Here is a 72,089-nt window from a genome sequence, read left to right on the forward strand (position 1 = left end):
AAGCTGATTCCAGAGGGCAGGCGTGCCCACAGAGAATGCTCTCCCCCTGGGGGCCGCCAGTTGACATTCCCTGACTGACGGCACCCTGAGGAGACCCTCTCTGTGGGAGCGCACAGAACGATGGGAAGTTAATGCCGGCAAAAGGTGCTCCCGTAAATAACCCAGACCCATGCCATTTAGGGCTTTATAGGTCATCACCAGCACCTTGAATCTCACCCGGAAGACAACTAGAAGCCAATGCAGCTCGCGGAGCAGAGGTGTTACATGGGAGTATCGGGAGACCCCAATCACAACTCGCGCAGCCGCATTCTGCACCAGCTGGAGCCTCCGAGTGGTATTCAAGGGCAGCCCCATGTAGAGAGCGTTGCAGTAGTTTATCCGAGAGGTCACGAGCGCATGAGTGACTGTGCGTAGGGCATCCCGGTCCAAATAGGGCCGCAACTGGCACACCAGGCAAACATGGGCAAAAGCTCCCCTGGTCACAGCTCCTATATGATCTTCAAAATTGAGCTGTGAATCAAGGAGGACACCCAAGTTGCGAGCCCTATCTACGGGGGGTAATGCCTCACCCCCTATAGATAAAGATGGCATAGAATGGACAACCCGAGATGCCGGTATGCACAGCCACTCAGTCTTGTCGGGATTTAGACGAAGCCTGTTCCTCCCCATCCAGACCCTCACCACCTCCAGGCAACGGGACATCACGGAGAGGGCATCACTGAGTTGATCTGGGGTGGAAATAAAGAGCTGGGTATCATCAGCGTACTGATGATACCCCACCTCAAAACCACGAATGATCTCACCCAGAGGCTTGATATAGATGTTGAACAGGAGAGGCAAGAGGACCGACCCCTGAGGAACTCCACAAATGAGAGGCCTTGAGGCCGACCTCTGTCCTCCTGCCAACACCGACTGCGAACAACCCAGAAGGTAGGAGGAGAACCACTGTAAGACAGTGCCACCCACTCCCAACCCCCTGAGGCGCACAAATCCATATTCAAATTAGCTATTAATATTTACACCGCTAAATTTTAATGACCATTTTTTTCTTTATCTCAGTTCATAACAATGTCTTGTGTTCAACATACACATCTTATCTATTTAAGTACATTATGTTTCAGATTTCAATAAGATGGTCGAAACTTCATTCTTCTTTAGTCTTATTCTGGCTTTTTTCCTTTGCCAAATCATCTTCCATGTCCTTGTTTTTGGGTCATCGAACCAATCTCCTTGTAATTTCATGTATATTAATTGATATTGGCAAAACCATCCAATCACCATTTTTTTTGAGAGGACTTGTAGGTCTAGTGGGTCGTAAACTCAGAATTTTCTTATATTCTGACTTTCTGTAAAGGGGACACCATACAACTTAAGTATAGCAATAGGCTAAATAAATCAGAATCTTAAATAAGTTTTAAAAAAACCCTGCAACAAGGTCTAAATAAATTGCAAAAAATGTTCCCATTGTCTTCTCACTAAATATAGAGGTGAATACTTGGGATATTTTTTATTAAATTAATCTTGATTAATTTTAATCATAACCTCTGGATTAAACATTTTCTTTTCTGTTACTTCAACAGGAAACATACAACTGAGCATCAAGACAACATGTTTAATCACACCTCCACAGCTGAATTTCTCCTCTTGACATTCTCAGAGATCCGAGAACTGCAGATCATGCATTTCTTTGTGTTTCTAGTTTTGTACTTGGTGGCAATATCTGGGAATATTTCAATCATTTTTGCAGTAACCCTTGATTACCATCTGCATTCACCCATGTATTTTTTCCTAATGAATTTGGCTATGTTGGATCTTGGTTCCATCTCTGTTACAGTCCCCAAATCTATGGTTAACTCTCTTTTGGACAATAAGTCTATTTCTTATTCTGGATGTGTGGCTCAAGTATTCTTCTATGTGTTCTTTGCAGGATCAGATCTTGCCCTCCTAACAGTAATGGCATATGATCGTTATGTGGCAATCTGCACTCCACTCCAATATGAAAGAATTATGCACAAAAGAGCCTGCATTCAGATGGCAATCAGTGCATGGGTCAGTGGCATACTTTATGCAACATTGCACACTTCAGGAACATTTAGCCTTAGCTTTTGTTCCAATTATATCAATCAGTTCTTCTGTGAAATCCCACAATTATTGAAACTGTCTTGTTCTGATTTATATCTAATTGAGGTTGGATTCCTTATATTAGGTTGTTGCATTGGGCTAATATGCTTTATTTTCATCATTGAAAGTTACAGAGAAATCCTTATAACAGTTCTTAGAATCCCTTCTAAACATGTTTCTAAAAAAGCATTCTCTACTTGTCTTCCTCATCTCATAGTTGTTTCCATTTTTATTTTCAGTTTAATTCTGGCCTACGAAAGGCCTCCCACTAAAATTTCCTCTAATCTTGATATAGCATTTGCTGTGATTTATACCATTATTCCACCAATACTTAATCCATTCATCTATAGTGTGAGGAACAAAGAGATCAAAATTGCTTTGTGGAAACTGTTAGATTTGGATTCATCCCAGCCCAGCTCTAGTTAATTCCAATTTCATCACATAAAGGGTCTTAATTCTTTTTATTATGGTAAAAAAGAAAGAAAGAAAATAATCTGTCTCAACAAAACAGTTCATGTCATCAAAAGTATCTTGGGGGGGTGTCAAAAAAGTGAAAATGATGGGTATGATGCTTGCTTGTAATACATATTAAAAATGCATATTACTTTGTATAGTCACAATTGGCATCTTAACCTTTTTTTACCCCAACATGGATGCCCCTGCATGTCATCTCAGTTTTTGTCATTTGCAAAATGCAAAAGACTTATGCATAAGGACTGCACACATAATTTACTTTAAACATTAAAGATAGGTAAATAAAATCTGTGTTGCTGTTGCTTCCTTGATCTTGCCTCTACAAAATAGTTTCTAATAGAAATTAATCAAACACACTGAAGGAATGAATTTATTTTACTCTTAGAAGGGGGAAGACCACATTGCTTCATAAAATAATCTTATGTGGAAACTTCACTTGAATCTAGTATGTCTAGTACTAGCTCTAGTACGTCTTTCATATACAACATTCTGCTACTTATACATTTTTCTTTTTTCCTGACTGTTGTTAACCTTGGGTAATATTTATTACCAGTCATTTATCTCCAAATGACTTTTAATCTTATCACTTCTATAATTCATTTTGTTCCTATTTATCTAGCATATTCACTAGACCTTTCTCTCTTTTGATTTTCTTCAACTTTATATCTAATGCTTGTTCAACAATTCTCCAAAGTTAAAGTTGCCTATCATAATATGCAAGTTGTATTTTTCATGAATCTAAAGTCACTGAAAAGCAGCAGAGAATGATATCATTATTGAATGATAAAGTTTCATCAGTCTTATTGATCAGTGTTTAATAAGTGTAATTTGACAGAATTCAGTCCCCACCTTTCTCATTCTTGCCCTGATCATCTTTTTTTTAAAAAAATTCCATTTATATCCCGCCCTTCTCCAAAGACTCAGGGCGGCTTACAAGCTTAGCAGTAGCCTTCATTCTATGTATATGTATATGCCTGCTTTCACACACACCCCAAGCGGCATTATTACAAAGTCAGCTTATTGCCCCCAACAATCTGGGTCCTCATTTTACCTACCTCAGAAGGATGGAAGGCTGAGTCAACCTTGAGCCTGGTGGGATGCGAACCTGCATTAATTGCAGGCAGCTGGTGTTACTTAAGGAGGCATTATTATTATTATTATTTATTAAATTTTTATACCGCCCTTCTCCTGAACGACTCAGGGTGGTGTACAGGGCAATAAATATCAAAATATAAATACAAAAGTTAAAAAAGAAGTTAAAAAGGATTAAATAATTATGCCCAATATAATACAATAATAAAACTGTGTTAAAACTAAATCCAACCCCTAACCCATCAGACCAGGCCAGATTGTTCAAATAAATAAGTTTTTAAATCGCGCCGGAAGGAGCGAAGGTCGGGGGCCATCCGGAGCTCAACCGGCAAGCGGTTCCATAGGTCTGGCGCACCCACAGAGAACGCCCTCCCCCTGGGGGCCACCAATCGACATTCTCTGATCGGAGGCACCCTGAGGAGGCCCACTCTGTGGGAGCGCACTGGAAGGAGGGAAGTTGATGACGGCAGCAGGTGCTGCCATAGGTAATCCGGACCCATGCCATGTAGGGATTTATAGGTCATTACCAGCACCTTGAATCTCACCCGGAGGGCAACCGGCAGCCAATGCAGCTCGCGGAGCAGAGGTGTAATATGGGAGTATCGGGAGACCCCCAACACAACTCGCGCAGCTGCATTCTGCACCAGTTGAAGCCTCCGAGTGGTCCTCAAGGGCAGCTCCATGTAGAGAGTGTTGCAGTAGTCCAAACGAGAGGTCACGAGCGCATGAGTGACTGTACGCAAGGCATCCTGGTCTAGATAGGGCTGCAACTGGTGCACCAGGCGAACCTGGGCGAAGGCCCCCCTAGTCACAGCTCCTATATGATCTTCTAAGGAGAGCTGTGAATCTAGGAGGACCCCCAATCTACGGGGGGTAATAACTCACCCCCCCATATTAAGAGATGGAAAATTCTGCGTTTCCCGAGATGCCAACACACACAGCCACTCTGTCTTGTCAGGGTTGAGCTGAAGCCTGTTCCTCTCCATCCAGACCCGAACCGCCTCCAGGCAACGGGACATCATGTCGAGGGCATCACTGGGGTGGTTTGGGGTTGAAATAAAAAGCTGGGTATCATCAGCGTACTGATGATAACCAACTCCAAAACCACGAATGATCTCACCCAGAGGCTTCATGTAGATGTTGAACAGGAGAGGCGAGAGGACCGATCCCTGAGGAACTCCACAAACAAGGGGCCTCAAGGTCGACCTCTGCCCTCCTGCCAACACCGACTGAGAACGCCCCAGAAGGTAGGAGGAGAACCACTGAAGAACTGTGCCTCCCACTCCCAACCCCCTGAGGCGCCGCAGCAGGATACTATGGTCGATGGTATCGAAAGCCGCTGAGAGGTCTAATAGGACTAGAACAGAGGAACAACCCCTGTCCCAAGTCCGCCAGAGATCATTCACCAGCGCGACCAATGCCGTCTCCGTGCTGTACCCGGGCCTGAAGCCCGATTGGTACGGGTCTAGATAATCAGCTTCCTCCAAGAACAGAGGGAGCTGATGCACCACCACGCTCTCAACAACCTTCACAAGAAAGCGAAGGTTGGAGACCAGACAAAAGTTATTTAATACAGCTGGGTCCAAGGCAGACTTCTTGAGGAGGGGTCTCACCACCACCTCCTTCAAGGTGGCGGGAAAACTACCCTCCCTCAGAGAAGCAGTTATCACTGCCTGGAGCCAGCCTCGTGTCCCATCCCAGGCTGCATAAACCAGCCAGGAGGGGCACGGGTCCAACAAACACGTGGTGAAGCTCAGCTTCCCCATGATCCTGTCCACATCTTCAGGAGTCACAAGATCAAACTCCTCCCAGATAATATCGACAAGACTGACCTCGTCCTCATCGTCAGTGGGCATTAGCCCACTGCTCCACCAAGGCTCTTCCTGTGTTATCAAATCAAGAGTAAGAGCTCCTGTCCCTGAAGTATTATCCTTTGACCAAAAGACTATCATGGGTTTGACCAAAAATGATTATGATTTGAGAATGGCTCTGTTGACCACTAAACTTAGTATTCCCCTATGCCTTCCTTCCCTTTTCAAGACATTTTTTTTATAAAAGCAAGTGCCCAAATGGCAAGGGATTATACAGATGTCTATGTGATGATCTAGAAGACATACATCAAGTGAAGTCTGGTAGATAGAGCAGAAGAGGGAGTTGTTAATATATATCTAATACACAATTCTTTTTTTATTTATGCTCCCAGATCAACAAAAACAAATATATGTTTTTTTAAAAAAATACAAAAAGAAAGCTAAATATTAATATTGAAAAGAGAATATCAGTTAACTTCAGAAAGCCATAGTTGCTCTAAAGTATAAATGTGAAAAAGGGGGAGGGTTTCAACTTTTAATTCCTTTTAGATATCTGCTGCTCTGCTGTATTTATAGTAGATTTTAGAATAACAGTAGAGACATACATTTAACTCCTTTGGAAGAAATTTTTTTACTAAATATTTAAATACAATCAAAGAAAGATACAATCAACTAAAGATAACAGAGAACATGGAAGTATTGTGCATGTCTAGAAATGGGTAAATTATCAGGAATTCTTTTATTGGATTGTTTCTTGTTACAAATACTGTATTATTATTTTTTGTATACATTTGTCACACAGTGTATATTTCCAGGAAACTTCATTAAGTACCAACAATGGGATCCCTATAAACCTATTATAAATAATATCAATTAAAATATTTTCAACCTTCCTGAAGAGGTAATTCTTGCTCTTGGCTAATTAGTGGGCCTGGCATTAATGATAAGTCAATTCATAGCTATTAATGTTGACTGGAATATGATATTTCCAGAAGCAAAGAATCAAAGAATGGAGCAAAAATATCCCACTCCTCTCAATTCCTGCCTAAGACTTTCCAGGATAAATTATCTACAAAAAGTATGTCGGCATAAACATTTATTTGGCCTGACCAAGCTAGACATTTATTGATTATGACTTTTGCTGTGATAAATCACAAGTCAAGCCTGTCAATGAAGGCTTTTTGTGAAGTTGATGGATGTTAGTAGGTATGTCCATTAATGAATCCAGTATTTTCTGTAATGCTCCTCCTATGTGCTTGATCTTTCACTTAACAACAAAGAGTAGCTAGTTTGCTCTTTGAAGGTAGCTGAGCCAAAGTGGCTAATGAGCATTTGAGTTAGGACATGTTAATTGGATCAACTTATTCTGTCTTGAGAAAATAAATTCTTGATATAGATACATTTGATCCTTTTTGAATTCCAGCTTCACTCAGTTCCTTGGCACAGCCATATTCTGCATATTATTAATCTTGGTTTTCATTGAATGACAGAAAACAAATCTATGGTGATAAAAAATAGAATATTTCTCTTATGATCATAAGAACAATCGTTTGCTATCAGGACACCCAATAGCAACAAAAAGAAAAAAGAAAGAAAGGAGAAAACTTATTTAAATGTCATGCATAAAATCAAATATTTCAAACCTGAAAAGAAAATGCATGGTAAGTTCCAAGAAAACTGCTAAATGATAAAGTAAGTTATTTCTTTATATACTTTACATTTAAAAATAATAATAAAAAAAACATTTTTCAATTTCTTAGATAACTTTAACATTTGAAATATCAATATATTTGTGAGTTTCATCAACATAAAGAGATTGAACAGCAGCAAACAGTAGAGCTGGGCCTTTTTATAGCCTGTAATCAAAGACTATAATATTTTATCATAATTCAATTAATTTCTAAGAAAGTATCTCATGATAAGATAAAATCTGTGGACATTTCAAAATATGCTAATTACATAATTATTGCAGTTGGTATGAATTTTAAAATTATTAAGATCAGGCATTCAGAAATGCATACCACTTCTACTATCCTTATTATTTAACAATATGAAACAGAAAATCTTTTTTATGTTCTTAAAATGTTAAGTCTAGTGTTATGTACTGGGCTCTTGTGAAACACCATGTGGGTTGCTGGAGCAGCTAATGGCTCTCCAGCAACCCAGACTTTAAGTCTCCTGTGCAGCAATTGGCTATCTTCAGGTGGCAATGGTTGATTCAAAACCTTTTGGCTGCTGCCTAGGGGTTAAACTATATATTGCAGCTAGTTGCAGACATTTCCCCAATACAGTTCCAGCACAAAATAAACAATGAGTTATCCTGTACTCAGCTTCGCGTCTTCATTCCTGCACCCAAGAACCCGCTATTTAACATCCAGTTCAAATATAAATTGAGAATTTTTTTTGGTTATAATTAAAAGATACATGAAAAAGTGGGGTATGTATACAAGAATGAAATCTGAACCTTTATTTACTTATTATTTCCTTGTTTCCTTCTTTTGCCTCTCCTGTCTCTTTTTCAGCATATTTTCATTTTATTAGTGCTTTTAAAGCAAAACATTAATGCAAAAGGGTTTTTTTTTTCCTTTTTTTGTAGAATCTATTACTAATCTGACAATAGCAATAAACGTTGGAAGCATGTGTAAAACATGAAGCAGTATGTAAGAACCCACTAGTTCTATTCTATAGAAAATATCCAGATATTTAAAAGGTTTGGATTAATCCAAATCTAGACTACTATGATCATTCTGTTCAATTTTCTGTGAAAAAAAGCATTTAGAAAACTTGATACAATATTACAAATTCTTGTCCATAGTTTTCTTATTAATAATACTTCGGAAGAGTTTCAATAGAAGAGCTGAAACTGCATATCATCAATATGAGTTTATTTACCTTGTCTTTAAAATGTGCTTTGGAGTATACAGGAAGATCTATGTTGTCTCTTTCTACAATACTTTAAACCAATTGCATCATTTCTATGACCACATGGCAGCTGTGGAAGGCTGCTGCATGAATCTAGAATCCTAGAAAAGGTACCTCCGCTTTAAAGGTTTATACCTAAGAATTATATTTCTGTTCTTTGACAAAGCACTTTGTGGAGATTAAACCCAGTGCTGTTCTAGTAATCAACTGCTTTATGTGCCTTCTATCTCTTGAATAGGAGTTTTGATTACAACATCATCATCAGTTATTTTATCTGCATGAATTTATTTTGTGTGTTGGTTTTATTCTAGCTATTTTACATTTCATATTCACTGTTCTTGGGTAGGTATTTGTCTCATTTTACTATAATAAACATTAATATATTTATTATCATTTCATCATTTGTGGATTAGACCAGAAGATAAATTGAGAATTATAACATTGTTAATAAAAAGTTTACATTTTTACTATTACAAGTCCGTTTTCAATTACAGATTTCTAGCTCCTAAATGGCTACTCAATTAAAAAATAGCATTTTTCAAAAAAAAAATGGTCCAATTTGACCAAATGCTAGGTCTGCTTCTGCATGACCTAGTCTATAAAGTGGATAGTGTGAATATGGCTTAGTCCGATATGTGTGACAAGCCAAAATAAATTAAGAAATTTAGATGTACGTTTAGTATCTTTATCATTTTTAAAATAAATAATCCTTCACTATAATTAATTAACCCACCCAATATGATTAGTATGGCATTCAGCTGGAAAACAGGATAATTTTCCCTTTGAAGGTACTTAAAAGGAGTGTAGAATACTTCTTGCTACACTAGTTGATTTCATAATTTCACAGCAAGACCATTTTCAATAATTCTCTGTTTGATATTTTGTGTCATATGATTTCTTTTTGGAAATCTTCCAATATTTTATGCCTACATGACTTCGATTCATATTAATGGTGGGCTTTGTGTGATGAAGGTAACTTAGTCAATAATGTTAAGATGAAGAGGGAAGCTTTTTGTCACCTTACACCTTTTTCTGTTTTTGCCATTGTAAAAACAGGATTCTAGACTCCATAGTACTGAAGTAGCTTCATTAGTATATTTGTTACTTGAGATACAACTGATATTAATGAAGGCATCATTCATAGACAAAGACTGAATATCAGTATTTCCTTCCATTTTAATATTCTCCAATAAAGAATTTAAAATAAGAAAAAAAATATTGAAGTTGGTTTTCCTATTGAGAAATTTAAAATATTTCTCTACACTCTTTCCCTGAAAAATTGCTGAATTTCTGTCTAAATTATCAGTATGTATGTATGTATGTATGTATGTATGTATGTATGTATGATACATATATATGTAGTATTTAGAATAAATATTCATATTCATTCATATTATTTTATTCATCAATACTGCTTAAAATGCCACCCCGAGCTTTCCATAAAAGCAAAGCTTTTTTCCTTTGTTTTTTTGTCTTTTTTAAAAAATAATTGTGTTAATCACTACCAACATTTTGGTATATCCCCATCCTATCACATGAACCTTCAACAGCTGGAAATAAAATAGTGTATTTCTTTATGAAGAGATTTTCTGATGTCAGCTAGAAATATTTCAAACTATGGTCATGTTTTGCTAGAGTCCCAATTTTATAATATATTTTATTATGATTTTATGTCTTTAAGAACTGTTAACTAACTTAATTTTAATTTAATAAATTTTATTATAAATTTTCAGACAATGTTCATTTTTTAGCCAAATATTGTAAATTGTTTGTGTGTGTTGGCTGAGTTATTTTGGCAATTTATATTTTCTGGTGACAGATTGCAATAACCTTTTTTATATATTTCATATAAGTAAGTTTCCATGTTTCCTTTCATACTATTCACCTGAAATTTTGATTCCCTCAGTATGGAAAGGCCTACCAAAATCCAGTGCTGACTTTCTTGTCTGAAATTGAGAATAAATATTTTTACATAACAATAGGCTCTAATTTGGAGGTCTATGCAGTCTTTGAAAATGATTTGAGAGAGGCTTGGGAGGAAAAAAAAAGAAGATATTGCTGTTTGTAAGAGTTATTTCCAGCTAATACAGAAGCAAAAAAGAAAAAGAAAAAGAGACTGCTTTAACACATACTAGACAGTACTTGTAGACTTGAAATGTCCAAAGAGCTTTCTGGAAAATCCTTTTGGAAGCTTAGAAGTGCCTAATTTAATTTTCCTTTTCTTCTAGATACCTCTTAATAAAATGGATAACAAGTCATCTCCTTCCAATTTTCTGCTCCTTCAATTCTCAGCAGTCTGGGAATTACAGATTCTATACTTTCTTCTGTTCCTGATACTGTATCTTGCAATTGTATTAGGGAATCTCCTGATTATTTCTGCTGTTATTTTTGATCATCACCTTCACACCCCCATGTATTTCTTCCTGATGAATTTAGCCATTCTGGACCTTGGCTCTGTTACTACTATTATCCCCAAATCCATGGGCAACCTTTTCATGAACTCTAGAAACATTTATTACTCTGAATGTGTGGGTCAGATTTTCTGTTTTATATCCTTTGTTGAATCTGATTTCTTTCTCCTCACAGTCATGGCATTAGATCGTTATGTTGCCATTTGCCATCCACTACACTATGGCATATTAATGAATAAGCAAGCTTGTGCACAAATGGTGCTTTCTGCTTGGCTAATGGGAATTTTCAATGGAGCAATGCACACTACAGGCACATTTGCAGTCCCTTTTTGCTCCAATGTTGTTAATCAGTTCTACTGTGAAATCCCACAGTTACTCAAGCTATCTTGCTCTGATTCATACCAACCTGAACTTACTATTCTGGCAATCAATCTTATGATAGAAGGAGCTTGTTTTGTTTTCATCATCACAACATATGTGCTGATCTTTACAACAGTACTAAAAATCCCTTCTGTTCATGGAAGACAAAAAGCCATTGCTACCTGCCTTCCACACCTCATTGTATTTTCTATGCTTATATTCACTGGGTGGTTTGCCTATTTAAAACCACCTTCTAATACTGCATCTAGTTTGGATATAGCATTAACTATGATATACACCTTTGTCCCACCTCTGCTGAATCCAATTATCTATAGCATGAGAAACAAAGAGCTCACAGTTGCCCTCACCAAATTATTTCTTTCAGCATGTTCTTCTATGGAAACCTATTTTAATGTTTCCATATCACAGTGAGTTTTGCATTGACTTAATCACTTCCATATATTTCAGGGAGATTAAAGATATTTTAAATAGAATATTACCAAAATTTAGGCAAAACCATGTTCCAGAAAAGATTTGAAATTAATATGAGGTTGAAGCTTGAAATTTTATTTGTCTTCTGAACTGGGAAAAACATCAAATGCCCTAATAAACCACACTAATTAAAAACAGATAATATTCTAATGTATGTATTTGTTCCCTGTATTTTGGAAATGCAGAGTTGAAATGTTCTAACTTTTAACTTCTCAAAACCATTTAATATAATTTCTCCTCCTCCTCCTCCTCCTCCTCCTCCTCCTCCTCCTCCTCCTCCTCCTCTTTCTTAGTCTACACCCAAGGTAGATTAGACTCTTTTTTTGCATACTTTCAACTATAGCTTCCAACAGGGCTTTTTTCCTCATAGAATGCTCAGAATGGAGTTCCGGCACCTTTTTTGGATGGAACCTTGTAGGGTAGGCAAGGCGGGTTGTATGACGTATGTGAGTTCCGGCACCTTTTTCTTTTACAAAAAAAGCACTGGCTTCCAACATAAAATTTTGAAGTATTTAGCCAAGAAAAGAAAAATAAAAACTATTATGCATTTGTAACAGAGATTGTAGTTGTGAAAGTGAAATGAGCATAGAAATTATCTTGTACACTAATCAAAATAGTTGAAAGGCCAATATACTACAGGTTGTATAGATTAAATATAAACAGAATCTATAAAAACATTTCCCACACCTACATGGAGTTTAGTATGCTAAGATAAGATAGACTCATGAGAATGGCCCCCTGAGCAATATTACATACTTCCCAAAGAAACACCTCTGTTTTTATCTTTCATTCTCATATTAAAAGAAATTGTCTCAAGAACACTTCATTCCATTTTGAACAATGCAACAGGTTAAGAGGAAAAGAGTCAGAGGTTTGACTGCCTATTACAAGCTCAGATATTGAAAATGAAGAATGGAAAATAAGTCAAGAGTCAGTGAATTCCTTCTGCACGGATTCCCTAATAGAGAGGAGCTACGGATAATCCACATCATTGCTTTTTTAATAATTTATTTAGTAGCCCTTATTGAAAATCTAATCATCACCACTGTCATTATTTATAGCCATCAACTCCATTCACCCATGTATTTTTTTCTAGTCAATCTATCCTTGCAAGATTTTGGCTCCATCTCTGTCACAGTTCCCAAGTCGATGCTGAATTCCTTGATGAACACTGAAGCCATTTCTTACTCTGGATGTCTCTGCCACGTTTTCTTCCTTGTTTTATTCATGCTGTCTCATTTCTTTCTTCAGGGCATAATGGCATATGATCGTTATATAGCCATATGTAACCCACTGCATTATGAGACTATACTGAGCAAAAAAGCCTGCATCCAAATGGCAACCAGTGCATGGATGGGTGGCCTTTGCTATGCAATACTTTATACAGGAAACTTGTTTACTGTGAGGTTCTGTTCCAGAATCATCAATCAGTTTTTCTGTGAAATCCCTCAGTTGCTCAAGATCTCTTGCTTTAACTCATATGTTGTAGAAGAAGGGATACTCATCTTTGGTTCTTCTTTAGGGTTCATTGTTTTTGCTCTAATTGTATTTTCATATGCGAAGATTTTTCAAGCAATTTTGCAAATGCCATCTACCCAAGGAAAGCAAAAGGCCTTCTCTACTTGCTTCCCCCTCCTCATAGTCATTTGTTTTTTTTTCTGGTAAGTGGTACCTTTGCATACCTGAAACCCACATCCAGCTCTCCATCAACATCAGACATCCTGATTTCTATGTTTTATTGTGTGGTGCCACCAGTCATGAATCCACTGATCTACAGCATGAGAAATAAGGAACTCAAAATGGCAATCTGGAAACTGATCTTCAATATTTTTTCCAACACCTTGTCCCAAATTTCTCAGTTTTGTATAGTTCAATAAATGCTGTCATTTTTTTGGCTTTTTTCAGTGGGCAATTATACAAATACTAAACTATCTTTTCTTATGCAAATCAACTGATAAATTAAATGGAACTGATTCAATGTTTTAGGCTGTCTCCTTGTGAAATTGATAAAACTACATTTTTAATGTATTTTTTTTTGTTTAGAACAAATGTGAGCAGCTTGCAATCATTAAAACTTAATTTAGTTAAAAAATATTATTGTCACATACCAACATCATACATCTGTTCCTTTAAAGATGAAACAACCTGCTTCCAGAAGTGGTGAATGCTCCAGCACTGGAAGTTTTTAAGAAGAGACTGGACATCCATTTGTCTGAAATGGTATAGGGTTTCCTGCCTGAGCAGGGGGTTGGACTAGATGACCTCCAAGGTCCCTTCCAACTACTTCTTCTTCTTCTTCTTCTTCTTCTTCTTCTTCTTCTTCTTCTTCTTCTTCTTCTTCTTCTTCTTCTTCTTCTTCTTCTTATTATTATTATTATTATTATTATTATTATTATTATTATTATTATTATTATTATTATTATTATTATTATTATTATTATTATTATTATTATATACATCCATTCATTATTATTTATATTTTGCTGCAAACATAGTAGCAATGTATGGAAAATATACTTTGTGCTTTTATCTATACATGAATTTCTTTAAATATAAATTTTACAGTGGGTTTCTTAATTCCTTTTTCTTTTAGGAAAGATGCAATTTTCTCATTCATTCATTCATTCATTCATTCATTCATTCATTCATTCATGCATTCATTTTGGTTTAGTGGTTAAGGCACCAGGCTAGAAAGCAGGAGATTGTGCATTCACATTCTGCCTTAGCCATAAAAGCCAATGGGGTGACATTGGACCACTCACCCTTTCTCAGTCCAACTGACTTCCCAGGGTTGTTGTTATGGAGAAAATAGGAGGTGAAAGATGTGTTGGGTATGTTTGCATCCTTGAGTTATTCATAAAAGTAAAATAGGCAGGCAATAAATAAAAAAATATGATGAACTTTGGCAAATCATTCTTTCTCCAGCACAACTCAAATCATAGGGTTGTTGTAGAGAAAATACGAAAAGGAAGGTGTGTTGGATAATAAAGCTGGGATAAATAAACACTTTACTATATACTTTACTATATACTTTACCATATATTTTACTATATACTTTATAATATATGTGAGAGAAAAAGTTAAAAAAATATTTCTATTGAACATACATAAAGCTAATGGAGAATATCTGTCTGTCTGTCCATCTGTTTCTCTCCAGATATTTGTATCTATCTTCATAACGTGAAACATTTTCTTTTTGTATTGGGGTGAAATATGTCATAGTGTTGAAGCAAATAACGTATTAAATAAAAATGTTATTCAAGTTTGAAAATGTATTTTTATGAGTTACCAGCAAGAAGTTACTATTATGAGTATTAATCTATTTCCTAGGCTCCCATTTTTTTTATTTTGTTACATTTAGAAACCTTAATCTTAACCTTCTATTTACTATAAACTGTAAAATGTGTGCTCTGCTACTCCCTCAGAATCAATAGGATTCTAATATGAGTGCTTGATCAATAATGACTCATTCACAAAGTATGGAAACTTGGTTTTTTTACTGATTAAATGAAGAGTATTTAAATAAAGAAGATATGTTGTTATTATTACTACTATTATTATATCTAATAATAATAATAAAAATATTCATGTGTTCTGCAGTACACTTCTGCAGTACACTTTTACTGTATATCATTGGATATAAAACCAGGACTAGGACAAAAAAAGTCAAAGTAGAAGATTTGTCCATGTAATCAAAGTCCCAAACTTTTTTAATGTGTGTTGCAAGCATGATCTTGATGTCTGAGACTCTCCTGTGAGATGTCCCTGGTTTGACATCCGGTGACATCATGATGCGTAAGATAGTTTCCTATAAAAATTACTAAAAGTGATTTTCCATTTCTAAATTCCTCCTCCTCCTCCTCCTCCTCCTCCTCCTCCTCCTCCTCCTCCTCCTTCTCTATAGCATTAGTATAACATGGCAGTATTTTATCCAAGAATAAACAAAATTATAAATAATATGATTATAAAATAAACAAAATAAATTTAATTAAGTAATTATTATACATTTAACCATGTGTTAACCATTCTTAACAAGTTCTTAGGTTTTTTAAAGATATGTCAAGATTGGCTGTCTATGGAGATTCTCATTCATCCAGGTCATGGTTGTCCCAAAGGTGCTTTTTTAAGAGGCAACTGGACTTTCTTGTTTTTCTTTGAAAACATTTCACTTCTCATCCAAGAGTCTTCTTCAGCTCTGACTGGATGGTGGGGAATGGAAGGATTTATATTCCTTGTAGACAGCTGGAATGGTGAGGGAGCATGAACAGATTTCCAGAAAAAATTGCAGACTACAGCAACCATTTGCACTTCAGTTTGAAATGCAGACAACACAGACTCAAACCCAACTGTCTGTACCTGTGAAGGGACACAGGGCAAAAAACATCATGCAGCCAAGAAGGCTCCACACACATTTGCACTACTCAGGTGACCCTGGGGACACAGAAAAACCTCCAAATGACCTCAACGACACTCTAAAAGAAATCAAATGCAAGGCATATACATCCTTCCATTCCCCACCATCCAGTCACAGCTGAAGAACATTCTTGGATGAGAAGCAAAATATCTTCATAAAAAAAAGAACCAAGAAAGTCCAGTTGCCTCCTGAAAAAGCACCTTTGGGACAGCCGAGATTGATATTCGTTTTACATCCGAGCTATTTGCACAGTCTACTGTATACTACACCTTTTTACATTCAACTCTGAAGTACTTAGCCAACTAGGGAAAAGTAAGAAAAAAACAAAAATCAATTATGCATTTGTTAATGAAGTCAGCCCAGATTTTGTGTGTGTGTGTATTACAATCAAAGCAGTCTGGAAGATGAACACAATATTTGCTCTACAGATTAAAGCACACCCATGCACTTTATAGTCCTGGGGCCACATTTGGCCCTTTGCCTGTCCTTGTCTGTTCCATGATGGCATAGGCAGGGGTGGGGGAGCAGTGGAGAGGGGTAAGGGGTGGGGTGGCGGCAGCAGGGGAGTGGTGGGAGAAGTGGTACAGGAAGGGATAGCAGAGCAGCAGAGTGGGCAATGGTGGCAGCCTTCCATAACAGTTCCACATTCTCATTTGGCCCTTTGGAAAATAAATTGCTGATCTCTGGATTAAAGTCAGTATCAACAAAGCTCTAACCACATTTCCCAACACCTACAAAAGTATACTAGGCTCCTGAGAAATCCCCCACCCCTGAGAATAATTACAAGCATCCCATAGATAAAACTTTCTTTTTACCTAGCACTCTAACATCAAAATAAATTGTTTGAAAACCAATGCATACTGCCACAGATACATGAGAAAAGGGTCTGAGGGTTGAACTCCTATTGGAAGCTCTGAAGCTCTGAAGTCTAAAGAACCAAATGGAAAATAAATCTGGAATCAGTGAATTCCTTTTGCATGGATTCCCTGGTACTGAAGAGCTACGGATAGTCCACACTGTTGTCTTTTTAATAATTTATTTAGTGGCCCTCATTGAAAATCTCATCATCACCACTGTCATTGTTTATAGTCATCAGCTCCATTCACCCATGTATTTTTTTCTACTCAATCTATCCTTGCAAGATCTTGGCTCCATCTCTGTCACAGTTCCCAAGTCCATAGTGAATTCCTTGATGAACACTGAAGCCATTTCTTACTCTGGATGTCTCTGCCAGGTTTTCTTCCTTGTTTTCTTCATGATGTCTCACTTTTTTCTCCTCTGTGTCATGGCCTATGATCGTTATATAGCCATCTGCAAACCATTGCATTATGAGACTATAATGAGTAAAAAAGCCAGCATCCAAATGGCAACTAGTGTCTGGATGGGTGGGCTGTCTTATTCAATGCTCCATACAGGAAATTTGTTTACAGAGAAGTTCTGCTCTAGAATCATCAATCAGTTCTTCTGTGAAATCCCTCAACTGCTCAAGATCTCTTGCTCTGCCTCTTATGTTGCAGAAGAGTGGGTACTCATTTTGGGTTCTTGTTTAGCATTCATTCTTTTTCTTCTGATTGTTTTTTCATATGTGAGGATTTTTAAAGCAGTTTTGCAAATCCCATCTACCCAAGGGAAGCAGAAGGCCTTCTCTACCTGTTTACCTCATCTCCTAGTCATTTGTCTGTTTCTGGTAAGTGGTACCTTTGCATACCTGAAACCCACATCCAGCTTCCCATCAACATCAGACATCCTGATTTCAACATTTTACTGTGTGGTGCCACCAATCTTGAATCCATTGATTTATAGTATGAGGAACAAGGAACTCAAAATGGCATTCTCAAAGCTGATCTTCAAGTTTTTTTCCAATACCTAACAAAATTCTTGAATACAACACTGGGCAGCTTAGAACCAATAAATCTTAATTTAGGTAAAAAATATTATTTTTTCAGACCAGCAACTACAATTAAATCTTTGTGTAACAAAATAAAATATACAGCAGAATGCTAACTGTTGTGTTGAATTCCATACTCCCATTCCTTTAAAGGAGAAATGTATCCATTCAGTATGATTTATTACTTGTATTTTATTGCAGAAATAAGATAAATATATAGAATGGTAATGTTCCTGACTCTATATAGATTTATTTAAATATAAATTTTATACTGGCTTCCTTAATTGCTTTTTTTATATAACAGAGGCATTTTTACTGTCATTCCCGTTAATTAAATACGTATATCTAGATAATAATATCTAAAGATAATATTAAATAAAAATATATATAAATATATGCAAAAAAGCAGGAACCAAAGTTGCTTTCATGTATATATAATCATCTCTTTGAACTTACTTAAGAAACCTAGTTTGTTAATTTAAAACAGAACACACTTGACAGTATTTATGAAACAGTGTTGGTGAATGGAAAGTGTCCAAGAAAATATTTGATTTTTATTCATGTAATGTATTATAGAAGTTTTTCTTTAAAAACAAACATCCTAATTTATATCATATAATAATGTGAAAAAATGTTTTGAGAATTTTCCATAGAGCATGACTATAAAACATATACATCATCTAAATACATTAAGGTAAGTAAATTAAACTTTATTTAAAAAGTATTTATTTTATATCTTCAGGGACAAGATAAGGAGCCAAAATGTGAAGGTAGAGGATTTACTCATTTAATAAGAACTCATTTTTTTGTGTTGAAAACAATATCTTGACCTTTCGGAGTCCCCCACTGAGTATCTCTGGTTTGATTTCTGGTGACAACATGGTGCATGTAGGTAGTTCCCTTCAAAAATATAAAAAATGATTTTGCAATGCTTCTTCCTCCTCCCCCCTCCTCCTCCTTGGTATAATGTGAGGGTACTTCATACAAGCATAAAAAACTATAACAGCACAGTTAATAAGTTAAACAAAATATTTTCATCGCATAATGGAGATACATCTCATTATATACTGACCATTTTTAATAAATCCTTACATTTTATAAAATACCGTAAGCCAAAATCTAATGGATGTTACCTGGAGGATTACTTGGAATTTCTTGTTAGAAATTTGCACTTTAATAATTATAGGCTTTCCTACTTCCTCCTTAATAAGATTATTAGTATGAGATGCTAACTATTTTCATCCAAGAATAAAATGTCTGTATCTCAGAGTAAAAAATGATTTGACATCTCCATATTTTAAAAAATCTCAATAGTATACCTTTAGTATTAAATACAGTGGCCCTGTCAAGCGCCAGGGAAATCAGCAGTTCAAACGATAATAAAGATTTATTGTAAGCTTAGGCTTTCTACAAAAATCTGAACCACTAATGGCCCAAGCAAATTGGTGGTAGATAAGACTGGAAAGAATTCAAGGTGGGCTGGACTGATTCACATTTGACCCCTCCCTCAGACTCAGCCTGGTCATCTCCTATAGGTACCTAGGTACTCATCATTAATTGGTTCCAGAGGGCATGATAAGTACCAAAAAAAGATGAGTAACAAGCAATTTTTTCCTATAAGAAATAATCTAGTGGATCACAAGGCAGCTGACACTGACAAATTCTAGCTTGTGCATCGAGTACTACACAAAGGATGAGTAGTGGGTGACATTTTCACATCAAAATGCATTGAGCATGAAATTCAATGAACTTCAAACCATTTAAGTACTAAGATGCCACTGAATTTAAAACATTGTGCATATTGCACTATTTTTAATTCATCACAATCTTACCTTTGTAAAGTTCTGCTGCTGTGAATATTTATTTATTTTATTTATTAATGGGACTTATATCCCGCCCTATCTCCCGAAGGACTCAGGGCGGCTAACAACAATAGCATATAACAGAAATTAAGATAAAATTAAAATTAAAATCATCTGTGCAATAAATTAAAATTAAAAATTAAAAATAAATTAAAAATTGTAAACATAATTAAAATGCCTGTCAGTCCAGGTCAGCCAGGTGGAAAAGGAAAAGTGTTTTGAGGCCGCGGCGAAAGGACCGGAGATCTTGGGCCATCCTAAGCTCAGGGGGGAGCTGATTCCATAGGACTGGTGCTCCCACAGAGAAGGCCCTTCCCCTGGGGTTCGCCAGCCGACATTGTCTAGCTGACGGTACCCTGAGGAGGCCTTCTCTGTGTGAGCGTACTGGGCAATGGGAATTTGTTCCCGGTAGCAGATGGTCCTGCAAGTATCCCGGGCCTAAGCCATGTAGGGCTTTAAAGGTAAGTACCAGCACCTTAAATCTCACCCGGAGGGCAACTGGTAACCAATGCAGCTCACTGAGCAGAGGTGTTATATGGGAGTATCGTGGAGCTCCCATCACTACCCGTGCAGCCGCATTCTGTACCAGCTGAAGCCTCCAGGTGGTTTTCAAGGGCAGCCCCATGTAGAGAGCATTGCAGTAGTCTATACGGGAGGTAACGAGTGCGTGGGTGACTGTACGTAGGGCATCTCGGTCCAGAAAGGGGCGCAATTGGTATATTAGGCGAATCTGGACAAATGCCCCCCTAGCTACAACTCCAATATGATCTTCAAAACTGAGTCGTGAATCTAGGAGGACGCCCAGATTGCGTGCTCTATCAACGGGAGGTAACATCTCTCCTCCTATAATCAAAGATGGAACTTCTTGGACTAAATGAGATGACAGTATGTAAGATCTCTCCCAGCGGCTTCATATAGATGTTGAACAGGAGGGGCGAGAGCACCGACCCCTGAGGCACTCCACAACTAAGGGGCCTAGGGCTTGACCTCTGCCCCCCTGCTAACACCGTCTGCGAATGGCCCGAGAGGTAGGAGGAGAACCACCGCAGAACGGTGCCTCCCACTCCCAACCCCTCAAGACGACGCAGTAAGATACCGTGGTCGATGGTATCAAAAGCCGCTGAGAGATCTAATAGGACCAGGACAGAGGAACAACCTCTATCTCGGGCCCGCCAGAGATCATTCACCAGCGCGACCAATGCCATCTCCGTGCTATACCCGGGTCTGAAACCCGATTGATTCATACCAGTTAATTACACACATTATTTGGTAATTTTAAAGTATGGTATTAATAACCACATACATGTAAAGAGGATAATAACAGAACATATAAAGAAGGCAGGAGAAACTTGAGGAAGATGTCTTACATTTATGAATGTTGATAACATATTTGAAAAGTGTCTGAAAGTGTAAATCAAATAAAGGTCCTTACTGATCACAAGCAATAGAAGAAAATTAAAAGTTCCAAGTCTAACAAAGTGTGTATACGTGGGTATCTATCTATCTATCTATCTATCTATCTATCTATCTATCTATCTATCTATCCATCTATCTATCTATCATCTATCTACCCACTGTTTCAGTTCTGTTCCTGATTATCTCAATAAAGCATGTTCTTGCTTGCAACCTTCCGTCTCGCTTATTGCCTACAAAGAACTGGCTACACAACACTGGCAACGAAGGTGGGATGATGCTTCTTTGTAAGAGCCTGAAGTCACTAGGGGATGAGACCAGCACAGCACCTGGTAGGGACAGTGTACCCCCCTTGATCTGACTAGCAAGCCATGCTGGAGACCACCCCACCCTGTGGACCAGCCCCAAGACCCATGAAGAAGCAAGCAGCATGAGGCAATGCGAGACTTCAGCCGTGAAGACTTCTCACCATGTCGAAGGTCAGAAAGCTCAAAGAATTTGATGTCACACACCCGGAGAGATGGTCATCCTACATCTCGAGAGTGGAGAACTACCTTCGAGCAAATCAAGTCACCAAAGATGGCCTGAAGACCGCAACACTCCTCTGTGTGTGTGGGCCTGCAATGTTTGACATCATTGAGAACTTAGTTGCACTGGCACAGCTGGAATCCGTTACTTACACAGACCTGAAGAAATGGCTCAGTGACTATTTTCAACCAAAGCTGTCGGTGATAGCATGGAGGCATGCTTTCGAACAGCGAGTAGAACAACCTGGCGAGATGGCCACAGAGTTCATGTGTTGAGACAAGCTTCGCGCCTTTGTCAGTTCACAGACTTGGAAGAAAGGCTTCAAGATTGTCTCATCTGTGGACTCAGGAGTAGAGAGCTCCAACAAAAACTTTTCATGAAGGAGACTCTCTTGCTCCAAGTAACTTTAAAAGAAGTTATGGCAGACGAAGCCACCGGCAGGGCCATGAAGGCGTTGCAGTCTGCCAAAAGCACTCCACATGAAGAAGCCATCCAGCACAAGGATGCTGAGCAATGAGAAGATGTCTACTCTGACCACAAAGTCAACAAGATTCAATGGCACCAAGGAAAGGAACAGAAGGTCCTTTACAAGGCAGTTCCCTTCCTTCGATATTTGGGCTGTGGCAGCCACCACCAATGAGCGGACTTCCAATTCAGGACAGCCACGTGTCGGGCCTGTGGAAAATCCGGCCACATCACTGTTGTCTGAGGAGGTCTCCAGAAGGACCACCAACCAGACGAACTGATCAGGAGAGGTACCGGGGCCCCGGGGAAGCATAGAGTAGGGTTCTGCTCCAGCTGCAAGAGTGTCTGCAGCATGGGAGCTCACAAAGGCTGCATTTTTTGGGGGAGCAGGGTTATTGTCCCCAGTTCATTAAGGCACCGTGTGCTCCAGTCTCTGCATGAGGGCCATCCAGGTGAAGGTGCTGGCATGGAGCTACCTTTGGTGGCCAGAGTTAGATAAGGCTATCAAGGTCCAAGTACACAGGTGTTACACATGTCAACAATCCAAACTAGAGATGCCACAGGCCCCTGTTCACCAATGGGAGGAAACTTATACACCATGGTCAAGGATTCATATTGACTTGCACAGCAATGGGCAAAAGCCCAGCAGAGCTTCACTGGGGAAGAATATTAATCATGAAACTGGACAAGTTGCATCCTGACTTGGTAGGAGCAGACACTGCATGCCCAAAGGCACCAAGGGGGTTGCAAGTGGGTGATGGGGTATGGGCCCAGAACTAAGGGCATGGGAACTTGTGGGTGCCAGGTAAAATTGTTAAGGTCTCAGGACCCCTCTCCTACGAGGTGGTCCTGGATGGGGGGGCGAGTCGTTCGCTGACATATTGATCAGCTGTGAAGGCATTTTGCGGAATGGCCACTAAATGAGGACCTCACAGTGGATCTGCAATAAGAGCCAGCAGCCGGCAGCCTAACAGAGCAGTTCACACGCTCTGAGGACTCATTCAGTCATTACAACGGGGAGGTGGCCGTAGATGGACACAGTCTGGGAGTGCAACTTGGGTCTTCAGATTGGGAAGGACAACCCAAACAAGGCACAAGCTCCACTGACTGAGCTACACCATTGGACTTTGGTTTGGGCTGACCAGGAATGGCCAGCCAAAGGGACTTGTGTCAATTCTACTCATGTGAACCCAAGAGTCCTGGTCTACCCAGCCCAGCGGGCAGGTTGGTAGACCAGGAGTTGCCCAGAACCCCCAGGTGTTCTGAATGGCCGCGTAGACCACCAAAATATTTTCAAGATTTTGTTATTAAATAATGTGTGTACATTCTAGGGGGGAGGGGTGTAATGTATTGGGATTTTAACTTGTACTGATTCACGTGTCTGTTTGAATGTGGCTTAAAGGTTGCTCAATGGTTTGTATGTGTAACAGTCAATGACTAAACCAGACTTGCTGTCTCCAAGAAGATCATTGGTTGATTTGGGGCAGGAATGGGTTCCTTTAAACCTATTGGCTGCTGCCTAGTGGCCAACTGTATAAGTAGCTGCGCAGCAGCCACTGTTTCAGTTCTGTTCCTGATTACCTCAATAAAGCATGTTCTTGTTTGCAACCTTCCGTCTTGCTTATTGCCTGCAAAGAACCAGCTACACAACACTATCTGTCTATCATCTCCAGCTATTTCTATATAATGTCATGACTTGAAAATATTTTTAATATCAAGCATTTAATTGCTTTCAAATTTATTTTGAGTTATGTCATAGTGTTGAAGCAAATAATGTATCAAATTAAAGTGTTCTCCAAGTTTGAATTCTTTTTTACTGGTTATCAGAAATAAGTTACTATTATGAGTAATAATTTATTTCCTAGCCCATTTTTTTCCTTTTCTTTGGTACCATTTTATTTATCTATTTACTTTAAACTGCTAAATATGTGATCTGGCTATTCTTTCATAATCAGTAAGGTTCTAACATGAGTGCTTGATCCTTGATAGCTTATTCAAAAATTATGAAAATTATGAAAAGTTGTTTCTTTTGTTCTTGTTAAATGAAGAGCATTTAAATGAAGAAATACAGCTAATGTGAAATACAGCTAATCAGAAACTTTTGTAAAGTATTCATTGCTTCAGATTTGTTACTCTCACTTTGTTTACACAGCTGCATTTTTTGAGAACTTTGGGGGTCAGAGAAAAAAATCGTCATGCACCAGTAGGTGTCAGCGTTTGCTCATTTTCCAGGTCTTTCTAGTCTCCTTTTTTTCTCTCTCTAAAGGGTAAATTTTGCTGTTTCTGGTAACCAAAAGGAGGGAGTAGAATCCCCCTTCTTCCCCCCCCCCCCAAGATCTCTCATTTTTGGGACTTTCTTCTTCAGGAAAATAGGTAGGATAGAGAAAATCAATATTCTTACCCAGATTCAAGCATGCTGTTTAAAATCCGCTTAGTTTAAAAGCTTATGGCTTCTGTTGTTTCCAGCTGTGACTGGACATGAAGTTAGCCAGCCTTTTCTTCTGTTGGTTTTTGGGAGGCTTCTCCTTGACCATTTGGGGAGACCGCCATCTCTCCTAAGTCCCTGGGATTTCCTTCCTTCATTCCACTCCTTCAGGGTGGGTTCTGGCCCCTTAGGGTCCCCAACAAAAACAAATTTCAGCCAAAGGGTTTGGCATTCCGAATCTTCTGACTGCTCTGCTGAAAAACAGGAACAGGAACTCCCATGGAAGTATTACTGTAGGCCACCTTGGCGAAAGGGAGGAGGTCAGTCCAGTTTGTCTGTTGGTAGGAAACATAGCATCTGAGGTATTGCTCCACCATTTTGTTAGCGGATTCTGCAGCCCCATTGGTAGCTGGATGAAAAGCAGATGTTAAATCTTGAGATGATCTAATTAATTTAAGGAAATTCCTCCAAAATTTTGCTGTGAACTGCATTCGTCTATCTGAAATTATTCCTTTAGGGGTGCCATGCAGTCAGTAGATATGTTTCAAGAACAATTTAGTCAGTCATTGTGCAGATGGGAGTCCTTTACAGGCGATGAATGAGCCTGCTTTGAAAACAGATTTATCACAGTCCAGATGATAGTATTTCCTCTACTGTTGGGTAGGTCTATAATAAAGTCCATAGCTATTTCTTCCCATGGTTGAGAAGGGTCTGCTACCAACTGCAGTAGCCCAAGGGTTTTCCCTGGAATTCTTTTCATGGTGGCACATACGGTACAACTCTTGACATAGTTTTCTACAACTCGTTTTAGCCCCAGCCACCAAAATTGCCAGCGGATGAGTTGTAGAGTTTTTAAATATCCAAAGTGTCCAGCCTGTTTTACATCATGCCTGTGTCTGAGAGCATTGAGATGGAGGGTTTCAGGTAGATACAATTTTTCCCCATGTATGCCAAACCATCCCTGCATGTTAAGGAGGTTTGATTATCTTTAAACCATTGATCAGTAAGGAGCTCTCATTTTATCTTCTTCACTCCCGGAACATCAGGATTAGGGGTTCTGCGAGGCGTGAGTTTTGCAGCAGGTTGTGAACTGGGGATAATTGACCTCTTTGTGTTCACTTTTGTACTGTGGCAGTTGGGACAGCACATCAGCTAGGAAGTTTTTTCTTCCCAGTATGTATGTAAGTAAAGTTAAAACGGTTAAAGTACTATGCCCATCACACTTGCTTTGGGGACAATTTGCAGGGAGTTTTTAGTGCCTCTAAATTTTTGTGATCTGTCCATACTTCAAAAGGCACCTTGCTCCCTTCTAAATAATGTTGCCAGTTTAATAGCCCCCATCTAATTGTGAAGGCCTCCTTCTCCCAGACTGCCCATATCCTCTCGCCTTCGGTGAATTTCTTAGAAGTGTAGGCATAAGATTATAGGACTCCACTTTTATTCTTTTGTAGTAACACAGCTCCGACAAAATGCAAGCATTGTTTATCTAAAAAGTCTTAATAATGAAATGAAACATCGGCACTCATGGAGGGATGCCAGAATCTGAAATCTCCTCCCCCCAAACCCATCATAACACACACACAATCCCTGCCTTTATCTACACATCATAAATCACATTATCTAATTAGTTTTACATATGAGGTTTCACTTCCCATTCTGTACGTGGACTTTTCTAATCTTCTTACAACATCAGGGTAGATTTCCTTCCCCCCCAAATGAAGCAATTAAAATAACAGGCTGTCTCTTACATTGTCAGTGCAAAAACATGTCAATGTTTGCAGCATTGACAATTTACTTTTGAAATTGAAATGAGCATAGAAATTGTTGTGTTCCAATCAAAGCAGTCTGAGAAGCCGGTATATAACTTGCTGTATAGATTTTAGGTAGTATAAATAAAACTCTAACCATATTTTTAAATACTAACTTGAATGTAGGGCTGTTAAAGAAAACAAAGAGACATAGAAATATATGTATGGTAAGCATTCACATTCAGTTATCTATCTACCTACATACATGTACACATAGCTTCAGAATGGTAATTCTCATTTTTAAAGGTTTTCTTTGATATCATTTATTATTTTATTTCAGTTCATTTATTACTAATGAATCTTTTTATAAAAAGAGAATAGAATATATAGACAAAAGGCAGCATGAATACAACTCTATCTTTTCCAACACCTATATTTACTTAAACACTGCTAAAGTGAACTAGACTCTTGAGAAATCATCCTTCTGAGGATAATTACAAACATCCCACAGATAAACGTCTTACTTATCCAGCACTCTTCTATTAAAAGAAATTCTTTGAAGAGTATTTCATTCCATTTTGAATACTGCCATGGGTACATGAGAAAAGGATCTTAAATTTGACATCCTAGCTCTGAAGTCTAAACAACAGAATGGAAAATAAATCTACAGTCAATGAATTCCTTCTGCATGGATTCCCTGACACTGAGCAGTTATGGATAGTTCACTTCATTATTTTTTTAACAATATATTTGATAGTCCTCATTGAAAATCTCATCATCATCATTGTCATTGTTTATAGCCATCAGCTCCATTCACCTATGTATTTTTTTATAGCCAATTTATCTTTGCAAGATCTTGGTTCCATCTCTGTCACAGTTCCCAAGTCCATGGTGAATTCCTTGATGAACACTGAAGCCATTTCTTACTCTGGATGTCTCTGCCAAGTTTTCTTTCTTGTTTTCTTCATGATGTCTCACTTCTTTCTCCTGGGTGTCATGGCCTATGATCGTTATGTCGCCATCTGCAAGCCACTGCATTATGAGGCTATCCTGAGCAAAAAAGTCTGCATCCAAATGGCAACCAGTGCATGGATGGGTGGCTTTTTCTATGCAATACTTTATACAGGAAATTTGTTTCTGGTGAAGTTCTGTTCCAGAATCATCAATCAGTTCTTCTGTGAAATCCCTCAGTTGCTCAAGATCTCTTGCTCTGACTCTCCTCTTGCAGAAGAATGGGCAGTCATTTTTGGTTGTCTTTTAGCTTTTCTCTATTTTGCTCTAATTGCTTTATCTTATGTTGTGATCTTCAGAGCAGTGTTGAGAATCCCATCCACACAGGGGAAAGAAAAAGCCTTTTCTACCTGTTTACCTCATCTCATAGTCATTTGCTTATTTTTGATAAGTGGTTCCTTTGCATACCTGAGACCCACATCCAGCTCCACATCAACATCAGACATCCTAATTTCAACATTTTACTGTGTGGTGCCACCAGTCATGAATCCTTTGATCTACAGCATGAGAAACAAGGAACTCAAAATGGCATTCTGGAAGTTGATTCTCAATATTTCTTCTAACAACTTATCCAAAATTTGTCATTTTTGTGTGCCTTAATAAGTGCTTTAACATATTTGGCCTTTTTGTGGCATATTGGTGAATTATACATATACAAAACCATCTTGTCCTATGAATACCAATTGATAATTAAAGGAAATTGATTCTATAGGTTAGGCTTCCTCCTTGTTAAATTGATAAAACTACTATATATTAATGTTGTCTTGTTTGTTTGTTTGTTTAAAACATTCTTATACAACACTGGGCAGTTTAAAATTAAGAAGTGTTAATCTACTTTAAATATAAATGTCACAGACTAATATCTAGGATTCCACCTCTATGATACAACAAAAACATATACAGCCGAATGCTAACTATAGTGTTATATTTCATATATATATTGTCCTCTAAAGGAGTAAGGAGTCCATTCATTATTATTGATATTACTTATGTTTTGTTGCAAATGCAGTACAAATGTATTGCAAATATGTATCAAATAATGCTCCTAACTTCATGTTACATACTGTACATATACACATTTCTAAAATTCTGTTTTAACTTTGTCATTACGGGATGCTGAGTGTAGATTAATGAGAAAAAATGAATTTAAATAATTTAATATAAAATGAATAAGCAATTGCATTTTATTTTAAAAAAATATATACTGGCTTTTTAATCACTTTTTTTCTAGTATTGATCCAAAATAACATGGCTTATCTCTCTTTTAAAAACAGTGGTATTTTATTTTATATACAAAAAAATGGAAGTCAAAGATTTCCAGTTCCTTAGATGGTTTTGGCCTTTATTTGCATTCAGTTCTTTCCAAAAATCTATATTGTCATAATATATCAGTATAGCATATTTGCAGATCCAAGCAAAGTGGTCTTTTGCAATTGACAGGTGGAAATTTTGTCAATATCTAGTCCATTTTAAAATAGATTTATTTTATCAGTGAAAGAAAATGGTAAGAAAAAATGGATTTCTAATGATGACATATAAACATAGTGGAGAATCTATCTATCTATCTATCTATCTATCTATCTATCTATCTATCTATCTATCTATCTATCTATCATCATCATCATCATCTATCTATCTAATCTAAATATGTTTTCAGATATTTGTACTTAATTTCATGATTTGCAAAATCTTAGATTGTTTTCAGCATCAAATTTTAATTTCTTTCTAAGTTGATAGAGTTATGTCATGGTGTTACAGCAAAGAATGTATCAAATTAAGGCTTTCTACAGGTTTGAAATTTATTTTTACACAACTAGCAATGAATTACTATTATGTGCATTAATCTATCTCCTAACCTTTTTTTGTATCATTTAAAAACCCTAACCCACATCTCTATTTACTATAAATTGCAAATATACTCTGTCTATTTCTTCAGAATAATAAGAGTATAATACAAATACTTGATCATTAATAGCTGTGATGTAGGAGATGACCAGGCTGACCCATAGGGAGAGCTCAAGTGCATCATAGGTCATCAGTCCCTGCATGCCTGTAAGAGATCTAAGTCCAGCCCATCTTGAATTCCTTTATTATTTCTCACTCCTTTCCCTTGGCCATTAGTCAAGGTTCAAGATTCTCTACAAGACCCTTGTAGAGAGCTTAAGCTTGCAAAAGTATTGTATACTCAATTAAATTGCCTGAATCTCCTGATTTCCCCAGGTTGTGACAATTCACACATTATTAAACTAGTTTCTTTTGTATTTGTTAAATGAAGAAGTTAGGGGTTATTTTATGAATGAGGGGATATAGAGAGCAAGTACTCTGGCTGACCCTGAGAGCTAGCACTTGAGTAATTGAATTGAATTTAATTTATTGAATTTATTTATTTATTTATTATTTATTATTGGGAATTATATGCCGCCCTATCTCCCGAAGGACTCAGGGCGGCTAACAACAATAACATACAATAAATACAGAAGTTAAGATAAAATTAAAATTAAAGGCCTCTGTACAATAAATTAAAATTAAAATTAAAATAAATTAAAAATTAGAGTTAAAAAAATTAAAAACATAATTAAAATCCCTGTCAGTCCAGGTCAGTCAGGTGGAAAAGGAGTGTTTTGAGGCCGCGGTGAAAGGACTGGAGATCTGGGGCCATCCGAAGCTCATGGGGGAGCTGGTTCCACAGGGCTGGCGCTCCCACAGAGAAGGCCCTCCCCCTGGGGAGGAGTTTATATGCTGTCCTTCTCCCTAAGGACTCAGGGTGGCTCACAACAAAAAAATTAAGAAACAAAATTTTAAAAAGAATATTTTAATTATGTTTTTATTTTTAACTCTAATTTTAATTTATTTTAATTTTAATTTATTCTACAGGGGCCGTTAATTTTAATTTTAACTTCTGTGTTATTGTATGCTATTGTTGTTAGCCGCCCTGAGTCCTTCGGGAGATAGGGCGGCATATAAGTCCCAATAATAAATAAATAAATAAATAATAGATACATGACAATTTAACTCAATAAAAAAACAAATTTAAAAAACATAGTCCAGACTCGCTTGTTGGAATAACCAAGTCTTCAGGTCACGGCAGAAAGACTGAAGGTCAGGGGCCATCCACAGCTCCAGAGGTAGTTCATTCTAGAGGGTCGGCGTGCCCACAGAGAAGGCTCTCCCCCTGGGGGTCGCCAGATGGCATTGCCTGGCCGACGGCACCCTGAGGAGGCCGACTCTGTGGGAGTGAACCATGTCAAGGTAAAAATCACCTTTGTAGAGGGCGACGGACCGTGCTTCAGAGAATGCATGATACACTTGCAGGAAGGCAAGAAAAACACGACGCATAATCTTACTAAATACCTTTTACTTACAAAAAATATAAAAACTAAATATATATTATACAGAGCTAGCTCACTACATCCTAAACGTAACAGACAGTAACAGCAAAGATGAAAAAAATCAATACAGATAACAACTCAGAACTTTCTCTAGACATGCGCACTAAACAGACTGAAACCATAACATAGCTAGTCATATGGGATTCACTATGGTTACCAGATAAGTTATCACAACAGGTGCAGAGAGCAGGGGAAAATGTACAGTTAGAAATGAACTTTCTGACGAACAAAAAAAAACGTGCAGTGACATTCCCCTTCTTTCGTCAGCAAAGTGAAGACTCAAGTAAGGCACATCTTCTCACGCAGATACTCATGCTGGGCTGTAGGAAGTGGTTTGTTCAGCATGTCAGCAATTTGATCACGTGTAGGCACATACTGTAATGTCACAAAACCTTGTTTCACCAGTTGCCTTATGTTTTGATATCGGATGTCAATGTGTCTGGACCTTGAACCTGTAAAACGTGTTTCAGAAATATAAACCACAGATTCATTATCTTCCATCACTGTAATCGGTCGAATCGGATGTGTCCAGATATCTGTGACCAAAGCATCAAACCAGGTTAAAGAATTGCATGCATCAGACACACAAGCATACTCAGCTTCTGTAGAGGAACAAGAAACAAAATTCTGTTTACGCACATGCCAGTAAACAGGACATCCATTTAAAAACATCATGTAACCTGATGTACTTTTCCGTGACTTCTTATCACTCGCCCAATCTGAATCTGCAAAACAACATAACTCTGCATAGTCAGTATGTGTGGGTTCCAACAACAACTTCATGTCTTTGGTGTGTTTTAGATACCTCAATAACTTTTTAACACATGTCCAATGAAACTGTTTTGCCTTGCCTACGTGTCGTGATAAAAGATTAACACTAAGTGCAATGTCGGGTCTAGTCCAACTACTAATATACAGCAGCGACCCAATGACTGAGCGATATAGTGTTTGATCTTCGAACTCAGGACTTGGTTCATGTGCCAAAATGTGAAAGTCGGTTTGCATGGGTATACTCACAGGCTTAGCGTCCTCCATGTTACAGTGATGTAACAGTTGTTCAATCTTCTCTTCTTGTGAGAGACTAAACCCCTTCTGAGTTTTGGCAATTTGAACACCTAAATAAGTGTTAATACATCCTAAACACTTCAATGTGAAAAACTTTTGTAAAGCTTTAGCAAAAACCTCACTCATCTGCTTATTTGGACCAATATAAACAATATCATCGACATAAACAAGAATTATCTCATACCTATTACCGGATCTTTTGGTAAACACGCATTCATCTGTTTCGGACTTAATAAAGCCCATTGAATTTAGTTTGTCAGAAAGACATAAGTACCACATTAAACCAGACTGTTTCAGACCATAAAGACTTTTGTGTAGAAACCAAGTATCCCCTTCTTGCTGTCTGAAACCTGGAGGACCTTTGACGTAGATGTCTTCATCAAGATCAGCGTGAAGATAAGCCGTTTCAACGTCGAACTGGAAAACTTCCAGGCCAAGGATAGTTGCAGTGGCTAAAGCAATTTTCACACTTTCAGTTCGCACCGTGGGTGAGTATGTATTTGTATAGTCCTCAGGATAACATTGAGCGAAACCCTGAGCTACGAGTCTGGCCTTGTACAACGGCTCACCATTCGGCTTCTTTTTGATCCTGTAGACCCATCGAGTACCAATAACTTTCTTGTTTGCTGGAGGGCTTGCAGGCGTAAACACTTGGAGTTTCTTTAGACTGTCCATTTCAGCCTGCATTGCCTAAAACCATTTATCTTGTTCTGATTCAGGAAGATGTTTGATCTGTGTGAACTTCTCAGGTGGAAGTGTAACATTACAAATCAAAGGTACAGGTGTTTTTGTTACTTGCCACGAATACCGTTTTGGAGGGATTCCCTTTGTGGACCTCTTGGAACGTCTCGGGCCAACCGTCCATTCTTCTTCCGCGTCGTCCTCGTCTTCATCGTCGCCAGCGGCGACATCAGCGGCTTGCGAAGACGGAACAGTAGGTTGAGAAGAACTCGTGGAAGGAACATTCGCCTGTGAATCTTGATCATCAGGTTGCGTGGCGTCAGCAACATCATCTCTAGGAAAATAAACTCCAGGATCGTTAGAATGAATCCTGGACCAGTCAGCATCTTCCTCAAAAATAGCAGATTATGAAACCACAATAACATGATGAGAGTCAATGTATTTGCTCCATTTTGAATTATCATCAATGCCCATAAATCTCATCCTTTTTGCTGCAGGACCCCCTTTCTTTCTTTGGGCTAAAGGAATATTCACCATAGCATAGGAACCAAAAATATGGAGATGGGAGAGATCAGGCTTGTGTCCATACAACATGAAATAAGGGGTCTGATTTATCACACTACTCCAAGTACGGTTGATGATATGGTTAGCATATTTGATAGCTTCACCCCAGTATGGAAGACTGAGGTTAGCATCTTCAAGGAGGCAACACATCATGGTTTGCAAAACCCCATTTCTGCGTTCTGCCACCCCATTTTCAGCTGGAGTATAAGGAGCAGATGTCTGATGTACTATCCCATTCTCACGCATCCAGTCCTGGAAACGCTGAGACATGAATTCAGCACCGCGATCACTCTGGATTCTGGCAATGTTGACCTCGAATTGGGTATAGACAAGACTAGCAAAGTCTTTAAAGATCTGAAAGGTCTCAGATTTTTCTTTCATAGGATATACATATCCATATCTAGTATAATTATCAACGATTGTCAAGAAATATCTTTTACAACCAAGTGTTGGTGCAAAAGGACCAACTATGTCAGTGTGTACCAAATCAAAAATGCGTGTTGACAGGCGTGTAGCGCGTTTTGGAATTGCTGCTGCTTTGGATTTGGCTTTCTTGCAGACAGCACAGTCCAAGAACACCTTACACCCCTTTAGATCCAAACCTCTTGCGAACTCTGGCATCTTCTTCAGAACACGGAAACTGGCATGACCCAATCTTCTGTGCCACTTATGGATACACCTGGAATGCAAAGGTTTACCTGTTAGTGAATTCTCAACATTAGCATTTTTATTAGGAACCCCAGGCTTGCTGTGAGCAACCTGTGTCTTTTTTGTATTTTTATCATTATTAGGAACCTTTGGAGTAGCAACAGGATCTCTCTCTGGGACGTCTCTCTCTGGGCCTGTGCTTTTTGGAACGTGTATACTTGCCTGCTCTTGCTGCTTAGACTTTGGTTTTAAATAATAAACACCACCAATCAACATGGTTTCAGCAACAATATCTCCGTCTTTAACTATATAACTTGCTTTTTCAAGATGATGGACCTGAAAATGAGAAAACCTAGACAAATGACTCTGACTAAGCAAATTACTACTGGCAGACGGAACATAGTAAACATTTGGAATGAGAGCATCAAGCTCTTCAATGTAGACAGTTCCTTTTCCCATGACCTGAACAGGATGATTGGAAAAAGAGTAAAGTTCACGAAGTTCAGGTTCAGGCTCGTGCATCTCAGTGTAAAGCTCTTTTCTGTAGGTAACATGTAATGCTGCTCCACTGTCCAAAGTCCAAAGTAGGCGTCTGTCGTACTCTGGTTGAGGCTGTGGATCGTTGGTCACAACCAATGTGACAAGTGGAGCTTGTGAATCACGCCTGGAACCACGACCACGACTTTGTCGTCCGCTTCTACCTCTGCCTCCTCTGGAATCTGTTCCTCTGGGCTGGTATGTGACGGGCGCTGGAACTCGCTGGGGACAATCCCGGGTGGCATGTCCCACACGATTGCAGATGTAGCATCTTGGCATCCTTGGAACATAGGTCCTTCCACGGAAGGCACGCCTCGCTGAAGCTCTTGATGCAGGTGGTTCCCTTAAATGTGGCGCAGCTTGCATAACTGCCTCTTCCTCGGCTAAGATCCTGCATACATGATCCACTGTGCGTGGAGCAATAGGCACTTGATTGATCTTGGAAATTGCATCTTTCCACTCATGATTCAAAGAATTGATGATAATGCTGATCATTTGAAAATCATCAATAGGATAGCCTTTTTCACCCAGTTCTTTTCTAATACCTTTCATTTTAGTCAAATGTGCTCCAATATGTTCACCAGGTTTTAATCTGGAACCATGGAACTCAGACAAAAGTAAACATGTAGACTCAATTGATGTAGGCCGATAACATGCCTCTAACTGAGTCCAAATTTGTTGGGCAGTTGCATCTTGTGAAAACGTGAGCTGCAATTCAGTGTCCATTGACATCAATAATGTTGTGCATGCTCTATTATCCAAGTCCCATATGTCAGGAGTCCATGGCTGGGCAGGAGGATTAAACACCATCATCTGAGTACCTTCTCTGCGTAGCAAAAGTCCAACCTCACTGACCCATGCCCTGTAATTCTGTCCTGACTTCTTTAATTTTGAGTCACCAGCCAGTGGTACAATGGAAGGTGTTTGATGAGGAATATACAATTGAGGTACTGGCTGTGCAGGTTGTGCAATCCGACCATAACCTGCAGGGGGCACCAGTGGCGTCTGTGCCTGGACATGCGGCAGTTGCATTGAAGCTGCCGGCAGTCTTGGTGCTGGCTGTGATTGTCTTTGAGCTGCTATTCTACCCTGGCCAGCAGGAGGTGCTGGCGCTGGGGCTGGTGCAGTAGCATAATCTGCAGATGACACTGGCCTTCGCATATAAGAACCCGGTGGCAATTGCATGTGGGTTAAATATGGCTGTGCTCTGCCAGGTAGAGGAGCTTGCATAGAAGCAATATTAACAGGAGAAGCAATAGTAACAGGAATCCTAGCACCATCAGGGACTGGAGCCTCAGATAACGGCAGAAATCTTGTATCTCTGAGCAAAGACTCCTCCATAGACAATTGCGAGAGTGAGAGCTCCAATTCATGTCTTAATGCAGCTTCACCAGTAGATGGTGCTATAACATTTGCTTCAGGCATCACTGTGGCTCTGTATGTCCTTTGGGACAGCCCATAATCATGTGACATAGGAGCCTCCGGTTCCCAATCATCTTGCATGACACTCAATGATGGGCGTGACTTTGGCTTTGGGGAAGAAGGAGGCAATATGGCTTCTCCTTGTGGGTGTGGCAATATGGCCGGTTCATGCTCATAATTCCTCTCATATTGCTGAACCATTGACACATATTTCTTTGCCTGCTGCAAACGCCTTTCAAAAACCCCAATTTGTTCACAGTAGCCTTGCATAGCCCTATCTCGCATAGTTTGCTTGAGGCTTGAAGGAGCAGAAGGAATTTTCTTTGGCTGAACTTTAGGTTTCGCTCCAAGCCTTTGAAATTCATCTTGAGCCCCTGGAGTGTGAACATTTCCAAAAGCAGCTGCCAGGGAGCTTGGAAAAGTAGAAAAAAGAGTGACTGACCTTGCATCGTCGACAGGAGCAGGTGCGTCTTCTCCAAGGCGTGTGGCCGAAGCTATCGGAGTTCTTAAGGTCGAAGGGAGATGCCCAACAGAAAGACTCCTTTTTAGCCGTGGCTTCCTTCCTGACATGTTTCAGCAGTTAATCACCGCTGCCTCGCTAGCACTAACTAACTGATAACAGCCGCAGAAACATGCATCTCCAAAAACATAAATCAAACCATCCTCGATACCAAAATGTCAAGGTAAAAATCACCTTTGTAGAGGGCGACGGACCGTGCTTCAGAGAATGCATGATACACTTGCAGGAAGGCAAGAAAAACACGATGCATAATCTTACTAAATACCTTTTACTTACAAAAAATATAAAAACTAAATATATATTATACAGAGCTAGCTCACTACATCCTAAACGTAACAGACAGTAACAGCAAAGATGAAAAAAATCAATACAGATAACAACTCAGAACTTTCTCTAGACATGCGCACTAAACAGACTGAAACCATAACATAGCTAGTCATATGGGATTCACTATGGTTACCAGATAAGTTATCACAACAGGTGCAGAGAGCAGGGGAAAATGTACAGTTAGAAATGAACTTTCTGACGAACAAAAAAAAACCGTGCAGCTGATGGGAGGTTGAAAATGGCAGCAGGTGGTCTCGCAAGTACCCCGGGCCTAAGCCATGTAGGGCTTTAAAGGTTATTACCAGCACCTTGAATCACACCCAGAGGGTAACTGGAAGCCAATGCAGCTCACGGAGGAGTGGTATAACATGGGAGTATCAAGATACTCCCATAAGCACCCGCATGGCCGCATTTTGCACCAGCTGAAGCCTCCGGGTGCACTTCAAGGGCAGCCCCATGTAAAGAGCATTGCAGTAATCCAAGCGAGAAGTGACGAGGGCATGGGTAACCGTGCATAGGGCATCTCAGTCCAGAAAGGGGCACAACTGGTGCACTAGGTGAACCTGTGCAAAGGCCCCCCTGGTCATGGCCGTTAGATGATCTTCCAAATTAAGCTGTGAATTAAGCCTAAGCCTGTTCCTTCCCATCCAGACCTGCACCGCCTCCAGGCACTGGGACATCACATCAAGGGCATCACTGCGTTGGCTAGGGGTGGAGGTGAACAGCTGGGTATCATCCGCATATTGGTGATACCTCACCCCAAAGCCATGGATGATCTCACCCAATGGCTTCATATAGATGTTAAACAGGAGGGGGGAGAGAACCGACCCCTGAGGCACCCCACAAAAGAGGGGCCTCAGGGTAGATCTCTGTCCCCCTGCCGATAGAAACTGCAAACGGCCCGAGAGGTAGGAGGAGAACCACTGTAAAACAGTGCCTCCCACTCCCAAACCCTCGAGCCGTCACAGCAAGATACCATGGTTGATGGTATCAAAAGCTGCTGAGAGGTCAAGTAGGACCAGGACAGAGGAACAGCCCCTGTCCCCGGCCCACCAGATATCATCAACCAGTGCGACCAATTCTATTTCCGTGCTGTAGCCGGGCCTGACACCGGACTGGTACGGGTCCAGATAGTCCGCTTCATCCAGGAATTGCAGGAACTGAGGCGCTACAACACTCTCAACAACCCAGGCAAGACATCGAGGAGCTTGGGCAGGGCCGATGACATGCAGCTGGGAGACAGGTACATAATCATAATTCCGAGAGAGGGACACCTCCCTCTTGGCCCAACCAGGTCTCCGTGATGCAGGCCAGGTCCGCGTTCTCCTTCTCGATAAGATCATGTATGAGGGGGGCCTTGTTCACCATGGACCTGGCATTAAAATAAACCAGCCTGAGCCCAGGGTCCTGCAATCCTATGCCCCCAGGGGAGCGAGAAGAGCAATGAGGGCAGGAACAGGTGACCGCTTGAAGACAGCGGCGGTCCATTCCCCAATTACGATGAAGCCCTCTGCTCCCACACTCTCTGCCCCTCCCAATCACCATTGGGATAGGAAGACCCTCCTCACTCAGTGCTGAGTCCACCCGCAAACCCCTACTCCCCTTTCCACAACCGTCTGATGGTCTGGACTGCTGTCCAGATCGAACTCCCCCAAGTCATTCCGGATCCCTTGGATCCTTTTTTTTGCAACTCTCCCCCATACATATCAACAAATACTTCCTACTTCCTTCCCCCCTCCTGTACTCTTTTCCCTCTCTCCTCTCCTTTCTTCCCTCTCGTTCCTCTTCAGATACAATTCAGGGGTAATGTCCGAGCAACTCCTCTCCCTAGATTTTCAATATCTATATTAGATAGAATAAGATTAATTTACTATTACATTAATACTTCTATTAATCTGACCTTCTCGGTATATACTTCTAAAAACATTTATATGACCTCCGGTTTTTCAATACTGGGTCGCCTGGGTCTCCCTCCTTATCTCCTCATTTTTCTTCCATCTAAATTAGTGTTAGCTATCTTTTAACCATATTCTCTTTTCACCCAATCATAAAATTTTCCCCAAATTTCATAACCATATTCTCTTTTCATCCAATCATAAAATTTCCCCCAAATTTCGTATATCCAAAATTTCTTATCCATTTTATCAGTCTCTTTCACTTGTTCCTCCTCTAACTCCACATGTAGTAAGTAACTATACATTTTTATTCATTTTTCTTCAGTTCCCATGAGTATTTCATCTAACTCTGTTGTCCCGAAGTTAAAACCATCTATTTTAACATCTTTTTCATATCTAGATTGTATTTGCATTCTCATGTACCAATCCATCTTTATTCCTTGTTCCTCTAACTGTTGTTTGGCTTTCAGCTCCCCCACATCTGTTAGTAAGTCTTTATATCTTATAATATTTCCCATATTAAATGTATTGGGGTGTATTAGCACTTCCATAGTTGAGAGCCAATTTTGAATCTTCAAATAATGATTTCTCTTTATTTTCTCCCAAACCACACATAAATAATTCCTTATATGATGTCTCTGGAAAAAGCTATGTATCCTGTTTTTCCATACCATATAAAAGCATGCCATCCCAACTGCAAATCATGTCCCTCTAATGTCAGTAATCTTGTGTTCCTCAGTAAGATCCATTCTCTCATCCATGATAATGCTGCAGCCTGATAATATAATTCCCAATTAGGTAGACCAAATCCACCTCTGGGTCTTATATCTTGTAACATTTTTAAATTAATCCTTGCTTTTTTTCTCTGCCAAATATACTTCAGAATTATTTTATTAAGCCCCTCAAAACATTTCTTTTCCAATCTTATTGGTATTGTTGAAAACAAAAACAATAATCGTGGTGGTATATTCATTTCGATTATCACATTCCTTCCCATTAATGATAGTTGTACATTTTTCCATTTATCCAAATCTACTTTGATTTGTCTTTTCAATTTGTCATAATTATCCTCTTTAATTGTTGTACATCTTGCTGTTAAATAGCAGGTTCTTTGGTGCAGGAATGAAGACGCGGAACAGAGTACAGGATAACTCATTGTTTATTTCGTGCTGGAACTGTATTGGGGAAATGTCTGCCACTAGCCACAATATATAGTCTAGCTCCTAGGTGGCAGCCAATAGGTTTGAATCAACCATTGCCGCCTGGAGATAGCCAATTGCAGCACAGGAGACTTGTAGTCTGGGTTGCTGGAGAGCCGTTATATATAGCATTCTGTCCCGTAGGCCGCAGACGAGCCGGTCTTGTAGTCGCTCTTCTAAATTTGAAAACTTGCATAGGCGTGCAGTCTGCCTTAGGCCCACTATGAACTCCAGCACTGACTCCCTAGGAAGCTGCACTCTTTGGTCGAACTTGAACCATCAAGCCATCTCAGACATCCTGGGCTGGAAGTGCCCGGTTAGCCTCTTTTTGAGATCTGCGTAAGAGACCACTTCGATTGGTGTCGGCATGAAAAGGTTCTCGGCTAAATCAAAGGTAGCTGGGCTGCACATGCAGAATAGCATTGCAGCCTTCAGTCCTTCTTCCGTGATTTGATTGGCTCTGAGGTAGTTTTATACTTGCGATAGATATGATGGCCATTCCTCCGGGTGTTTCACGTCGAATTCTCACAGTTTGCCAACCTTCGCAATTCTTTCTTTCTGGTTCCTGCGTTCTTCCGGATCCTGTTTCAGGCTCAGGGAATGAGTCCACTGAGCATGAGGTCGCTATCGTAGTTGCTAGCTGACCTTGAGAGAAGAGGGGGAAAATGCCTCTTCCCTCCGGCATGTTCTGCCTTTCCCTCGAAGACTTCAGCTCTTTATTCAGTGAAGCAGGATCCCATCCTCGTCGCCACTGTTAAATAGCGGGTTCTTTGGTGCAGGAATAAAGACGCAGAACAGAGTACAGGATAACTCATTGTTTTTTTCATGCTGGAACTGTACTACGGAAATGTCTGCCACTAACTGCAATATATAGTCTAGCCCCTAGGTGGCAGCCAATAGGTTTGAACCCACTCTTGCTGCCTGGGGCTAGCCAATTGCAGGACAGGAGACAGCTAGTCTGGGTTGCTGGAGAGCCATTAGCTGCTCCAGCAACCCACATGGTGTTTCACAAGAGCCCAGTACATAACATTGCTGTCAGGTAGATCTCCAGATATTTTACCTTCTTTACAATCTGTATATCTAGCTTTCCCATGAATTCATTTTTTTTTGTTTTTCAGTAATATTTTTCACTAGCATTTTTGTTTTATCTTTATTAATCTTCAACCCCGCTACTTCACCATATTTTTCTATTTGTTCTATTAATTCAGGTCCTGTCTCTAATGGTTCCTCCAAGATAAATACTAAATCATCTGCAAATGCGTGTAGCTTCTATTCTTCCCTCTTAATTTTCATACCTTTTATGTCATTATTCTGTCTTATAGTTATATTTAGTACCTCTAATGTCAAAACAAACAATAGTGGAGATAGAGGACATCCCTGTCTTGTTCCCTTCATAATATTAATCTTCTCAGTCAGGTCTCCATTTATCATTATTTTGGCTAATTGCTTATTATAAATTGTTTTGATTACATTTATAAATTTCTCCCCAAAACCAATAGTCTGTAATTGCCTTATTATAAATTGCCAGTTCACATTGTCAAATGCTTTCTGATAATCCAGGAACATCAACGCCCTCTGTTTTTCCTGAGTATGTTTCATAATATTCTAATGTGTTCAATACAATTCACATATTGTCTCTAATCTGTCTTTTAGGTAGAAAACCATTTTGATCCGACTGTATAAATTCATTTAAAAACTTTTTAAGTCTTTCTGCCATTATTGATGCAAATATTTTATAGTCCACATTCAGTAGGGAAATTGGTCTATAGTTCTTTATTTTCTGCATTTCCGTTTCTTCCTTTGATATCAGGGTAATAAGTGCTTTGGACCACAAATCTGGTATCTTAGCTTCAGAAAGAAGTTCATTATAGAGTTCCAACATTACATTGTCTAGTGTTTCCTGCAATGTCTTGTACAGTAATGCTGGTAATCCATCCGGTCCTGGTGTTTTGCCATTTTTTTGTCTTTTAATTGATTCTGTTAATTCCATCATTGTTATTTTCCCTTCTAATAGCTTTTTGAATTTCTCCAGTATTTTAGGTATCTCTGTTTCTTCCAAGAATTGTTTTATCCTATCACCTGGAACTGTTTGTTGCTTATATAATATTCCAAAGCTATTTTTTTTCTTTTCTTCATTCTGATGTTGTAAAATCCCCTCAGCATCTTCCAGTTGTTTAAACCATCTCTTCTCTTTCTTCTTTTTAATTTTATATATCAACCATCTCCCTGATTTATTTGCATGTTCAAAAAAAGTTTGTTTGGCTGCCTTTATTTTCATTGCCACTTCTTCATTTTCTATTAAGTTTATTTTATGTTTGTTCAACTCCATTAAACTTTCAATCTTTTTGTTTTTTGTATCTTTCTGTAATTCTTTCTCAAGTGTCTTATATTCTTCCTCCAGTTATTTCTTATTTTGTCTTTTCTGTTTGTTCTTTTTTCCCAAATAAGTCATAGCAAGTCCTCTCATGCACGCTTTCGCCATGTCCAAAACATTTTGAAGTGAAGTGTCTTCTTTTTTGTTTTCCTTGAAAAAAAGTCATTTCTTTTTCCATATATTGCTGAAAGTCTTTTTCATTCAATACAGTTTGGTTTAATGTCCACCTTGTTCTCTTTTTTTGTCCTTTCCATATGATTGTAACTGGGTTGTGATTTGCCCATGTGCTTATTTCTATGGCTATATTTTGTATATTTGTAAATAGGTCTGTAGACATCCATATCATATCTATTCTCGACCAGGACAGGTGTCTGCTAGAGTAGAACGTATATTGCTTCTTTTCCGGATATTTTTCTCTCCAAATATCTAATATATTTAATTCATCCACCATATTATGAAAAGATTTTGGAAATGTTCTCCTTAGGGTCTTGTTTGTTTGTTTGTTTGTTTGTTTTTTCATATTATAATCCAGCTCAGCCTTTACAATAGCATTAAAATCTCCAATCATACATATGCTTTCATATTCCAATTCTATTATTTTCTTGTGTAATTTTTAATAAAAATTTTCCTGGTTTTCATTTGGAGCAATAATGATTTTTTTTACAATTCATAATTACTTCCACCATTAAGATTTGTCCTTCTTTGTCTGAATATATCAATGTAGTTTGTATTGCTTTCTGAAAATATAATGCCACACCTCTTTTACTTTGATCTGCAAGTGAAGTATATAATTCTCCCAATGTTGGATATTCTAATAGATTTTTATGTTGTTTCCTAATATGAACTTCTTGCAAATAAATTATGTCCATTTTTAATTTCCCCAGTTTATTTAGTGTTCTTTTCCTTTTTAGGGCCAAATTTAGTTTATGGCCAAATTTATATTTCTCGAAATTGCTTTTATCTGTTCTTCCATGATTATGTGTTTAAAGTTTTGGCTGATCTCATCATTCACATCTCTCTTTGCTCTTTTGCCTCTTTTGCTCTTGCCCCTTCTCTCAATGCCCTTTCCTCCTTTTCTTTGCTATATTCACTCCGTTGCTTCTCTGTCTCATCTTCCTGATGTCTAATTTCTCTTTCCCCTCTCAGCCTTTCTTCTTCTTGCTGCCCAAAGTAGTGATAATAAAAAAGTTCTGCTTTCTCTAATGTGTCCAGTCTACGTCTCTGTTCTTGCCAATTTACCATTATTCCTTCGGGTATTAACCATCTAAAATTTATCCCTTTTTTAATTAAGCATTTTGTCAATACTCCTTTCTCAAGTCTCTCATTCTTCTTGGAATTTGTTTTAATATCACTATCTCTTTTCCTTTATATTTTATTGTGGCATTTCTCAGCTTCTGTAGTATATCTGCCCTTAATACTTTTTTTAAGTAAATCTTATATGAACCTCTCTAGGGAGGTTATTTCTCATTGCATATCTAGTATGTATTGCAAATATCTCGTCTTTATCATTAATTAACTTTTCCTTGCTTTCCTCCAATGTTTCTGCTAATATTTCTGCCATCACATCTCCTATGTTCTCTCCCTTTTCTTCTTCAACATTTTGGAATCTTAAGTAATAATCAGCTCTATCCATCTCTAGAGATATAATCATTTTTTCCTGATTCCTATATCTGTTAATGTAAGTTGGTTATCCATCTCCTCTACTCTCTTATCTGTTGATTCAATTTTTTCTTCTGCTTGTTGCAGTCTTTGTTCACTTTTTTTTCCATCAGATCTTTGACCTCTTTTAGTTCCTCTTCTAGTTTGCCTATCCCTTCCTTGAAGTCTGTATGTAGTACTTGTATCATGTTTTTCAATTCCATGTTGGATTTATCTTGCTGTGTTGTAATGTTCAGTGTTTTCTGCACCACAGGACTCTGTGATGTTGAGGCGGCTGTTGGTAAATGTGTTGTATTCTTCTTCCTCCAATGATTTATAATCCAAATATCAATGAAATATTATATTGCAAATGTGCTCCAAGAAGAAGAGAAAGGAAACAAAAATAAGAAAAATATCCCATATCAAAAATCCAAAGGCAGGAAAAAAGGAGGAAGAAGGGAAGATAAAAAAAAATGAAAAGGAAAAAGCCAAATATACTTAAGCATGGATAAAAAAGGGGGAAAATCCATACAGGTTACACTTCTTTGTTTCAGGCTCTTTGTGTCTTAATCCCAAAAAAGGGGAGATCAAAAATAAAGCCTCCAAAGAGAAACAAACCACCATTCACCAAAACAAGAAACAGTCTCTGTAATAAATGTAATAAATGTCTAACTGCTTATCAGTAAGTTCAGCAGGTGTTGTTCCTGGTCACTTAGTCATCTCCTTTATTTATTTAGTAAGTCTACCAAGTCTACTAACACCCAGGTGCCTCTACAGTAGATGGCACTGCAGCTTCAAAGGTTGTTGTTGTTAGTTGCAAAGTCATGTCTGACCCACCGTGACCCCATGGACAACATTCCTCCAGGCCTTCCTGTCCTCTACCATCATCTGGAGTCCATTTAGGCTCACGCCTACTGCTTCAGTGACTCCATCCAGCCACCTCATTCTCTGTCGTCCCCTTCTTCTCTTGCTCTCAAACTTTCCCAGCATTAGGCTCTTCTCCAGTGAGTCCTTCCTTCTCATTTGAGTTTCAACTTCAGGATCTGGTCTTTCAAAGAGCAGTCAGGGTTGACCTCCTCTAGGATTGACCGGTTTGATCTCCTTGCAGTCCAAGGGACTCGCTTGAGTCTTCTCTAGCACCATAGTTCAAAGGCTTCAATTCTTTGGCACTCAGCCTTTCCTATGGTCCAACTTTCACTGCCATACATTGCAACTGGGAAGACCATAGCCTTGACTATACGCACTTTTGTTGGCAGGGTGATGTGTCTGAATTTTAGTGTGCTGTCTAGATTTGCCATGGCTTTCCTCCCCGGGAGCAAGCATTTTTTTAATTTCTTGGCTGCAATCCCCATCTGTGGTAATCTTGGAGCCAGGAAAATAAAATCTGTCACTACCTCCATTTCTTCCCCATCTATTTGCCAGGAATTGAGAGGGCCGGATGCCATGATCTTGGTTTTCTTAATGTTTAGTTTCAACCCAACTTTTGCACTTTTCTTCTTCACTCGCAACAAGCGGCTCTTTAGCTCCTCTGCACTTTCTGCCATTAGAGTGGTATCATCTGAAGAAGTGGTATCATAAGAAGAAAATTGCAAAGAAAATAGCAAATAAAGAGGCAACTCACTTAAAATAAACAATCTACACCTCCAGGAGTCATTTACTCTCAAATCAGTTCCATCAATCCATTTATTTTCAGTAGATTTTTCAAATGTTTTTACATTGATTTATTGCCTTCTTTTGCCTTCCGCTTTTTTCTGCCGCTACAGTTCTGGAAGAGGAGCAGCTTAAAAGCCCGCTCCCCCACTTTCTCCACGACTTCAAATTGTTCTTATTTCCTCCCCACAATTTCCAGCATTTAAGAAAGAAGTTTTTTCCCCCTTTTATAGTCTCTTAGTCATCTCACCCAGGAAATCCTCCAATTTTGGTTTCTGATTCTTCCAAGCGACCGCCCCCACTTGTGATGGTTTGCAATGGCTGTCTGACAGCTGCTGGTCCAGGAAGCTTCTATCAACTCTCCAGAAGGTTGTGATCCCTTCTGTGCTGCCAAACTATGCTTCCCTTCTTCACCATCCCTATGGCTCTGGTCCCTCTGGAACCCAGGCGGACCCCCCCCCCCAAACAGCTGAGAAGCGACAATCCTTTGGGAGCCCCCAAAGGATGAGTCGTACTGCCACAACACTCCTCCCCCCCTGAAATAGACTTAAGTACAGCTCCCCTTGAAATCCTTTGACTCTTAGCTGGTGCCAATTTGCACTGACCATTAGTAATTCAAATTCTTGTATATAGCTATATAGTATATAGCACAGAATAAACTTGCAGTGCCTTTGAACTCTGTCCAGCTCCTGAATTCTTGCATCTGACAGGAACAAACTGAACTAGCATGCATCACTGTGACCTGGCTCATTTCTACTCTCAGAAATGTGTCCAGCAGGCTTAGGATCTAGCACCAGCAAAGAGCTGGAATGGATATTGTTATCCAGGAATCTCTTTTGGCCTTCATGCTTCACATGTTTTGGGGTGTGAGATCGTAATCCTAAAGTTGGTCACACAGGGTTAGTTGGGAGTATTGCTGCTGTACCAGCCTCTGTGTTGCATAGCAACCACCTCACATGATCTGTTGGAGGCCATTCAGGGCAGGAGGTGGACTTCCCCAGCCTTAAGAACATTAGGGACTTCCATCTGTCATCCCAGATGGCCTGGGAATTCATGCCCACTATGGAAGCCATGGACCTATCTTAGGTCATCTAAGACTTGATGCAGGACAATGGTCACACTCCAGATATGATTTTCTTGTTGAAGCAGTGGCAACATGAACTGATGAGAGATTTGGGGATCAGATCTTGGGGAACCCTTGGTCAGATCATGCCCTCATGGCTCTTAAATTTTCCAGTGCTGGCCCTCTCTGCCAGCAGGCAGGACTTATTTGAATGTCCCAGTCTCAGCAACTAATGGACCTGCTTCAGTTCCAAAAAGAGCTGGGGATATCCTGGGGGGTTATCCTATGCAGCCTTGTGGAGTCTTTGGTCACAAACTGGAATCATAAAGCAGCTGAGGCCCTGGACAGGATTGCACCTGTTAGATGTCTTCTGGCCCATCACTCCCCAAACTCCCAATGGATTACAGGGGTGTGCAAAGAAATTTGTTGAACACTTGATGGATAATTTCACTAGGGTCTGTTTTCAATTTAAGTTCAAGGGTGGAACACTTCCATTGGAGATGTTTGGAGAATAGACTTGCCTGATTATCTGGTTTAGTCCTGTTAGACTAAAGGAAGTCCTGAGGAAGTGAAAAAGGTCCTTGGGGCTGTCAAGGCAACTACTTACTTATTAGATACTTATCCCTCCTGGTTAGTGAAAACTTTCTGGACAGGTGGGTCAAGGTGGTGATTAACATAGTGCTACAAAATAGGGCATTTCTGACACCATTTAAGGATGTCTTGGTCCACCCCCTCCTCAGGAAATGATCAGTTGCCTCAACCTGTTTGAACATTTTTTGTTCAATTTCCCACCTTTCCTTTCAAGGGAAGACAGTGGAAAAAGTGGTTGCCTTACAGCTCCAAAGATTTTTGGATTAACTGGACCCCTTTCAGTCAGTTTTCAGGTCAGATTATTGAGGGGAAATGGGGACAATCAATTGTTTTCTCTGAAAAATGTCCATCTTATTGAGGGAAAATATGAAGACAGGCAGAATATATATATTGCAGAGATGGGGATCAAGTTCAAGCAAAACACACAATAATTAAAAAAATCAGAGAAAAAATCAGAGTTCCCCTTCAATTCCCTCATCTAAGTCATTTATGAAGATATTGAAGAGTACTGGGCCTAAGATGGAAACTTGTGGTACCCCACTGCTTACATCTCTCCATGTGGATGTAGTGCTGTTGAGGACTACTCATTGAGTACAGTTTGTCAGCCAGCTACATATCCATCTGGTGGTGATGTTGTCTATTTCATCTTTTTCTAGCTTACCAAGAAGTAGGTTGTGGTCTACTTTACCAAATGCCTTACTGAAGTCTAAGTATACTATGTCCACAGTATTTCACTGGTCAATTAGTTTAGTCACTTTATCAAAGAATGAAATAAGGTTGGTTTTGCATGATCTGTTTTTGACAAACCCGTGCTGGCTACTAGTTATAATTTTGTTTGCTTCTAGTTGTTCACAGATCTGTTTTTTGATTATCTTTTTCAGGATTTATCCCAGATATTGATGTTAGACTGATTGGTCTGTAGTTTCTTGGGTCTGGTTGTTTTTTCCCCTTTCTTGAAGATGGGAACCACATCAGCTCTTTTCCAACCCTCAGGTATTTCTCCAGTGCTCCAGGATTTTTGAAAGATATGGTGTAATGGCTCTGAGATAACATCTGCCAGCTCCTTCAGAATTCTGTGATCTAATCTGTCGGGTCCCGGTGATTTATATTTATCAAGCTCAGACAGTTGTTCTCTTACCATTTTCTTGCTTGTTTTATTTTTTGTTTCTAGTTTGTCTTTTGCAATGGATTTTGCAGTGGCTTACATAGATGTAAACATTCACATTCTGATATCTATCTACCTATCTACATACATACATAGCTTCAGATTGGTAATTGTCATCTTTTTACTGTTTTCTTTGTTATCCTTTTCTATTTTATTTCACTTCATTTCTTACTAAGAAATCTCTTTGTGCAAAGAAGAAAATAGACTATATATACAAAAAGAAACATGAATAAAACTCTAAACATATTTTCCCACAACTACATGAACTTACATCTCTAACGTAAACTAGACTTTTGAGAAATCACCCTCCTGAGGATAATGACAAGTATCCTATAGATAAACCTCTGCTTTTAAATTAGCACTCTCAGATTAAAAAAACCTCTTTGAACAGCATTTAATTCCCTCTTGACTACTGCCACAGGTACACAAGAAAGGGATCTTATGTTTGATCTCCTGTTACAAGTTCTGAAGTCTAAAAAGAAGAATGGAAAATAAATCGAGAGTCAGTGAATTCCTTCTGCATGGATTCCCTGATACTGAGGAGCTACGAATAGTCCACTTTGTTGTCTTTTCAATAATTTATATGGTAGCCCTCATTGAAAATCTCATCATCATCACTGTCATTGTTTATAGCCATCAGCTCCATTCACCCATGTATTTTTTTCTAGTCAATCTGTCTTTGCAAGATCTTGGCTCCATCTCTGTCACAGTTCCCAAGTCAATGCTGAATTCCTTGATGAACATGGAAGTCATTTCTTACTCTGGATGTCTCTGCCAAGTTTTCTTCCTTGTTTTCTTCATGCTGTCTCACTTCTTTCTCCTTGGTGTCATGGCCTATGATCGTTATGTAGCCATCTGCAGCCCACTGCATTATGAGACTGTACTGAGCAAAAAAGCCTGCATCCAAATGGCAACCAGTGCATGGATGGGTGGCCTTTTCTATTCAATACTTTACACAGGAAACTTAGTTGCAGTGAACTTCTGTTCCAGAATCATCAATCAGTTCTTTTGTGAAATCCCTCAGCTGCTGAAGATCTCTTGTTCTGACTCATATGTTGCAGTAGTCTGGGCTCTTATCTTTGGTTCTAGTTTAGCATTTTTTTATTTTGCTATAATTGCTTTTTCTTATGTTCAGATCTTCAGAGCAGTGCTGAGGATCCAATCTACCCAAGGAAAGCATAAGGCCTTCTCTACTTGCTTACCTCACCTCATAGTCATTTGTCTGTTTCTGATAAGTGGTAATTTTGCATACCTGAGACCTATATCTAGCTCATCATCAACATCAGATATCCTGATTTCTATGTTTTACTGTGTGTTGCCACCAGTCATGAATCCACTGATCTACAGCATGAGGAACAAAGAACTCAAAATGGCATTCAGGAAACTGATCATCAATATTTCTTTCAAGAACCTGCCACAAATTTCTCAGTTTTGTGTAGTTTAATAAATGCTTTAAAATCACCTATTACTATGAATATCAATTGATAAACACCAGCTGCCTGCAATTAGTGCAGGTTCAAGTCCCACCAGGCTCAAGGTTGAACTCAGCCTTCCATCCTTCCGAGGTAGGTAAAATGAGGACCCAGATTGTTGGGGGCAATAAGCTGACTTTGTAATAATGCCGCTTGGGGGGGGGCGAAAGCCCTAATAAGCAGTCATATACATAGAATGAAGGCTATTGCTAAGCACATTGATTTGTGCTTTAGATTGTAAGCCGCCCTGAGTCTTCGGAGAAGGGCGGGATATAAATGGGATTTTTAAAAAAAATAACTGAATCAGTTAATATCCTTATGAAATTGAAAAAAAAACCTACAATGCTTTTATGTACTTGTGTAGCCTTGTTTTTTGGTTGTTTTAAAACATTTGTTTACAGCTTTAGGCAGCTTACACTCAATAAACATTAATCTAGTTAACAATATGATTGTGTCAAATCAGCATTTAGGATTAAATCATTGTGATACTACATAAAGTAATACAGCTGAATGCTAACTGTGCTGTTAAATTTAATATACTTTTTTCTAAAGGACAAATGAATCCATGTGTTATTGTTTATATTACATTGTAGACATGAATGGAAAAATATCAGATTATGTTCCTGTATATAGATGTATTTCTTTAAATATAAATTTTATGCTGGCTTTCTTAATTCTTTGGTATGGTGCAACAATTATGAAAACTTTCTTCTTTTCAATGGCAATTAAACCCAGCATGTACCATCAATTTGTATTCAGACTCCCACAATATTTTAACCTGCTCATTTTTATTCCTTTTTTAATTATATGTTCCCACCAATTGTTTATTATTGGCATATGATAATTCTCAACTTTCTTTGACATTCTTAATCTTTTTAATTTTAATTCATTTCTATCTAATGAATAATTTAGGAAAAGATAAGAGTTATCAATCTGAAGTTATATATGTCTGTAAGTAATCATATACACAGATATCATAAATTTTCACTTTAAAAAATCACTTAAAGAATCAGTTCAGATAATATGCTATACAGAAATTTGTATGACACTGATGATACATAAATATATTATTTTAATATTTAACAAACTACAGTGTATGAGGCTATTTTATTTTGCCCAAAGAATAATAAACATTTTATTGGTAAAAGTATGAAAATATACATCTTACTTTTGCTCTTCAATTTACTTTTTATATGTGCAATGGAGATAAAAGGTGTGGAATAGCTATAAATCAACAACAACAAAAAAGTGTGACAGCCTGCTGTTACACATTGCTTTGTAATAGTCATCACAGGTACTCTGTTCTTTTTAGTTTTCAGTAGAAGCACATTGGCTAATGATTCTGAAAAGGAATGGGTAGTTTTAAGCTGCTAAAGGGATTTGGTTTGAGAGATTTGAAGTCACCTGGAGTGATTCAGGTTGAGTTTCAGAGAAGATGGCCAAAAGATTACAGGTTTAAGATTGAATCCAAATCTTGCAAATCCAAAAAGAACAATGAGTTCTTTTGACTAATCACAAATGGTTTGTAGGAGCATGAAGTCACCTGAAGGCGAAGGAACCACATTCTACAAATCAAAGAGACTCAAAGCCTGAAAAAGGGGTCCCAAATAGACTTAGATCTCAGCTGATCTAAGACACTGAATCTCAACCTTCCTTCACCAAACACCCCTTCAAATGTCTTTTGTGGCCACAGACTATGGCCATGAGCCATCAAGATTTAACTCAAGATTTAAATCATAACGTTTCTTCAAGCCTTTGAGGATCCCCCAGGGATCCCCAGACCACCTGTTGAGAACCATTGGTCTAAGGGATAGAGACAAAGAATTACTAATAAAGAAAATTACTTCTACCCAAATGCTGCCACTTTAAAATAGACTTTATAATATCTGTGAGACAAAATGGTAAGAAAAAGTGAATGGGTTACTATTGATGACACATAAAGGTAATGGATAGGACACTCATTTATGTTAACATTGAATAAAAGAGTTTTGTTCCTCCCCCAGTTTATTATCTCAAATTAGCATCTAGCAGCTGTATGTGTTGTAACATTTCCTACTTCTGTTTCTTTAAAGGAGAAATGTATATTCATTTTTAATTATATTTTATTACAGAAGTAGAGGAAATATACAGATTGATATTGTTCTGGTCTATGTATGGATTTCTTTAAATATAAATTTTATACTGGCTTTTATAGCAATTTCCATGTTTTTCTTTGTGGTTCCACTAGGCCTGAATGCACTATTCTATACAATGTGGAACAAAGTTGCATTCTGAAAGTTGATCCACATTATATTTTTCAATTTTGCCCAGAATTTCTCATATTTGTGTACTTTAATAAATATTTTAAATTACTAGACCCTTTTTTGGAACTTTTCATTTTCAATAGTTGAGTTAAACAATTATTGAATTGTCTTTTTCTTAGGCATATCGGTTGGCAATTTAATGGAACTGATTAAGCATTTTTCAGGGCTTTTTAGTCTGAAATTTATAAAATTACAATGGTAATATGTAGCCTTGTGGGTTTTTTTCTTTGTTTAAAATATTTGTATGTAATTCCAGGCATCTTATCCTTGATAAGTCTTAAAGTTGTTGTTGTTAGTTGCGAAGTCGTGTCTGACCCATTGTGACACTATGGACAACGTTCCTCCAGGCTTTCCTGTCCTCTACCATCTTCTGGAGTCCATTTAAGCTCACGCCTACTGCTTCAGTGACTCCATCTAGCCACCTCATTCTCTGTCGTCCCCTTCTTCTCTTGCCCTCAATATTTCCCAGCATTAGGCTCTTCTCCAGTGAGTCCTTCCTTCTCACTAGGTGGCCAAAGTATTTGAGTTTTAGCTTCAGGATCTGGCCTTCTAAAGAGCAGTCAGTGTTGATCTCTACTAGGACTGACCGGTTTGATCGTCTTGCAGTCCAAGGAACTCGTAGGAGTCTTCTCCAGCACCATAGTTCAAAGGCCTCAATTATTTGGCGCTCAGCCTTTTTTATGGTCCAACTTTCGAGTCTTAAAGTAGTTAAGGATTATTATGCATACAAGGCAGTGCAATCAGCCCAGGTTCGAATCTCAGAAGGGTATAGCTGACTGAGGACGACTAAGGAGTCAGAAATGCATCTCAGTTTCCCTTTAATTCTTTGTTAGTAATTTACACAAATATATGAATTGTCCGGTGTGACTACTGCCTGTTTGATAGCCTTCAAGATAGGCTGAAAACAGGAAACAAAGATTTGCCCCATGTTTGGGGCCTAGCAAGGTAATCTAAATAGTTAACATTTGAAACATATATATATATATATATATATATATATATATATATATATATATATATATATATATATATATATATATATATATATATATTACACAAATATGAGCTGTCACTATTGTGACTACTGCCTGTCGATGGCCTTCGGTTAGGCTGAAACAGGAAATAAAGATTTGTCCCATGTTTGGGGCCTAGCAAAGTAATCTAAATAGTTAACAAGCATTTAACATAGATATATATCTCTATCTTCCCACAAGCCACCAAAATACATGCATGGGTGGGCATGGAAAATTTTAGTCCAGACTTATATGATGAATCTTCTGAAATTTGCACCATCACTCTATTGAGTATCCTGTGGTGTGCTGTTCTTGGTATTATTGTGACTGTTAAACATTAACATTGCTTATCCCTGCTTTAAAAGACAGAAGTTCTACATTATTATATACTCAAAAATGTGTAATAACAGCTATCAGTTTGTATTCAGAATCCCAAAATATTTTAACCTGCTCATTTTCAACTATTTTTTCAGTTATATGTTTGCAACAATTTTTCATTAATGGTATATGATAATTTTATAGATATTCTGAAGTTGAGGTGGTTGATGATGATCATCATGATGATGCTATTGATAATTGTTTACTTTGAAGTAGACTATTATGCTGGCATATCCTCCTGAAAGAATGGGGAAGGTAAACTCTATCTAAAGTATTCATCTAACCATTATCTATATCATTGTCCTGTGTAAATTGTACACGGCCATTGTAAACACTTCTTATTTATTACAAACATAGTATGAATTGTTTCCTTCCTTCCTTCCTTCCTTCCTTCCTTCCTTCCTTCCTTCCTTCCTTCCTTCCTTCCTTCCTTCCTTCTTTCCATTCCTTTTTAAACCATCTATCATCTTTCAAAAACTGACCTACCTATTATCAAGTTAATATGGGAATACAATTAATGCTGCTATTTTTACCACCATCAATATCACCACCATATTACTAATACTAGTACGAGTACTAGTAATGGAATACTGCACCCAATTCTGGTTACCACGATTTTAAAAAGGTGTTGAAACTCTTCAAAGAGTGCAGAAAAAAGCAACAAAAATTGTTAGGGCGCTGGAGGCTAAAACATATAAAGAATGCTTGCAGGAATTGGGTATGTGTCAGGACCCACCTCAATCCACATCTTAGGAAATAAGAACTCTTGGATGCAAGTTTAGTCCAAAAAGGAAAATGTTTACTAGGATGGAATCGATTGTGGGAATACAAGACGGAATCTAACAAAGTTACATTTCAATCCTATATAAAACATTCCCATTTCAGCCCCTCCCCTCATCCATTTGGTCAGATGTCAGGCCCTTCCATGGGAAAGGGAACTCTCCTTGGTTTTATGGTTATTGCTTTCCTTTTCAGTTGTAAATGAAGATACAATCCAGACCTGTCTGTCCCCCTCCCTCCCCCAGTTAAAACATCCCCTGTTGTTTGAAAATCGCTTTAGTAACCATCCTCTCCCCCCCCCCTCGGAGAGATGGCAGAATCCCCAGAAATAGCACGTTGTTCTACCTATACAATTATGAAATGTGATATAAATGGATTCTGACATTCGGCTCTCCTTTCAGAAAAAAGATGAGTCCATCTGTGGGGAAAGAAAACATATAAATGTTAGCCTGGTTTGTTTGGATATTCTGTATGAAACCTCTTAAGCAACTTAGGTGCTTTAACATGGAGTTTGTTAACCCACTCATTTTCTGAGGAGGGGAGGTGTTTCCATGCCACTAAATATTGTATCGTTCCATGGTGTTTTCTGGAATCTAAGATTTCTTTCACTTCAAAATGTTGTTCTCCTTCCACCATGATGCGGGGTGGTGGTGGTGGGATTTTTGCTCGTAGTGGTGATTGTTGTTCTCTCTTTAATAGACTGCAGTGGAAGGTTGGGTGTATTCGTCTAAGATTTTTGGGTAGTTCTAATTCAACTGTTACTGGGTTTATGATTCTTTTAATTGGAAAGGGTCCAATATATTTTGGTCCTAGTTTTTTACAGGGTTGGAGTGATTTCAGGTAGTTTGTGGATAAATATACCATCTCTCCTACCCTAAATGGTGTGGGATCGGTTCTTTTTTTGTCTGCCTGTGTCTTGTATGCTTTTCTGGCATCTTCCAACGCTTTCCTAACGATTGGCCATGTATTTTGTAATTGAGCAATCCATTCCTTCAGATCAGGGATAACCGGTTCTTTTGGGGTTAGTTCTGGTATTGGGTTGAAACTCTGGCCTGTAGCTACTTGAAAAGGAGTGTAACCTGTGCTTGAGTGGACTGCATTATTATATGCTACTTCTGCAAAAGGCAGTAGGTCCGTCCAGTCGGACTGCTGAAAATTAATATAGCATCTCAGATATTGTTCAAGTATATTATTAAGTCTTTCAGAAGCTCCGTCTGTCTGAGGATGGTGACTAGATGACAGTCCTTGGGTGGTTCCTAAGAGGGATAAAAATTCTTTCCAAAATGCCGACGTAAATTGCACCCCTCTGTCAGATATGATGTGTTGTGGTACCCCGTGCAATCTGTAAATATGCTGTACAAAAAGTTTTGCTAATGCTTTTGCAGTCGGGATTTTTTGGCAAGGTATGAAATGTACTTGCTTAGAGAACAGATCTGTGACAGTCCAGACTACGGTGTTTCCATTACTTTCTGGCATTTCTATGATAAAATCCATGGCTATTTCTCTCCATGGGGCTGAGGGGTTTGCCACCGGTTGTAACAGACCTGGCGGTTTCCCTTGCAGTCTTTTGGCCATCGCGCAAATTTGACAGCTACCCACATAGCTTTCTATGTCCTTTTTCATAGATGGCCACAAAAAATGCCTTTTAGTTAAGTGTAAGGTTTTTACAAAGCCAAAGTGTCCTGCTGATTTTGTATCATGGCACAGTTGCATGAAATTGATTCTCTGTGTGGCAGGTATATATAGCTTCTCCCCCACCCACGGCAGTCCATCTTTAATTGTGCACACATGTTTATTTTTCTGGAACCATTCATCACTTTCCAAAGACTTCCTGAATTCTATTCCAGTTTGGCTATCTACCTTCGGCTTCATTTTTTCTTGTGCCCTGGTGGTGACTGGTGCTGCCAGTTGTTGTTCTGGTACAAGTGGTTTAAAGTCAGTAACTCTTGTGCTGTTATATTGGGGCATGCGGGATAATGCATCTGCCAGGAAGTTCTTTCCCCCCGGTAAGTGTTTGAGAGTGAAATTGAATCGGTGAAAATGTTGGGACCAGCGGGCTTGCTTAGGAGTGAGCTTCCTGGGCGTTTTTAGTGCTTCCAAATGTTTGTGGTCTGTCCAGACCTGGAAAGGTATTTTATTTCCTTCTAAAAATTGGCACCATGTTAGTAATGCCCACCTCAACGAGAATGCCTCTTTTTCCCATATTGGCCAGTGTTGTTCTGTTTCTGTGAGTTTTCTGGATGTGTATGTGCATGGTTGCAATGTCCCCCCATCATTTTCTTGTAATAGTATGGCTCCTACCGCTACATCACTCGCATCTGCCTATATTACAAAAGGTTTGTCGGGATCTGGGTGTTTTAGGACAGGTTCAGCAGAAAAAAGTCTCTTTAGTCTCTCAAATGCTGCTTGACATTCCATTGACCATTTCAGAGGCTGGCTGGGTTTCACGGGTGACCCCCCCCCCTTCGTTTTCAACAAATTTGTGAGGGGCATGGCTATTTGGCCAAATGCGGGGATGAATTGGCGGTAGAAGTTTACAAACCCCAGGAAACTTTGCAATTGCTTCCGTGTGTGGGGGGTGCCCACTGTAGTACTGTCCTGACCTTCTCAGGGTCCATTTTGATGCCCTCTGGAGATATGCGATATCCCAGGTAGTCGATTTTTTCCTGATGGAATTCACACTTCGATAATTTAACATATAAGTGGGCAGCTCGCAACTTCTTCAGGACTGCTCTGACTAGTTTCATATGTTCCTCTTTGGTTTCTGTGAAGATAAGGATGTCATCGAGGTAAACCAGGACCCCCTTATATAGGTGCTCTCTCAGCACGTCATTGATTAATTGCACAAAGACTGCAGGGGCCCCTTGCAGTCCGAATGGCAATACTTTGAATTGATAGCACCCCATTGGGCAGTTGAATGCAGTCTTCCATTCATCTCCTTCCTTAATCCTAATACGGTAGTATGCTTCCCTCAGGTCTAGTTTGGTAAAAATCTTTCCTTTCGATAGGTGGGATAACATATCCTTCATTAGGGGAAGGGGGTACAGATTACATTCACTAATTGTGTTCAAATATCTATAATCTACATACAAGCGGAAAGAACCATCCTTCTCCCTGAACAGAACCGGGGCAGCCACTTTGGGTTTGGCAGACTCAATAAATCCTCTTTCTAAGTTTTTCTTTATGAATCTTTCCATTTCTGCCATTTCCCTTGGGCTCATGGCATACATCCTGGGTTTTGGGAGTTTTGCCCCAGGTTTGAATTCTATGGTGCACTCTGGGGGGCGGTGGGGGGGAAGCTCATCTGCTCTTTCCTCACTGAAAACCTCAGCCAGGTCCCTGTATTCTTCCAGTATCTCTGGTAATCCCTTCTCTTTCCCCACTGCTGCTGTCTCCTCCCTCTGGGTTGGGGGGGTGCTTTTGGAGTCTAAGTTCTTCTGCCCCCCCCTTTGGGAAATTGAGTTCTGCTGTCCTCCAGTTTATCCCGGGGTTCCATTTCTTCAGCCATTCTAGTTCTAGAATCATTGGGCATTCCATGCCTGGGGTCACTATAAACGTTATTCCTCCTCATGGGGCCCCAGTGATAGGTGGATTGGTAAAGTGGCTAGGGTGGCTGGTCCTCCCCCTGCTATTGTCCCATCTAATTGACTAAAAGAGATTGGTTGTTTTAGCTTCCTCACTGGGATGCTCAATCTCTCCACCAGCGTTGGGCTGATAAGGCAGCAGATGCACCCAGAGTCTATCAGAGCTTTTATTTTGGCTGCTTCAGGCATAGGGGAAGCTAATATAGTTACTGTCTTAAGTATGGGTGGAAGGGGTCCACTTACCAATGGTTCTCCCTCTGAGCTGTCTTCTGAGTTGTCCACCGTCCCTGCGGCGCAGGCCGGAGTCCAGTCCCAGTTCCTGGCAGGAATTGTGGACTCTACAGCCTCTGTCCCCTTCATGGAAGATTCTTTTGTGTTGCCTTGGGGCTTCCCAGGCTTCTTGGAGGATGATGCCTCTGGTTTTCGTGGGGGGGGGGCTTTTGAATGACATTCTGCAGCACGGTGGCCCTCTCTCCCGCAGTTGAAGCAACCTGTTGATTTTTTGGCTGTGGCTGGTGGTTTTTCCCCCTTGCGTGTTTGCTCGGGTGGCAGGCGGCCCCATGGTTTTCCTCTGCGGTGTCTCTTCAGTAGGTCTATTTCCACTTCCTCTGCCAGGATGTAACAGTCGTTGAGGTGGGGTGGGTCTCCTCGAGGCAGGCAAGCGTCATACAGGTCGTAGTTCAGACCGTCTTTGAAGTGGCTAAGGAGGATGTCTTCTGGCCAGTTCAGCTTGCTGGCAATGGCTCGGAATTCTTGGGTATAATCAGCCACTGCTCGCCTGCCCTGCCTCACCGTTTTGATTCTCTCCCGGGCCTTACGGTCAGCCAAAGGATCCTCGAACCGCCGCCTCAAAGATGACATGAATCAGTTGAAGTCGTTGAGTTCTGGGGCATTGGAGTCATGCAGGTTCACCACCCAGTCTGCAGCCTTCCCGTCCAAGGCAGATTGCACAATTCGGATGCGTGTTTTGTCACTGGGGATGTCCCGTCCGTACTCTTCCATGTAGCTGAGGACCTGGGTTAGGAAAAATCCCAGTCGTGATGGCTCCCCCTTGAATTTGACTTCCAGGGGCGGGAGTCTTTGGCTGGAGCGTTGTCTGCACCGTGGCCGGTATCGCTCCTCATCCTGGTCCCCATCTGTGGTTCTGGGGGTGGGTGGGTACTGCTGAGGCAGCAATTCCTGTTCCATTGGACGGCCCCGGGGTTTCAGGTGTTGGATCCCTTCCGTTACCTTTCCAGTTGCGTCCCCAGGCGCTGCCTCGGTTGCGATTCTCAGCTCTCTCCTCCCTCAGTGAACTCAGGGTTGCTTTCATCAGATCAATGGCCTTTTCCAGGATCCGCTCCTCCTCGCTGGCGTGCAGGGAACTCTCCATCTCTTGCCTCCATTCCGGTTGGTGGTTACTACGCCTCAGGGTCGTTTCTCCCGAAGCCTTTTCCCACTCACTTTTCCTTCCAACGCCCATCGACCACCGGGGTTTTCGGTTGTACTGCTCCACCGCTTCTTCCCCGGGGGAATATGCTGCTTCAGCTTCCCATCGTCTCTGGGATTCCATTTGGGGGGAAGACTCCCCCTCCATGGGGCTTCCCTCCTCTCTTGCTTCGTCGCCAGACATTGTATTTGTTGCAAAGTCCCCCGGTAAGGTTTTCCCTTCCAGGTTGACTCTTAAAGCAGATTCCGTCTACTGTCAGGACCCACCTCAATCCACATCTTAGGAAATAAGAACTCTTGGATGCAAGTTTAGTCCAAAAAGGAAAATGTTTACTAGGATGGAATCGATTGTGGGAATACAAGACGGAATCTAACAAAGTTACATTTCAATCCTATATAAAACATTCCCATTTCAGCCCCTCCCCTCATCCATTTGGTCAGATGTCAGGCCCTTCCATGGGAAAGGGAACTCTCCTTGGTTTTATGGTTATTGCTTTCCTTTTCAGTTGTAAATGAAGATACAATCCAGACCTGTCTGTCCCCCTCCCTCCCCCAGTTAAAACATCCCCTGTTGTTTGAAAATCGCTTTAGTAACCATCCTCTCCCCCCCCCTCGGAGAGATGGCAGAATCCCCAGAAATAGCACATTGTTCTACCTATACAATTATGAAATGTGATATAAATGGATTCTGACAGTATGTCTAGTCTAATGGAAAGAAGGACTAGGAGTAACATGATAAAACTTTTCCAATATCTGAGAACTCCTACAAAGATGAGGGCGGGGGGTTCAAACTATTTTCCAGAGCACCAAAATACAAGACAAGAAGCAAGGATGGAAACTAATCAAGGAGAGAAGTAATCTAGAACTAAGGAGAAATTTCTTAACTGTGACAGCAATCAACCAGTGGAATAGCTTGTCTTCAGAAGTTGTGGGTGCTTAATAATAATAATAATAATAATAATAATAATAATAATAATAATAATAATAATAATAATAATAATAATAATAATAATAATAATAATAATAATAATAATAGAGTTGGAAGGGACTTTGGAGATCATCTAGTCCAACCCCCTGCTAAGGCAGGAAACCCTATACCATTTCAGACAAATGGCTGTCCAGTCTCTTCTTAAAAACTTCACTGGAGGCTTTCAAAAATAGAAGGACAACCATTTGTCAGAAATGGTATAGGGTCTCCTGCTTGAGCAGAAGGTTGGAGTAGAAGACCTCTGAAGTCCCTTTCAATTCTATTATTCCAAGTTCTATATTCTCATACTATCACTGTTGTAAACAGTGGCCAAATTGATTTTCAGTTATGCAAAGATGCAATGCTTTATCTCTATGTTCCTGAAGAGAATATTAAAACAAATATATTAATCCATCCAGGTTTTACTACATAAAGTACCTTATATTTGTACCTAACATACTATGTTTAAAGTTTTGTCATTCTACTGCATTATTACTTTTCTATTATAGTGGAATTATTTCACTACTATATACCAGTAGTATCTAGATGTTATATATGGCTTTAAATGGTCCGTTCATTAATAGTTCAAATAAATATATAATAAGGAGCCTCACACTCTCTAATACTTATAAAAAATAAAGCTTTTTCAAAATAGGATTGTGTTATATTCCATTTTTCTTCTTACCTTTTCTTTGAGTGAACAAGGCAGATAGTTAAAGACTTCAATGAACTGTAATACTGAACCTCTGATTTTCAACTTAGGCAGATTTTTTCCCCCTTATGCAGGGTTTTAGTTTATATTATGTGTTGCTCGGTATACAATGTATGCATTCCTCAGGATAATTTACAATGATACAGAATGATTCAAAATAATACTATCTAAATGAAAAACAGTATAAGAATAGAACGAAGCTAAACATCCAGCACCTTTATTCCATTTTTTGTCTAAACCATACAGAAAATCTTGGTTTCTTATATACTGATTAATTGCTTTTCCATTATAACTAATGTTTATTCAATACCGTGCCTAAACATACAAAAAACCAAAATATTGTCTAAGAATATGACTGTATTACAAAAGGCTGTTTTAGAAGAGCTAACGGGATTTGAAATAGTTAAAAAGATTAAATATTTGGGGATATATCTGTCAGCCTCAAATGTGAAGCTATGTAAAAATAATTATGAAATGTTATGGAGAAAAATACAAAAATAATTAGATAGTTGGGAAAAATTACAATTATCTTTATTGGGAAGAATTGCAGCAGTGAAAATGAATGTTTTGCCAAAATTTTTATTTTTATTTCAAATGATACCTATACTTAAAAAGGATTTAAATTTGGAGGAATGGCAAAAAGGAATTAATACATTTGTTTGGGCAGGGAAAAAGCCACGAGTTAAATTTAAGATAATGCAAGATAAGCGTGAAAGAGGCGGTCTTAAAATGCCTAATTTTAAATTATATTATGAGGCTGCTGCTCTGTCATCGATAAGTGACTGGTTTAACTTAACACAAGGGAGATTATTAAATCTTGAGGGTCATGATTTGTTATTTGGTTGGCATGCATATTTACTGTATGATAAGAAGGTGGATAATGTGTTTAAGATACATATTTTAAGGTATGCTCTGTTGCAAGTCTGGAAAAAGTGTAGACATAAGTTAAACTACAAGATACCAATTTGGGCAATACCTAAACATGCAATAGAAAATATAAATGTGGGATTTAAACATGATGAGACTACATATAAGGAAATTTTAAGTTTAGAAAGGAATGTATGGCAATTAAAGCCATATAATATCTTAAAAGAAGAAAAGTTTGAACAAACTTGGTTTCAGTATGGACAATTACAGGCAAGATGGAAAGAGGATCAGAAAGTTGGTTTCTCGATGATTGATGAAAATTTGGTAAAACAAATTAGAGATCAAGGTCAAGCACATATAAAAAGGATATATAATGCATTGATAGAAATTGATTCAGAAATGGAACTTGTTAAAGATTGTATGATAAAGTGAGCCCAGAACTTTCAAGAAGTTATAACAATGGACACTTGGGAAAAGATTTGGGTTAGAAATGTAAAATTTACACAGGCCCAAAACTTAAGAGAGAATTTTTATAAAATGTTTTATAGGTGGCATTTAGATCCTAAAAAATTAGCAAGTATGTATCCGAACTGCCAGCCCAAATGTTGGAGGTGTGGTTGTGAGGATGCAACGTATTTTCATATATGGTGGACTTGTAAAAAGGTTAAAGCTTTTTGGATTAAAATTTGGTGGAATATGCAAAAGATATTTAAGAAAAGGATAAAGTTCTCTCCACAATTGTTTTTATTGGGTATTATTACAGATACTACTGTTATAGATACAAAGTTGATGTTGCATTTAATTACGGCAGCGAGACTTTTAGTAGCACAATATTGGAAGAAGGAAGAACTGCCGACTATAGAAGAGTGAAATTTGAAAGTTTCTAACTTGGCGGAAATGGCAAAGTTTTCAGCATATTTGAAAGATCAATCGCAACAGAGATACATTGTGGAATGGAGAAGATGGATTGAATATATTCAGAATAAATATGGGACTAAAAAGTATCATTTAGCATTTGAATAAGTAGCAGATTTTTTATGACGTATAATTAGTTAATAGTTATTTTATTAATATTTTGATTATGGAGAGTTAAAGTGTGATAGAATTTAATGTTTTATTATTGTTGTTAGCATATTTTAGATTATGCTTGTTTGTATTATTATACCCTGTATTCAGCTCTGGGAAGTCGGGGAGGGGGCAGAGGAGGGTAGGGGGGTGGGGAGGGGGGAGGCGGAGGAGGGGTTTTTTTGTATTTAAAATTGTATTGTAAAACTTTTCAATACAAAAAGTTATTGTGGATACTCATATAGTATATATCGGAAATCTTAATCCCTTTGTGAAAAAATAGATTTCTTTATTGCCTCACTCCCCCCCCCCCCGTTCATTCCTTGATTTTAATCAAGAACCATCCATGAAATGAACTTTGGTTATTCTCTTCACTGCCTCCAACCAAAGTTAAATACTCTGTTATAGGTTAGGCATACATTATTCTATCACTCTGGTTTTTATATAGAGAGATCACAAGTTAAAAGTTAAGATAGAATAATATTTATTTTATTTTATTTATTTAATTGGTTTTATATACCGCCCTATTCCCAAAGGACTCAGGGCAGTTTACAGGGCAAAGTTAAAAACAATATAAGTTAAAATAGAGTTAAAATAAAATTAAATAACAATTAATAGCCCAAAAAGTTAAAAATTTAAAACTCCTCAGTCCAGGCCAGATAAATCAAATAACCAGGGTTTTAGGTCCCAGCGAAACGAACGAAGGTCGGGGGAAGTCCGGAGATCCACAAGCAGATCATTCCATAGGGCAGGCACACCCACAGAGAATGCCCTTCCCCTGGGGATCACCCGCTGGCACTGACTGACCGGCGGCACCCTAAGGAGGCCCTCCCTGTGGGAGCACACAGGATGATGGGAAATTGATGCTGGTGCTCCCTAAGATAATCTAGACCCATGCCATTTAGGGCTTTATAGGTCATCACCAGCATCTTGAATCTCACCTGGAGGGAAACCGGAAGCCAATGCAGCTCGCAGAGGACAGGTGTTACACGGGAACATCAGGAGACTCGCATCACAACTTGCGCGGCTGCATTTTGCACCAGCTGAAGCCTCCGAATGGTCCTCAAGGGCAGCCTCATGTAGAGAGCATTGCAGTAGTCTAACCAGGAGGTCACAAGCGCATGAGTGACTGTACGTAGGGCATCTTGGTCCAGATAGGGCCGCAACTGGTGCACCAGGCGGACCTGGGCAAAAGCCCCCCTGGCCATGGCTCCTATATGATCTTCCAAACTGAGCCGTGAGTCCAGGATGACACCCAAGTTGCAAGCCCTATCAACGGGGAGTAACACCTCACCCCCCATAGTTAACGATGGACAAAACTGGTTTATACGAGATGCCGGTATGCACAGCCTCTCAGTCTTGGTGGGATTGAGTCGAAGCCTGTTTCTCCCCATGCAAACCTGGACCGCCTATAGGCAATGGGACATCACGTCGAGGGCATCACTGGGTTGGTTCGGGGTGGAAAGAAAGAGCTGGGTATCATCAGCATACTGATGATACCCCACCCCGAAACCACGAATGAGCTTGCCCAGTGGCTTCATGTAGATGTTGAACAAGAGGGGATAGAGGACTGACCCCTGAGGGACTCCACAAATGAGAGGCCTTGGGGCAGACCTCTGCCCTCCCATCAACACTGACTGCAAGCGGCCCAGGAGGTAGGAGGAGAACCACTGTAAAACAGTGCCCCCCACTCCCAACCCCCTGTGATGCCGCAGTAGGATACCATGTTCGATGGTATCAAAAGCCACTGAGAGATCTAACAGGACTAGGACAGAGGAACAACCCCTGTCCCTAGCCCACCAGAGATCATTCACCAGCATGACCAATGCTGTCTCTGTGCTGTACCCGGGCCTAAAGCCCGATTGGTATGGGTCTAGATAATCAGTTTCCTCCAGGAACAAAGGAAGCTGATGCACCACCACGCTCTCAACAACCTTCACTAAAAAGTGAAGGTTGGAGACTGGACAATAGTTGTTTAAAATAGCCAGGTCCAGGGCAGGCTTCTTGAGGAGGGGCCTCACCACCGCCTCCTTCAAAGTGGCGGGAAAGATACCCTCCCTCAAAGAAGCAGTTATTACTGCCTGGAACCAGCCTCGTGTCTCCTCCCGAGCCGCATACACCAGCCAGGAGGGGCACGTGGTGGCCCTCTCCTCATGATCCTGTGCACCTCATCTGGGGTCACAGGATCGAATTCATACCAAATGACATTCTCAAGACTGCTCGATTCCTACCCATCAGTCTCTGCCCAGTTAGAATCCTGACTGGCCCTAATCTGAGCGATCTTGTCTGCAAGATGATGACTAAACTCCTTGGCCTGCCCCTGGAAAAGCTCCTCCCTCACCTCCTGATTACAGAGGGAGCGGGTCACCCTAAACAGGGTAGCTGGGCGATTATCTGTGGACACGATGAGGGCAGTGAAGTAATTAGACTTTGCTGTCCTCATCGCCGTGAGGTAAAACCTCGTAGCGGTTCTCAACCATAATTGGTCAGATTCAGACCGGCTGGATTTTCAACTGCTCTCCAGACCCCGTCTCCGATGCTTCATCTCCCGGAGCTCCACAGAAAACCATGGGTCCCATCAGGATCTGCACTGGATCAGGGGTCGCAAGGGCACAACACGGTCGAGCGCCTCAGTGGCAGCCCTTTCCCAGGTGACCACCAATGCGTCGGCTGGGCTGTGAGTGAGGGAGATAGGTATAGACGCAAGCACCGTCTGGAACTGTTCCAGATCCATTAGGTGCCTGGGACTGAAACACCTGGTCGGTTCCGCCGCCCAGCAGCAAGGGGTAGCAAAACAGAAGACCAACTGCAGGAGATGATGATCGGACCATGACAGGGGGATAATCGTTGGCGAGCCCCCTCCCAGATCATCAAACCACTGTCCAGATAGAAAAAACTAGGTCGAGAGTGTGACCCCCCCATGAGTCGGACCCTGAATTATTTGGGTCGGGTCCATGGCCATCATGGAGGCCATGAACTCCCAAGCCAACTCAGACGACCCCCCCAGGTAAGGAAGGTTAAAGTCGCCCAGAACTATATGTCTGGGAAACTATATGTCTGGGAAACTCAACCACCAACCCTGAAAGGGTGTTGAGAAGCCTGGGCAGGGCCATTGCTACACAGCTGGGCACCAGGTATGTCAGCAACAAGCCCAACTGAGCCCCAGGGCCACACCTTATCATAACTATAAAATGCAAAATATTCTATTAAAGTAGCAATCATCCTGACAAATCACAACAGATTTAGAATCTCAACAGGAGAGAGAACTGTGTAAAGGGAAATTTCATTCCTTTGGAAAATAGATTTCTTTATCGCCTGCCCCCACAATCCATTCCCTGATTTTAATCAAGAACCATCAATTTAATGAACTTTGGGTAGCCTCCAACCACAGTTACAAGTTAAAATATATTATTCCATCACTTTTGTTTTCTGTAGAGAGATCAGAAGTTAAAAGATAAGTTGGATAATACACGTTCTAGGGTTAGGGTTAAGATTTAACTACTTTTGTGAAATAATTCAAACAAGTTTTTAAAAAAGCTCTTAATCCACAGATGGTTTCATTTCAAATGGGAGTATAGAATATATCTTGTTCTGATTTTGTTTATCACCAAGAAGAGTTTAGGAAGCCACAAAATGTAACAATCCATATTTCTGTATTCCCAAACTTTCAGGTAGTTCTACAATAAAATCCCTGCAAATCTCTTTCCATTCAGCTGTACCACAGATTATAATAAACCAGGTGATGTACCAGGGCAGTCTTTTGCTGATGCACACACAGGGCAACTGGCCACATAGCTTACTATGTCCTTTTCCGTGCTTGGCTAACAGAACTGCCATCACAAGGTGCAAGGTTTTGACAAATCCAAAGTGCCCAGCAGTTTTGGAGTTGTGGCTTTAATATAGGATCAAAGTCCTTTGATTTATAGGCACACCTGTTCTTATCCAGGTGAGACCATCATATAGAGTGAAATTGGTTTTCTGGTGTGCATTCTGACCATTTGTCCCTGGTCAGGATTACTTTCAGTGCTTGAGCAAGGTCATAGGGTACTTGAATTTTCATTTTGCTCTGTGCCCTGGTGATGTCAGGAGCTGCTATTTGATTGGAAAAGATGATATCCTCTCAGGTGCTGTTTTACTGAGGCATCTGGAATGCACATCGGCTAGAATATTTTTTTCCCCCAGAGAAGTAGTGCAGGGTGAAATTGAAGTGATTAAAGCACTGGGCCCATCTCACCTGCTTGGGAGAGAGCCTTCAGGTTTCTTTCAGTGTTTCCAGGTTCTTGTGTTTCATTCACACCTTGAAGGGAGTTTTACTGCCTTCCAAGAAATGTCTCCAGGTGAACCATGCCCATCGCACCACATAGGCTTCCATCGCCTGCATTGTCCACCTGTGCTCTGCATTGGAGAGTTTTCTGAAGGTATGGGCACAAAGTTTCAAGATTCCTTGTTAGTTCTTTTGAAGGATGATGGCTCCCACAGAAATATCAATGGTCTTTGTTTGGATGAGGAACAGTTCATTGAGATCAGGTTGCTTAAGGACAGGTTCAGCAGTGAACAATCATTTAAATTCCTCTAAGGCTGCCTGGCATTCCATGGACCATTTAAACAGCAGCCTTGGTTTTCCCTCTCCTTTGGTTTTGAGGAGATTGGTAACTGGCAATGTGATATGAGCAAATGTTGGAAAATATTAACTATAGAAGCTTTGCAGTTACTTTCAGGTGTGTGGGGCTTTCCACTCAAGTACAGCTCATACTTATTCCAGGTCAATTTCCATTCCCTCATGTGACATACAGTATCCCAAGTAATCCAGCTGTGACTTGTCAAACTCACATTTGGAGAGTTTCACGTACAATTGAGTGGCACAGAGCTTTTCCAAGACCCTCTTCACTAATTTCTCATGCTTGTCCATAATCTCTGTATAGATAAAAATGTCATCTAGATAAACTAGATTGCCCTTATGCAAAGGCTCACAAAGGACATCATTGATTTATCGCATGAATATGGCTGGTGCCCCTTAGAAGCTGAATGGAATTGGAATCAGAATTGGAATCAGCCCAAAGGGCAATTGAAAGTGGTTTTTCACTCATCTCCCTCTCTGATCTGTACTTGGGAATAGGCTTCTCTCAAATCCAGCTTGGTGAAAATTTTCCCTTTTGCTAGGTGGCTGAGCATATCTTTCATTAGTGTTAGGGGTACCCCTTCTCCATACAAATGGCACTGAGCCCCAATAATCCACACATAGTCTCAGGGAGCTATCCCTTTTCTCACTGAACAATACAGGAGCAGCTGTGCATGGCTTGGCTGCCTGGATAAATCCTCTGGCCAACTTTTTATCAATAGAAGATCCTGAGTTTATCTAGTTCTCTTGGTGCCGAGTAAAGCTTAGGTTTTGGCAAGTTAGTGCCAGGCTGTATCTCACTGAGAGACGGTGGGTTTAGTGGGACTCTCATTTGCTAAAGACCTCCTCCAACCCTTAGTATTCCTTCAGGATGAGGGAAACTGTTTCATTCTGCTCTCCGGCTGCTGCTGCACCCTCTCTTTTCATTTTCTTAACAAGAGGCATGTAACTGCACAATTCTGCTTTCACTGCAGCTTTTACCTTGGGGCATTTCTGACAGACATTCAAAAGTTTCTTCTTCCAATCTACCAAGGGATTCACTTCTCTAGACAAGCAAGGTGCAGTATCATAGGTCTGTCTATGCCAAGGCCTACAATAATTTCTACATAGAGGGCAAGTTTTATCTATACCGGTTGTTTTGCAAATGTCATGGGACATTTGGTTGCTAGTGAACTCTGACCTTCTTCAATACACCGGGGCTAACATGAGGTGTTTGAAAGTAAGAAGCATAACATTGTTTCATTTATTCACCATATTTGTAGAGGTTTTCAGATATAATTTATTCTTCTGAGTTTGTGAAACCAGATTCCTTTGTTAGCCTACTTATTATCTTTTAACTTTTTTTATACTGCATTTATCAAAGATGTAACTCTGGGCAATTTCAGTGATAAATTGAATATGTATATATAAGAGAAGCATCTAAAGCCAGAAAATGATAATCAATAGAGCTTCATCATAATTATAAAATGCAAAATGTACTATTAAGGAGGAGATTGCTTCATTCTGTTATAGACCCTACTGAAAGAGCCAAAATTTATTCAGTCTGACAAATCACAGCTGAGTTAAGATCTCAACAGGAACATGAATGTATATGTGAAGAGAGAAATGTATAAAGGGAATTTTCAGTCATTTGCATAAAATAGACTTCTTTATTGCCTCCCTCCCAAATTCATTCCCTAATCAAAAAACAAACAAACAAACAAACATTAATGTAATGAACTTTGGTTATTCCCTCCAAAGCATCCAACCAAAGTTAAATACTCTATTACAGGTTCATCACATACTATTCCATCACTTTGGTTTTCTGTAGAGAGATCAACAGTTAAAAATTAAGGTAGGATAATATATAAATAAAGTTTTCATGAAATAGTTCAATCCCCCCCCCTCTCTCTGTCTGTGCATTTGTGTGTTTGTGTGGTGTATCTCTCTGTGTGTAGCTTTCATTAGGAAAGCCATTTCCCCAAGAGGATGCGAACTAAAGTGAATGCAGAACTGGGGGGAAAAGACAAAGACAAGCAAAACAACTCTGTTAGAGAGCTCACATTGTCCAATCTACATATTGTTTCATTTCAAATGGCAGAATAGCATGTGCCCTGTTCTGATTTTGTTTATCACCAGGAAGAGTTTAGGAAATTAGGCAGTCAAAACTTTCTGATTTAGATTTGTTACTTTTTTCGTCTTTTTTCTTTTCTTTTTTCTTCTTTTTCTTTTCTCTTGGGAGCGGAGAACTACTACATCTTTTTTAGGTTATTGATCCAATAAAACTGTAGGGGTCAATGAGGTTATAGTAATGGCATAACTCACATGTTATAAGCAATATTTTAGCTCAAGTAAGGATTCAAATAACTTACCCATTGATGGGAAATGGGAACATTGAGATATTTCTTCTGAAAAATGTCCTTCTTATTGGAGAAAATTATGAAGTCACTCTCTCTCTGTGTATATGTGTACACACAGAGACACATGTACATATATGCATATACATGTACATAGATATACATGTATATATAAACACACATACATATACACATGCACACATACACATACAGGTACACATGCACTTATACAGTACATATACATTTGGAGAGATGTTTATTTCTGACTTGCACCCCATTCCAGTAAATTAATAAGATTTTATGAAAGTATATGCATGTTTTTCTACATACTCTGTCTTTTAGATATTGTTATCAGCTATCAATTTCCTAATATAAAGGCTATATAATAAAAGCTTCATAGCTACATATAAATGAATGAGATATTCTTAGAAGAATCTCAGATATGGAACAACTTTGATAAAGCATTTTAATTTCTTTATTTCTCAGGCTACAGATCAATGGATTTAGCATGGGTAGAATAATGGAGTACATTATAGTAATTGCCAATTCTAGGTGTGAAGGCCTCTGAGGTGGGGATCTAAGATGAGCAAAACACACATTAGTTACAAATACAGAGAAAACAATGACATGAAGCAGACAGGTGGACAGTGCCTTTTTCCTGGCTTGAACAGAAGGAATTCTCAGGACAGCAGAGAAGATCTTCAACAATGAAGATAAGGATGCCAACCACAGCTACAACACTAAACATTATGACTCTGATTTCAGCTATGAATAAATGATAGCTGGCAGACTTAATTCACAGAAGAACTGATTGACAATATTGGAACAGAGAGGTGTTGCAAAAGTGCCACTAGCATGTAATACACCATAGAGGAAACCAGCAATCCACACATTTGCAACCAAGCTTTCCTATTCACTATCAGTTCATATTGGAAAGGGTTGCAAATGGCAACATAGCAATCATACACCATGACAGTAAGAAGGGCAGCATTACATCCTACAAATGAGATAAAGAAAAGGACTTGAGCAACACATCCATAATAAGAAATGTGTCTGTTGTTCAGTACATAATTGATCATGGTATTTGGGATAATCATTATTGACTATTAATTAACTATTATTGACTGTATATTTTTTCTAAAACAAATATGAACCAAGACAACACACTGTACACCAGGCACTAAGGTTGTTATTGTAAAAAATCAATAAAACTTTTACAAAAAAATAGAAAAAAAGAAATAGAGATACATACATACATACATACTTATTTTCTATACTGAGCCAAAAACTAAGGAACCAAGCAAGATATCTTTGTCAGAGAGCTCACATTGTCTAATCCAAAGATTGCTTCATTTCAAATAGCAGATAGCATGTTCCCTGTTTATCACCAGGGTTTAGGAAATTAGGCATTAAAAACTTTCTGATTTTGATTTGAGACTTTTTATTTTTGTCTTTCTTCCTGAGTAGTGGGAGAAGAGAACTCAAATACTCAAATACACACATGCTTACATACAGTACATATAGACATAGATATGCATATACATACAATACAATATATAGTACATATACATGTACATTTGGAGAAATGTTTTTTTTTCAGCATGGATGCCAATTGAGTGATTAATAAGGTTTCATGAAAGTTTTATGCATGTCTTTATGCAAATGGTTGGTAATTATTACTGAAATTAATGTTTGACATCAGTTCCCTAATATAATGTCTACACAATCACAATGTATTCTTAGAAAAATCTCAGAAATGTAACAGCTTTGATAAAGCATTTTTAATTTCTTTATTTCTCAGGCTATAGATCAATGGATTTAGCATGGGTGGAATAATGGAGTATGTTATAGTTATTGCAAAATCCAGATGGGAAGGTTTCTGAGGTGGGGATCTAAGATAAGCAAAACTCACAATAATTACAAATCCAGAGAAAACAATGACATGAGGTAGACAGGTGGACAGTGCCTTTTTCCTGGCCTGAACAGAAGGAATTCTCAGGACAGCAGAGAAGATCTGTATATAGGTAGCAACAATGAAAATAAGGATGCCAATCCCAGATAGAACACTAAAAATAAGGGATACAATTTCAGCTAGGAACAAATCAGAGCAAGTAAGTTTAAGCAACTGTGGGATTTCACAGAAGAACTGATTGACAACATTGGAACAGAGAGGTGTTGCAAAAGTGCCACCAGTATGCAATCCACCATAGAGGAAACCAGAAATCCACACATATCCAACCATTTGCCTGCAAGCTCTCCTATTCATTATCAGTTCATATTGCAAAGGGTTGCAAATGGCAACATAGCGATCATAGCCCATTACTGTAAGAAGGGCAACATCACATCCTACAAATGAGATAAAGAAAAAGACTTGAGCAACACATCCAGAATAAGAAATATA

At 39.3% G+C, this 72,089-nt stretch overlaps 3 protein-coding genes across 3 annotated transcripts in view; 2 read left to right on the forward strand and 1 right to left on the reverse strand.

Moving 5' to 3' along the window:
• Window positions 1-1,608: 1,608 nt before the first annotated feature.
• Window positions 1,609-28,037, forward strand: LOC308678755 (uncharacterized protein; the record flags this gene model as incomplete). Its single annotated transcript, XM_081345987.1, has 3 exons — window positions 1,609-2,542; window positions 11,007-11,619; window positions 27,077-28,037. 3 exons carry the CDS (start codon window positions 1,609-1,611, stop codon window positions 28,035-28,037), a joined length of 2,508 nt encoding a protein of 835 aa, XP_081202113.1.
• Window positions 28,038-48,649: 20,612 nt separating this feature from the next.
• LOC308678756 (olfactory receptor 14A16-like) lies at window positions 48,650-49,609 on the forward strand (the record flags this gene model as incomplete). The annotated part of the gene is made up of 1 exon (XM_081345988.1): window positions 48,650-49,609. One exon carries the CDS (start codon window positions 48,650-48,652, stop codon window positions 49,607-49,609), a length of 960 nt encoding a protein of 319 aa, XP_081202114.1.
• Window positions 49,610-71,438: 21,829 nt separating this feature from the next.
• The window catches only part of LOC308678757 (olfactory receptor 14J1-like), a gene marked incomplete at its 3' end in the record, with an annotated part of 1,039 nt that continues 388 nt past the window's right edge, over window positions 71,439-72,089 (reverse strand). Inside the window, exon 1 of the mRNA XM_081345989.1 lies at window positions 71,439-72,089. This exon is cut by the window's right edge and continues 388 nt beyond it. Within this exon, the coding sequence (XP_081202115.1) occupies window positions 71,439-72,089 (651 nt within the window).

The sequence above is a fragment of the Vipera berus genome, assembly GCF_964194415.1.
Source record: "Vipera berus genome assembly, chromosome: Z".
NCBI classification, from domain to species: domain Eukaryota; kingdom Metazoa; phylum Chordata; class Lepidosauria; order Squamata; family Viperidae; genus Vipera; species Vipera berus.